At 37.2% G+C, this 72089-nt stretch overlaps 2 protein-coding genes across 3 annotated transcripts in view; both read right to left on the bottom strand.

The window, feature by feature from the left end:
• Nucleotides 1-28682: 28682 nt before the first annotated feature.
• Nucleotides 28683-38882, bottom strand: LOC131027452 (IAA-amino acid hydrolase ILR1-like 1). Of its 2 annotated transcripts, XM_057957529.2 has the most exons (5): nucleotides 37930-38880; nucleotides 34759-34884; nucleotides 33798-34112; nucleotides 29347-29475; nucleotides 28683-29201 (listed from the first exon to the last, which is right to left on the bottom strand). In XM_057957529.2, exons 1-5 carry the CDS (start codon nucleotides 38341-38343, stop codon nucleotides 28806-28808), a joined length of 1380 nt encoding a protein of 459 aa, XP_057813512.2. In that variant the 5' UTR covers nucleotides 38344-38880; the 3' UTR covers nucleotides 28683-28805. The 2 variants fall into 2 exon arrangements, with proteins under 2 accessions (XP_057813512.2, XP_057813513.2); XM_057957530.2 differs by lacking the exon at nucleotides 34759-34884 and having other exon boundaries at nucleotides 37930-38882.
• Nucleotides 38883-68753: 29871 nt separating this feature from the next.
• LOC131027451 (IAA-amino acid hydrolase ILR1-like 1) overlaps nucleotides 68754-72089 on the bottom strand; it is an 8755-nt gene continuing 5419 nt past the window's right edge. Inside the window, exons 4-5 of the mRNA XM_057957528.2 lie at nucleotides 69406-69534; nucleotides 68754-69260 (exon numbers count right to left, since the gene is read on the bottom strand). Of these exons, the coding sequence (XP_057813511.2) occupies nucleotides 68868-69260; nucleotides 69406-69534 (522 nt within the window). The 3' untranslated portion in view covers nucleotides 68754-68867. The remainder of the gene's footprint in view (nucleotides 69261-69405; nucleotides 69535-72089) is intronic.

The raw sequence follows: 72089 nt of genomic DNA on the forward strand, positions 1-72089 counted from the left end.
TTGAGTTTTTCTAGCTCTGGGAGTATGGTGTAGGGAACCCTCTTGGTTCCATTTGTTGTTTGAGTGCTAGATAGGTCTTAGATCCTATGTTGGTGTGTTGGATCAATTTGGATCCTGTTGATGTAATAAGGAACCCATTTGTAAGTCCAATTGGCTCTAAGGTCATTTATAAACCTAGAGATCAAATTAGGCCATGGGGTTCATGAAGTGTAGGAAGCATGTTGATAGGTTGATTTGAGTAGTTTTAGGCCTAGGATAGGTCTACAAAGTCCATTGGGGACTTTGGCACATCAAAAGTGTCAAATATGAAAAGTTGTAAAAAGTTGCTAAGCAATTTTTCAAAGTTGCTAAACAACATTTCCATTGGTTGTGGAAAAGAGGTTCCAATGGAAATAACCATTTGAAAACTATTACAAATATTGGGGGAAGGCCTATTTAGGCCTCTGAGATCATCCACGTTGGTGTTGGATGGTGTGTGTGAAGATTTGGTAGATTGAACAACGATAAAACTTAGATTTTACCCAATTCTCGTTGTTTTTTGTATAGTACAGTATGGAAAAGGAATTGATTGAATGAAACTTTGAAGTGGTTGTATTGTGGTGTGAATATAAGCTCTAATGCAAGTGATTTAACTCCATTTGGTATAGTTTGGAGAGAGTAGTGGTCTATTTGTTGGGAAAAATGGTGTCTCAACCTTGCATTTATGCGAGGTTACTATTTATAGTAAGTTTTCATTTGAGGACGAAATGGTGTGAAACTCTCCCTGAAGCTTCTGGTTGGCTAGATAAGCATTCTGGTAAAGTTGCGTCGCAAGGTCATAGCTAGTTTTGAAGATATTAAAGTTTTCGTTTTGGAGGGGTGCAATAAAATGTTTAAACTTAATTTTGGGGACTTTAGAGGCTCCGAAACGCCCTGAAAAGTGGCCATAACTGGTGAAGCGGGTTATGAGGTGATAGAGCACTTCGCAAGCTTTCCGGTGCTTCAAACGGTTCGTCAATCGGACACCCGGTTCTCAAGTTATGGCCTCCGGAAGTTTGTACTCTTGAAATAGGAAAAATAATTTGTATCGAATACATAAATGAGCTGTAAAAAGGGAGAGACATGTGTTGATGTGTGTTTTAACATGTCATAGGGCATCTAGAAGGAAGATAAGGTCGGCTACACCTTATTGGGTGGTTTTAGCCCATGGTTTTGTAATACCGTTTGACGGTTTCTTGTATTGTATCTCCTATTTATGAGGTGTGTGAGATAGAGGTTGTGTGTAAGAGTCCTATGGCTATTGAGTTGCCTCTGAATCTCTGATTAATGGTACTCCTGCGAAGAGCTTGCTCTGCAAGTATGTTGTAATCTATTTTTGATTGCTGAATAAAATATTGAGCTGCTTTTGGAGGGTGGGGTTTTTCTCCCAAAAGGGTTTTCCCCACGTAAATCATTGTGTTGTGGTATGAATGTTATTATATCTATTTCTATTTTCTATAACTGTTGTAATGATCTGAAAAAGTTTTGCATTACCCTCCTCTCAAGGTTAGTGTAGGAAGTTGTTTCCGCTACTTAACTTCCTTACAAGTGGTATCAGAGCCTGATCACCTTTGGTTTCAATTGTGGGCAGTTGGGTTTTTTGAACTAATCCAGATTTGAGTGGGAGCTTGTGCAGAAGACACTTTTTGATCTTGTTGCAGGAATATTCAGATGGCAAGTTCGTCAGGGAGAATAGAGGTGGAGAAATTTAATGGAAGTAATTTTGAGATGTGGAAGCTGAAGATGGAAGATCTGTTAATAGATCGAGATCTTTGGGATGTTGTTGATGCGAATGTCCAAAGGCCCTCAGATCCTACTGCGGCAGCTCAGTATGATGTTATGGACCGAAAAGCCAAGGGTCTAATCAGACTGTGCGTGGCAGACTCTGTTCTAATCAATGTCCATGAAGAGAACTCTGCAAAGAAGCTATGGACTAAGCTTGGTGAGATGTATCAAGTGAAATCTTTATTAAATCAAATTTTCTTAAGAAAGAAATTGTATTCCTTGAAGATGGAAGAAGGTGGACGAATTGCAGACCACCTGGAAGCATTCAATATGTTGGTAGCTCAATTAGTATCCCTCGGTGTTAAGATGGACGAGGAAGAGAAATGTCAGATCTTGCTTTGTTCTTTGCCTGATTCATAGGATTCTCTTGTTATGGCTATCGGTAGTACTTCTGTTGTTTTGAAATCTGAAGACGTGGTGGGTGCCCTACTCGGTGAAGAGATGCGAAGGAAGGTATCCATCAGTTCAAAGGAAGCCCTAACCGTTCGTGGAAGACCTAAGGAGAAAGGCAAGAAGAATGAGAAGCGCGACAAGTCCAAATCCAAAGGGAGATCGAAATCTCCTGGAAAGTCCAAAGTCATTTGCTGGAATTGCGGTAAACCGGGTCACATCCGTAAGGACTGCAAAGAAGAAAAGAAGAAGAAGAAAAAGAAAAAGTTCGATTCTAATTCTGAGTCCGACAAGGAAGATGGCGATGCATTTATTGCGGCTTTGGCGACTCATGCAGGTAATGATGCTTGGCTAATTGACTCAGGTGCATCTTTTCATATGACTTCCAATAGAGATTGGTTTTTTGAATATGAAGGATTTAATGGAGGTAAAGTGTACTTGGGTGATGATTCACATCTAGACATTGTTGGTCGAGGTAAAGTTAGAATCAGGTTTTCTGATGGTAGAATAAAAAGGATTAATGGTGTGCTGCATATCCCTGGATTAAAATGAAACCTGTTATCTGTGAGCAAACTGATAGATGCAGGTGTGCAGGTAGTCTTTTCTGAAGCAGGATGTAAGATGATTAAGGGTGCTATGGTAGTTGCTAGAGGTGTCAGGTTTGGCACTTTGTATAAGCTTGAAGCATACACTGTTGAATGTAATAGCACTTCTGTAAAAAGCAAATCTGCGGATACTTCACTGGAAGATTTGAAGGTTTCACCTTCAGCAGATGGAAATGGTTTTTGGGTACCTAAGGGTGCTCTTTCCTCTGAAGCAAAGTTACCTGCAGAGAAGACTATGTTATGGCACCAGAGACTTGGCCACATTGGAGAAAAGGGTCTAAGGACCTTGAAAAATAAAAATCTTGTTGAAGGTTTGAATGATTGTAATCTTGACTTTGATTTCTGTGAGCATTGCATTTATGGAAAACAAAACCGCGTTCAATTTTACTCGAGTTCTCATAAAACTTGTGGTGTTTTGGATCTTATCCATTCTGATGTGTTTGGTCCAGTAGATGTCTCTTCGATTGGAAAATCCACATATTATGTTTCATTTATTGATGATTTTAGTAGAAGGACATGGGTTTATTTTCTAAAGAGTAAATCTGAAGTTTTTAGTCGTTTTAAAGAATTTAAAGCAATGGTTGAGTTGCAGACTGGAAAGAAAATAAAATGTTTGAGAACTGATAATGGCGGTGAGTTTTTCTCTAATGATTTTGATAGATTCTGTAAAGACTATGGAATTAACAGGCAGAAGACAACTCCGTATTCTCCACAGCAGAATGGAGTTGCAGAAAGAATGAACAGGACACTGATGGAGAAGGCTAGGAGTATGTTGAGTGGTGCTGGTCTCAAACAAAAGTTTTGGGCTGAAGCTGTTGCCACTGCTTGCTACCTGATTAACAGGTCTCCTACATCAGCTCTTGTTGATAAAACGCCTATGGAAGCATGGTCAGGTCACCAGCCTTCATTGAGACATCTTAGAGTTTTTGGTTGCGAGGCATATGCACATGTGCCAAAGGAGAAGCGAACAAAGTTGGAGAACAAGGCTGTGAAATGTATCTTCATTGGGTATAGTTATGGTGTGAAAGGATACAAGCTTTGGGACCCTGTTGCACAAAAGGTAATTCACAGTAGAAGTGTTATTTTTAGAGAAATTAAGTCTCCTTCTGTTACATTGCAGCCAGAATAGACTAAAAAAGAAGATGTGATTCAACTTCCTTCTACACCTGAAAAAGTTGAATCGAGACCCCTAGATAGGCAAGAATTTGAGGAGAGCTCGTCTAGCTCTGAATCTTAAGAAGAGGAGGAAGAACCTCCAACTCAGCTTGTTCGAAGGTCTACAAGACATAGACAACCACCTGAAAGGTATTCACCTGATGATTGGAGATGTATTTTTGCTCTGAATACTAGTGTGGATGAACCGAAATCTGTAGAAGAGGCATTAGGTATGAATGATGCAGAATCCTAGAAGATTGCTATGGAGGAAGAAATGGCAGCTTTGAAAAAGAATGATACATGGGATCTTGTACCATTGCCTGAAGGACGAAAACCTGTTGGTTGTAAATGGGTGTTCAAGAAAAAGATTGGTTCAGATGGAAGCATTGAGAAGTATAAAGCAAGGTTGGTTGCAAAAGGCTACTCTCAGGTTGAGGGTGTTGATTACGGTGAGATATTTTCTCCTATTGCAAAAATGACGTCCATTAGATTTTTGCTTTCTATTGCTACTGCTTATGATTTAGAGGTTGAGCAAATGGATGTGAAAACCGCTTTCCTTCATGGTGATTTGGAGGAAGATATTTATATGACACAGCCGAAGCACTATGTGGTGAAAGGCAAAAGTAATTTGGTCTGTAAATTGAAGAAATCTTTGTATGGCCTCAAACAAAGTCCTAGGATGTGGTACCAGAAATTTGATACATATGTGTTGAGTTTGGGATTTGAACGTTCTAAATCAGATCACTGTGTTTATTATAAATCTTATGGTGATCATTTCTTATTCATTGCATTGTATGTTGATGATATGTTATTCATTGGCAAAGGGAAAGGTATGATTTCAGAACTGAAGTCTCGGCTCGCTGCTAAATTTGAAATGAAAGATCTTGGTGCAGCAAAGCACATTCTTGGGATGGAAATTAGAAGAGATAGGGTGAACAGAAAGCTATGGCTAGGCCAGAGTAAGTATGTGAATTCAGTGTTACAGAGGTTCAACATGCAGAATTGTAGACCATTGAGTGTTCCTTTTACAGTTGGAATGAAACTATCTATTTCAGATTGTCCTACATCCCCATTGGAGATAGAAGACATGAGCAGAGTGCCTTACCAGAGTGCAGTTGGAAGCTTGATGTATGCTATGGTCTGTACTAGACCAGACATTGCCCAAGCAGTGGGAGTACTTTCTAGATATATGTCCAATCCTGGTAGAGTTCATTGGGATGCAGTCAAAAGAGTCTTCAGATATTTGAAGGGTACTTCAAAGTATTCTTTGTGTTATCATGGTAATTCAGTTGGAGACATGACTTCCCTTGATATCCATGGTTATGTGGATTCAGATTGGGCAGGTGATATTGATAGCAGAAGATCCACCAGTGCTTATGTGTTTACTTTGTTTGGTGGTGCAATTAGTTGGATGAGTAAGCGACAGGCTGTGGTTGCTCTATCCACTACTGAAGCAGAGTATATGGCAGCTACTCATGCTTGTAAAGAGGCCATTTGGCTTAAGAGACTGTGTTCGGATATTGGAATAAAACAAGGTACAGTGATAGTTTACTGTGACAATCAAAGTGCAATTAGCCTAGCTAAGAACCTAACATTTCATGCCCGGACCAAACATATTGATGTTCAGTATCATTTTGTTAGAGATATGGTCGAAGATGGTAGGGTGAAGCTGGTTAAGGTGGAAACTTTGATGAATGTTGCAGATGCTTTAACTAAGGCTGTGAGCACAGAGAAGTTCAGATGGTGTTCAGAGTCTATGGGCCTTATGGCCCCTAGCAATTGATTCATTGTGTTGACATTCCCTTCCGCTCTTGCAAGGTGTTCAACAAGTGGGAGATTTGTTGGGAAAAATGGTGTCTCAACCTTGCATTTATGCGAGGTTACTATTTATAGTAAGTTTTCATTTGAGCACGAAATGGTGCGAAACTCTCCCTGAAGCTTCTGGTTGGCTAGATAAGCATTCCGGTAAAGTTGCGTCGCAAGGTCACAGCTAGTTTTGAAGATATTAAAGTTTTCGTTTTGGAGGGGTGCAATAAAATGTTTAAACTTAATTTTGGGGACTTTAGAGGCTCCGAAACTCCTTGAAAAGTGGCCGTAACCAGCAAAGCGGGTTACGAGGTGATAGAGCACTTCACGAGCTTTCCGGCGCTTCAAACGGTTCGTCAATCGGACACCCGGTTCTCAAGTTATGGCCTCCGGAAGTTTGTACTCTTGAAATAGGAAAAATAATTTGTATCGAATACATAAATGAGCTGTAAAAAGGGAGAGACACATGTTGATGTGTGCTTTAACATGTCATAGGGCATCTAGAAGGAAGATAAGATCGGCTACACCTTATTGGGTGGTTTTAGCCCATGGTTTTGTAATACCGTTTGACGGTTTCTTGTATTGTATCTCCTATTTATGAGGTGTGTGAGATAGAGGTTGTGTGTAAGAGTCCTATGGCTATTGAGTTGCCTCTGAATCTCTGATTAATGGTACTCCTGCGAAGAGCTTGCTCTGCAAGTATGTTGTAATCTGTTTTTGATTGCTGAATAAAATATTGAGCTGCTTTTGGAGGGTGGGGTTTTTCTCCCGAAAGGGTTTTCCCCACGTAAATCATTGTGTTGCGGTATGAATGTTATTATATCTATTTCTATTTTCTATAACTGTTGTAATGATCTGAAAAAGTTTTGCATTACCCTCCTCTCAAGGTTAGTGTAGGAAGTTGTTTCCGCTACTTAACTTCCTTACACTATTTAGTAAAAACTGTCATTCAAAACCCCAGTTCATAGGGTTTCACCCAAGATGTGGCCCTAACTTGCAAATTCCATTGTGGAATTCTATGAACTTTTGGAAAATGCAATTTAGGGGAATGTACATTGAGATTACAAAAGGGTGGAATCAGGGAGTGAGGTTTGGTGTGGTTACCACCAATCCCTAGTTTAAACAAGACAATGTGTTTAGTCTAGACTACAAGGAGGAAAGAGAAAACAGTCACCAAGGGAGTATATGAAGACCGGTTTGATGGTTGATTTGGCCCATTAGAGGACAGGGGAACATGTCCAAGTTATGAGTCTATTTTTGCAAACCCATCCTCAAGTAGTTGCTTTGGAAATCATGCCTAAGTAGGCCTATTAGATCTGTGTCCACAGTAGGTGCTTAGGGGTGTTGGAGAAGAGTCAAACCTCAGTCTCTTGGGGTTGGGTGTAATTCCAAAAAGGGTATCAAATCTGAAAATTCTTCCAAGGGTGTTTTGGAATAATTTTGAACAAAGTTAGAAATACCGGTCTGGCAGGGCTACTAAAACTAGGCCTAAATAGAGGTTTCTTGACCCGGGTGCACAAAGGAAAGTTCTTAACTTGATGGGAAGGTTAGGGTGAGTTTTCCTAGGTGTAAAACACTCCAAACCCTTCCTAGGAAGTGTAATTGGTAACTGGTTGTCATTAGTGTGTGTAGAACCCTAGTTGTGGGGTTGTATTAGGCCTTGGATTAGGCATAAAGGGGTGATTTTGGGTCTTCTAACCTTCTATTTGCCCACTCTGCATCAAGACATCTGTTACTACAACAAAGAACAAAGAGGACAATAGTTTCAAGTTCCACTAGTTTCATAGGAAGATACATTTTAAGAGGTATTGAGAAACAGAGGGAAGGAATTAGATTCTATAGATTCAGTAGATTCAATGGCAAAGAAAACTGCATAACAGAATGAGGCACCTGGCAAAAAGGCTGAGAGGAAATTCAATGCCACATTGGATATGATGTCTCAGTCGCTGGTCAAACTTAACTAGAATGTTGTTGGGACCCCTAATCAACCCAACAATGGACCGGAAGCTATCACTTCTAATGCTCTTGGAGGAAATGGAAATGGGAGTAATAATGGGAGCAATAGTGGAGGTTCAGTTCCAATACCTCTGCAACCCATCTTCCTACCTAAAGAAGCACCACAAGCTGAAATTGAGATACCTACACCTGATGAGATAAGAAACAACTATATGGAGTATGCTTCTCTTCCTACAGAGATCCGAGATATCCTCACCTTGGATCAGTTCATAAATAAGAAAGTGAAGCGAGGAAGGAGGAATGACAATCGGTATTCAGCTCCAAGAGATTATCATCAAGCTCTTGGGAAGGTTACTCTAGCACACTTCGATGGCAATGATAAGAGAATGACTAGAGCCTGGGTGCAGAAGTTGGACAATTACTTGTCCTTGAGACCTATGCTCGAAGAAGAGGCCATCAAGTTTGCCACCTTGCACTTAGATGGAGTTGCTCATGAATGGTGGTACCATGGGTTGGTCACCCTTGGTCATAACTTGATCCATACCTATGCTAAATTCACCAACAAGTTGATAGAAAGATTTGATACCAAGGATCTGGAAGTGAAGTTTAGAGAGCTTGCACAACTCAAACAATAGGGTTCTTTGGACACTTTCATAATTGATGAGTTTCAAAGTCTTTCAGTTATGGTTAATAGTATCTCGGAGAAGAGGTTAGTTAACCTATTTACTGAGGGACTTGAAGAACTATTGAAAGTTTGGGTAAAATCCTTTGACCCACCCACCTTGGTTGATTCAATCAAGAAGGCTAGAAGCATGGAGTTGGCTCCCCCTAAGTCCAAATTTCAATCAAAGCCTTTCTCATTTCATCAAGACAAGAAGAAATTCTCTAATCAGCCTAAGAAGTTCCCTTCTCAGATGGATGATGAGATCCATCAAGAGCTTCGAAGGAATAATTTGTGTTATTCATGCAAATAACCTTGGGTTTTGGGTCATAGATGTCATGGGAAGAGTAATGCTCGGCAAATGGAAGCATATTTAGCTGATGGATCAAATTCTGAAAATTCTGAACAACTTGATTTGGAGGGAAGTGAGTATGAAGAGGCTCCAGAAGGTCCTGAAAGTGATCAAGAAGATAGGGGTATAGTTGCCCAACTCTCTAGCTTCCACAAGAATGAATCATTCAGAGTTCGATGAGAATTGAGAGAGCATCAACTTGTTGCTCTAATTGGTACCAAAGCTACTCACAACTTCATTGATGCTAGGATTTTCACCAAGAGAGGTCTTATCACTGATGATGTTGAAGACTTCAAGGTCATGGTGGCTGATGGATCAACCATTGGTTGTAAATGGATGGTGTCAAATATGTCAATGAAGCTTGGTAAATATGAAGTTAAGGATGATTTCTATGTTGTGAATATTGGAGGGACTGACGATGTGGTCCTTGGCATTTAGTGGATGTGATCTCTTGGTGAGATCACTCTTAACTTGTAAACCATGGAGTTAAAGTTCATGTCTGAAGGAAATTAGGTGGTTTTGTGAGGGATGTCTAATGGAAGCTCGCAAATTGTGTCTCTAAAGAGGATGGAGAGGTTGATCTATCATAACCAAGTGGAGTTGGCATTAGAGTGTGTGACAATGTCATCAAATCCATTAGAAGACAAGGGTAGCTACACTACTGATATTCAAGCTCTAATCACAAACAAGAGAAAATTCCTTGGAAATCCGCCACTAAGAAGACCTCTTGAGTGTATGGTTATGCCATCTAACTCACCTGAAGAAAAGAGAAGCTACCCTAAAGATATTCAAGCTTTGATTTAAAAGAGTAAGGTGTTTGAGAATCCACCTCCTGAAAGAGGTACAAAATCTATCTATGAGCTAGAAGAGGGATCCAAGCCTGTTATGACGAATTCCTATCGGAACCCCAAGAAGCAGAAGGATGAAATAGAAAAATCTATTAAGGATCTTCTTGACATGGGATATATTCGGCCAAGCAAAATCCCTTTTGCTTTGGTTGTGATTTTGGTGAAGAAGGATGGGACTATGTGCATGTGCGTGGACTACCGAGTTTTGAATAAAAAAACCATCAAGAATCGGTACCCAATTCCAAGAATTGATGACCTACATGGAGTCATGTTCTTTTCAAAGATAGATCTCAGATCGAGCTACCACCAAATCAAGATGAGGGCATCATATGTGGAGAAGATTGCTTTCAGATGTCACTTTGGGCATTTTGAGTTCCTAGTCATGCCCTTTGGCTTGACTAATGCCTCGACCACATTCAGTCATGTATGAACAAAATCTTCCAAAAATAGTTGAGGAAGTTTGTGTTCGCCATTTGGTGGGATTTATTATGTGTTGCATTGATGTTTTGTCATTGATGCCAACACTAGTTGTTTGGATGCTTTACCGACACCCTTCTGGTCCCGATAGGTTGAGTGGTTTTTTGGTTGATTTGGATTTGGCATGATTTGGTAGGCTCTGGTATAGTTTCACGATGGAATTGGCTTGTTCATGATACTCATGCTCATATTCAGTCAGTTGGTTTTGGTATGATGATCAGATGCTATCCTATTTGCTTAGAAGCTTGGTTTCTGGTTCCAGCGAGGGTTTCACCGGCAAATATATTGATGAATATCTTTGATAAATTACATAAGTAGTGTTGATGCAACTTCTGGTGGATTTTCAAGATGCTAATGGTGATCATGTTCGAGACTTGGTAGATGGAGATCATTGTTGTGGTGTGTGGACCTACATTGGGTCCTGGTTGGTCTAGGTTATGGATCAATTTAATGAAGCATGTGGATTCGACTTCTTGATACATTTCTAGGATGTCTTATGTGTTGGATATTAGTATTTTAGTCTAAGGCCGACATGGTTTGTAATTATGTAATTGGTTTATTGTCTAGTGGCCGACCTGATTGTTTATGGTCAAGGGTTTGTATATATAGATGTAAGATCTCATTGTAGATTATAATGGTTATGTTAGAGGTCATGGTCAAGGGATGTAATGTGTGAATAATGTAATATCATTTAGGAAGAGGATTTGGTCTATCATTTGAGATCGAATTGGATTTATGTAAGAGGATTTAGTCCTCCGGTATTGATCTTAACCGAAACTGTACTTAGGCATAAGAGATGCTATCTTTTGCATTTCAACACTTCTCTGGATTGTAGTCTGGATCTCTATGTAGTCAATGAGACTCCTTTTGTGATGAGTAGTACGCTCTAAGTTGTTGGCCTTCCTGCAAGTGTAGGCTCGTCAATTGTAATTCACATAGTTACTACAGAAGTATTATCTGACTGTGGATAGGCTTCCCATCATGGTTTTTCCCTTTACCGGGTTTTCCACCTATAAATTTTATCTGAGATGTCTTGGCAAGAAGATTTGGGAGATTACACAGAATGGTGTCACACCTTATAATTTGACATTTGGAAATCCTCCTCCAATGAACCTGGATAAGAAGGTTGAGAATGATTGTAGAGCAAGAGAAGCCCTCTTGTGTGCACTTTCTGAATAGGAAATAATGGGATTAACCGATAAATCATCTGGAAAGGCTACATGGGATAAGTTGGAGACTCTTAATGAATGTGACCCTACAGTGAAGATTGCAAAACTTGATGGTTACCGGGTGAGATATGAAAACCTGAAGATGGAAGAAGATGAAAGGATTATTGCATTCATGGAAAGGGTAAATGAGATTGTTATGGGAATTCAATGTTGTGGTAGAACTCTGAGCGAAGATGAAATTGTTTCTAGAGTTCTAAGAGCCCTACCACTGGCTTATAAATGAAGGCTACTCCTTTTAATGAGTTGAAAAAAATGGCTAAGGCATCTGTGAACAAAGATACCTTGGTTGGAAAACTATCTGTTTTTGAGCTTGAAGATTTTAGACCTTTTGGAGGTATGAAGATTCAACGTTCTTTTCATGCATCTACATCTACAACTGGTAAGAAAGATTTGAAAGCTTTATATGCAAAGGAATTGGAAGATATGAAGAGAGAAGATGATGAATTTGAGCAACTTGAAGCACTATTTGCTAGAAGAGTACCTAAAGGACCGGTAGGAAGTAAGTATGAAGAAAAAGAACCTTTTAAATGTTTTGCATGTAATAAGATTGGTCATTTTGCATCTAGATATCCTGGAAGGAATTCAAGATTTGAAGAAAGAGTTAGAAGATCTTTTAAGCCTAACCCTAGATATCAGAACAAGTATAAGTACAAGAAAAATAGACACAAATCATGCTACATAGCAAATGAGGAAGGCATTACTGACTCTGATGATGAACTGACAGAAGACTCTGCTAGTGGTTCTGGCAATGGGAAGGAAAGGGTGTTCCTGGCTCTCAAGGAAGATGATCCGACACTGGAAGATAATGTATCTGAAGAGAAGGCACTTGCTACTAAAATTGAAGAGAAGGATGAATGGGTAATTGACAACGGTTGTTCACATCATATGACTAGAGATAAGGGGAAGTTTCTATCTTTGCCAGAATTTGGTGGCGGTCTAGTTAGATTTGGAGATAATAAGGCATGTATGATCAAAAGAAAAGGAACTATATCATTGGATGGTAAGAACAATACTAACAATGTTTATTATGTTGAAGGTTTAAGGCATAATCTTTTGAGTGTAGGACAATTGGTGGATAAGGGATTTCAATTACAGTTCAAGGAAGGAAAATGAAAAATCGTTAACAGAACTGGTTTGGAGATTGCAACCGGTACATAGACAAAAGGTAATATATTTCATTTGAATTTCGATGAGAAGACATATTTGATTACATGGATTGATGAGAGTTGGCTATGGCATAAAAGGTTGTGTCATGTGAATTTTGATTGTGTTGTAAAGATTAGTTCAACTAAGGTAGTTAGGGAAATACCTAAGATTATGAAGCCCTATAATCTGGTGTGTAAAGAATGTCAAATGGGGAAACAAGTCAGAACCTCTTTTAGGAGTATACAAGATAAATCTAATGATGTTCTTGATCTTATTCATACTAATTTGTGTGGTCCTGCTAGAGTTAAAAGTCTTGAAGGTTATAGATATTTTGTGCTAATCATTGATGATTATTCTAGAATGATGGTTACTTTTCTAAAAGAAAAATCTGAAACATTTGAAAAATTTATAATCTTTAAGGCTAAAGTAGAAACTGAGACAGGATTGAAGTTTAAAATTTTGAGGTCAGATCATGGTGGAGAATTCACATCTGGTGAGTTTAATAACTTTTGTGAGAAGCATGGTATAAGAAGACAATTTTTTGCTTCCCGGACACCTCAGCAGAATGGAGTTGTGGAAAGGAAGAACAAAACTATCTTGGATACTGCTAGAACAATGATGATGGAAGCTACTCTACCTCATATCTACTAGAGAGAAGCAGTAAGGACAACATTTTTTACATTCAATAGAGTGCATATCAAAGGAGAAACCAGTAAGACACCTTATGAATTATGGTTTGACAATACACCTATAGTTAAGTATTTTAGAATATTTGGTAGTAAATGTTATATCAGGAGAGATGATACTATTGGCAAATTTGATCCTAGATGTGATGAAGGCATATTTCTTGGTTATTATAATGAAAGCAAGGCATATAGATGTTATAACAAGAGATTGCAGAGAATTGTGGAGAGTGCTAATGTCAAAGTAGATAAGTTGAACAAAAGTCAAATCAAAGTTTATGAGAAGGAACCAACAGTGGAAATGATTATATCTGAACTGGTAGCACCTTCACCAGAACAATGTGTTGAACCAGTTACTCTAACAATATCAAAAAATTCTACAGTAACTGAAGATCGGGGAAGAGGAATAGAGAGTCAAAGGACTCCTAGGTGTGTGAGATTGAATCATTCAGAAGATCATATCATTGGGGATAAGAGCAATGGTGTAATGACAAGAAGAAGACTGAAAATTAATGAGGTATGTTTAATTTCACCAGTTGAACCAATATCAGTAATTGAGGCATGTAAAGATGAATATTGGTTGAAAGCCATGGAAGAAGAATTAGATCAGATTGAGAAAAATAACACATGGACTTTGGTTCCCCGGCCTAAAAATAAAAATGTTGTTGGAACTAAATGGGTTTTTAGAAATAAATTGAATGAGGATGGTCAAGTTATAAGAAATAAGGCTAGATTGGTTTGTAAAGGATATTCTCAGAAGGAAGGAATTGATTATGGAGAGACTTTTACACCTGTAGCTAGGATTGAATCTATAAGATTATTTCTTGCCTATGTTGCTTACAAAAACTACAAGGTTTATCAGATGGATGTTAAATGTGCATTTTTGAATGGGGATCTTGATGAGAAAGTTTATATTGAGCAACCTGATGGTTTTTCACTATCAGATGATACAGACATGGTTTGCAGGTTGAGGAAAGATTTATATGGATTGAAACAAGCACCTAGAACTTGGTATGCAAGGTTGGATAAATATCTTTTGAAGCTTGGTTTTAAAAAGGGCAGTGCTGACAGTAACTTATATTATAAAATCACTAATAATGATATACTGATTATTGAAGTATTTTTTGATGACATTATTTTTGGAGGTGAAGATAAGTTGTGCATAGAATTTTCTAAGAATATGGAGAAAGAGTTTGAGATGTCTATGATTGGTGAGATGAAATTTTTCTTAGGTTTGCAGATTACTCAGACTAACAAAGGTATTTTTATCTATCAAACTAAGTATGCTAAGGAATTGTTGACGAAATTCGGTATGGGAGATTCTAAACCAGTAAGTACTCCTATGGTTACAAGTGAGAAATTGACAAGAAAAGATGTTTCTGCATCGGTAAATCCTACAAGATACAAATCTATGATTGGAGGTCTTCTTTATTTGACTTAAACTAGGCCTGACATAATGAATGCTATTTGTATTGTCTCAAGATTTTAGAGTGATCCTAGATAAAATCATGAGAGTGCGGTGAAAAGGATTTTTAGATACTTGCAAGGTACATCAGAATATTGTTTGTGGTACCCTGAGGATGATGACTTTACTTTATGTGCATATACAGATGTTGATTGAGTTGAAGATGTTAATGACTGGAAAAGTACTTCCGGTGGAGCTTTCTTTCTTGGAAAGAAGTTGGTTTCATGGATCAGCAAGAAATAGTCATGTACTTATTTATCTACTGATGAAGCTGAGTATGTTGATGATGCTACTAATTGTACACAGGTTCTATGGATGAAGCAAATGTTGAAGGATATAAAGGTGGATTGTGATGCACCATTAGATATCCATTGTGATAACTTTGTTGCTATTGATATATCAAATAATCCAGTATTTCATTCGAAGACAAAGCACATATCTATCAAGTATAACTTTTTGAAGGAAAAGGTAGAAGAAAATGAAGTTAGACTGGTTTATGTGAACACTAAAGAGCAGACTACATATATTTTCACTAAACCTTTGTCCAAGGAATCATTTGAGTACCTGAGAAACAGATTGGGAGTTTCTGCCCCTCTGGTAGAGACTTGGTTGATGCAGTTTGGCATCACTCCGGTATGCATTATCAGAGATACTATTCATTCTGGTACTGATGTGGGGATGCTACTACTCAGGGGGAGTAGTCAACTTTGTGATTCAAAGGTTTATGTTTTTTCTTTGATATTTTTGTCAGATTTATGGCATTGATGTCAAAGGGGGAGTGATATAGATGTGAAAAAGAAAACTTAAGGAGTTGTATACATTAGGGAGAGATACATGTATAATTCAAAGCTTTACATAGATATCATTCACAGGATGGGTTTGCTACATCTATTTGTGGGAGATTGTTGGTTATCTTCCATTGGGGGAGATTTGTTTGGCATTTCTTGGTACTTAGATGTTTTTCACATCTAGTGTTTCCATCAATACCAAAGGGGGATATTGTTGGCCATTTGGTGGAATTTATTATGTGTTGCATTGATGTTTTATCATTGATGCCAACACTAGTTGTTTGGATGCTTTACTGACACCCTTTTGGTCCCGGTAGGTTGAGTGGTTTTATGGTTGATTTAGATCCGACATGATCTGGTAGGCTCCAGTATAGTTTGGTGATGGAATTGGCTTGTTCATGATACTCATACTCATATTCAGTTAGTTGGTTTTGTTCTGATGATCGGATGCTATCCTATTTGCTTAGAAGCTTGGTTTCTAGTTCCGACGAGGGTTTCACCGGCAGAGCTTTTGATGAAGATCTTTGATGAATTGCATAAATGGTGTTGATGCAGCTTCTGGTGGAGTTTCAGGATGTTGATGGTGATCATGTTCAAGACTTTGCAGATGGAGATAATTGTTGTGGTGTGTGGACCTACACTGGGTCCCAGTTGGTCTAGGTTATGGATCGGTTTAATGAAGCGTGTGGATTGGAATTCTCGATACGTTTCTGGGATGTCTTATGTGTTGGATATTATTTGTTTGGTCTAAGGCTGACATGGTTTGTAATTATGTAATTGGTTTATTGTCTAGTGGCCGACCTGATTGTTTATGGTCAAGGGTTTGTATATATAGATGTAAGATCTCATTGTAGATTATAATGGTTATGTTAGATGTCATAGTCAAGGGATGTAATGTGTGAATACTGTAATATCATTCAGGAAGAGGATTTGTTCAATCATTTGAGATTGAATTGGGTTTATGTAAGAGGATTTAGTCATCCGGTATTGAGCTTAACCGGAATTGTACTCAAGCATAGAGATGTTATCTTTTGCAATTCAACACTTCTCCGGATTGTAGTCTGGATTTCTATGTAGTCAGTGAGACTCCTTTTGTGATGAGTAGTGCGCTCTAGGTTGCTGGACTTCTTGCAAGTGTATACCCCTCAATTGTAATTCACATACTTACTGCAAAAGTATTATCTGACTGTGGGTAGGCTTCCCACCATGGTTTTTCCCTTTACTGGGTTTTCCATGTATAAATTTTGGTGTCATGTGGACGGTATTTATTCTGTGATTATTGTTTATGCTTAATTGGTTTAACTGCTATTCTAGTATTAATATTTTGGGTTCCGGTATTAAAGTTTCAATTGATAATGGTTCCGGTAATCTAAGACAACTGATTCACCCCCCCCCCCCCCCCTCTCAGTTGTCTTCCAGTTATTTGAACTGTCTAATATTTTGTGCTCATATTCTTTGATGATATACTCATATTCAACAAGTCCTAGAAGGAGCATTTACGACACTTAGATGAAGTGTTAAGCATACTGGAATCTGAATCTCTATATGCAGAGGAGTCCAAATGTGAATTTGGAATGGAAGAATTGCTCTACCTTGGTCACATTATCAGTGCAGGGGGTGTGAAGGTAGATCCTAAAAAGATTAGAGCTATCCTTAATTGGCCACCACCTGAGAACATAACTCATTTGAAGGGATTTCTGGGTCTATGCAGTTTTTACAGGAGGTTTGTGAAGGGTTATTCTCAGTTGGATGCCCCCCTCATAGATCTCACTAATAAAGGAGCCTTTGAGTGGTCAAAAAAGGCACAAACAGTGTTTGATCAGTTCAAAGAGATCAAGAGCTCATGCCCTGTTCTAGCCTTAACAGATTTCACCAAGCCTTTTGAACTGCAGTGTGATGCATCAGGGGAAGGTGTTGGTGTAGTTCTTATGCAAGACAAGCATCCAATTGTCTTTGAGAGTGGGAAGTTGAGAGGACTTGAAAGGCTATATTCAATATATGACAAGGAGATGCTTGCCATGATGCATTGCCTTGCGAAGTTCAAACAGTATCTTGTGGAGAGTAAGTTTGTTGTTAAGACTGATCATAACAGTCTTAAGCACTTCATGCACCAAAAAGACTTGAACGAAAGGCAGTAGAAGTGGGTTTGTAAACTTCAGGCATATGACTTTGACATTGAGTATGTCAAAAGGAAGAATAACATAGTGGAAGATGCACTTTCCCGGAGACCCCATTTGATCTCTATGAGTGAGCTTGTTGTTGATTGGAGGGACTTGTTGCTCGCTGATTATGCCAAAAATAATTTTGCAACCAACATTATTGAGGGCACTTTTCATGATGAAAAGTATAGATTGGTTGATGGAATGATTATGTACAAGGGTGCGATCCTTCTTCTGCCTGAATCTAAGTTGAAGGAGAAGGTATTATAGACCTTTCATGACATTCCTCTTGCTAGTCACCAAGGGTTTTTCAAGACTTACAAGAAGATCCGAGAGAGATTCTCTTGGAAAGGGTTGAAGAAATATGTCTTGAGGTACATTAGGGAATGCCATACTTGTCAGAAGAAAAAGGATGAGCACACAACACCTGTTGGTTTATTGCAACCATTGCTAATTCCTAGTAAAAAATGGGAAATTATCTCTATGGATTTCATCACTAGGTTGTCAAAAGCTAGTGGGAAGGATTGCATCTATGTGGTGGTAGATAGATTAACCAAATTTGCTCTTTTTTTTTGCCATCACCAGCTCATTTACAACAACTCGGGTTGTTGATTTGTTCTTCCATGAGGTGTTTAGACTACATGGGCTGCCTAAAAACATTGTGAGTGATAGGGACAAGAAGTTCCTAAGCTTTTTCTGGTAGGAGATTTTTCAGATTGTGTGGTATTGTGCTCACCCCAAGCACGAGTTACCATCCTCATATCGATGGACAAACGAAGATAGTAAATAAGTGGTTGGAAGGCTACTTGAGAAACTATGTCTCAGAATAGTAGAAGGCGTGGGTAAGATGGCTACATCTTGGTGAACACTGCTATAATTCCACTTATCACACGTCCATCCAGATGTCTCCTTTCATGGAACTCTATGGTTATGAGACCCCTAGCTTTGTTGACTTGGTGTTTGGTGATAGCAGAGCACCCCAAGCTAGGGATATGGTTCAACGGTGTCAGGATATTTTGAAGGCATTGAAGGACAACCTCGAGATTGCACAGAATCAACAAAAGTTGCACGTTGATTAGCAACGTATTGAGTGCTCATTTGAGGCTGGTGATATGGTCTACTTGAGACTCCAACCCTTCAGACAGTCTACTCTTAAGAAAAGTGGAGCAAAAAAAATCAAGCCAAATTTTTATGGACCATTCAGGGTCATCAGGAGAGTGGGAGTTGTGGCTTATGAGTTGGAGCTACCAGCGAATAGCTAAGTACATAATGTCTTCCACGTGTCATGCCTGAAAAAGGTGCTTGGGCATAATGTGATAGTCTCTTCTGATTTTCCTCCTTTGGATGAAGAGGGAGAATTGGTGCTAGTTCCTGAGGCCATCTGTGATGTCAGAGAACAATTGTTGAGGAGGAGGACCATCAAAGAGTATTTGGTTAAGTGGAAATACTTACCAATGGAGGATGCTACATGGGAGAGAGGATATTTTACAGCATCCTAACTTGCGATTGCTTGAGGACAAGCAATTTTGGGAAGGGCGGACTCTAATGTCCCCTTCTTTGTGACGATGAACTTAGTGGTCCATTGGCCTATTTCGGAGACCTCTAGGCTATGTGGAAAGGAGAATTAGGGTTTCCATCTTCTGTGGAGTTCTGCTCAAGCTTCTCAGGGTTAGTCAGGAGGGAATTCTTCAGTTCTACTTGTGATTTCCTTCTAGGTTTTCCATGGACTCCAGTGTGGCATAAGATGCAGTTGACTCTTTGGTGAAATGTGAACTTACTATTTTTAGTAAGTTAGGGTTTGGCTGTTGGGATGGTGCAGTCTTATTGAGCTTTCCAATCTCTTTCTCTGGATGCGAAGATCATGATTTTCGGAGCAGTATTTCATGACTTACTATTTTTAGTAAGTGGCAGTTTGGGCATCTCTATTTTTGGCAGTCTTGGATATGGTCCTGATCCAGTGCAGTTTTGTGGTCTTCATTGCTCAGCTTCATTCTGGATTTTGTTGATAATCAGTATTGGAGTTATAAATTATTCAATTAATAATTATTTCCTTCCTAAGGTTTAATATTTAATTATTTTATAACTGATTAATGAAATTGGAAATTGTGCATAATATGATTTTCTTCCTAAGTCTGCCTAGGCGAATTATTTTGTGTTGAAGAGGGGTGCCTAAGTGAATGAGGGGACTTTATTTTATTTGATAAAGTATATTTCCATGTGCAAAAATCGTGGTCTTGTTCCTAGGTGTGTTTTTTACTTGGATGTGGCGCCATTCTTGGGTCCACCATGGGTGAAATGAAATGGAAATTTGAGGGGGAATTTGGAGGAGTTGAATTTGAATTTCAATAGGTGTTTGTCTCCTCATTTGGTTATCCATAGAAAATATAATGTTATGTTGTTGGATTAATTCCAAACTTCTTCGAGGGTGAAAACCTCCTCGACTTTTCAATTGCGGTTTTGAGTGTGAGACATCACTCCTAGATGAGGCTCTTTTGTGTGGATTTAGTGGTGTTTTTGTGGTTTGCGTGTGTGGATTTGAGAGAGTTGGTTTGCTGTTGTATTTTCAGTGTTATTGGTTCCTGTGTGGCTGAAGCAAAGTTTCGATCCTACCTCCCTGCCTATGCAACCCATCGTTCTGGGTATTGGCTCGAACTATTTCTATGCTTTGGGCAATATGTTTTGTAAGTTTGAAGCACTTAATTTGGAGTAGACATGGGTTTTGGGGAGTGCATTGGGAAGCATGCTAGATGTTTGGGGGTGTTTAGAAGTTCATTTTTAGTTTGTTCTCAATCGCTTTGTGCCTAGTGTTAGTTTGGTTGAGTTGTGGGGTGTTTTGAGTGATCTTGGATTGAGTTGGAAGCATTTTACTGTTTTTTGGTGTTGTTGCTTATGCATTTCCAGCCTGCTGTTATTTATATCAGATTTTAGGAAATGGTGTTGAGCTGGTTTGGTGATAATATCTTATGCGATCAGTATTCTTCTTCTATTCTATCTTTCCTATATTGTGTAAGGTTGGATAGTAGTACTACCAACCAATTCTAGACTGTAAGCATACCCACTGAACAAGTGGAAGAGGCATGCTTGCCGCCTATTTTCTGGTATTTGTAACTTAGTCCTCTGACTGAATAAGTGGTCGAGTGATAAGTTTTTATGTATTGTCCTCCCACTGAAATATGTGGTAGAGTGATAGCTTTATGTAATGTCCTACTAAAATACGCAGTAGAGTGATTGAGTTTTAGTTTCTTGTTTAATTTCCCTTGGCTAGTTTACCGCCAAGAAATTTAGTTTCTATCCTGTTGGATAAGCAAAAGGAGTTGGCTTGCTGCCCGTGCATTGTAATTTCAGTTTGGTTTATGGTGCTAACGATCCCCGAAACACTGTATGCTCTCACCCTCCCAGATTGGGCTCATGGTGAACAAAAGGTGGAAGGGTTCCCTTTCAGTTGTTTGGATTATTTCTCTAACCTTAATGGGTTATGGTGTTTGCTTTGTAATTCTTATTGCTAAAAAAACAAAAAAAAAAATAAGGGGAATACAACAGTAACATTAGACTCTAGCCTAAGATGCTAAAACATTTTAGAGATCAATTTTTTCCCTCTAATTACCAACAAAAATTGTTTAAATAATTTCAAATTTTGAAACAAAAAGATCAATCAATATAGGCTTTATTGAACAATTTATGAGGATTTAAATTTGAAAACATATGCAAAGAAAGTGAATAGCATAAAGCCACTAGGAATGTGAATGGAATGCATTATCAACTTCAGGATGAGCTCACATTGTTGAAAGTGTTGGAAAATTGAGCTATGGCGAGTTGTGTTGTCATTGATGTCAACCTAGATCTTGTGTTGTCATTGATATCACTGTGTTGTAGATGGTCTAGGAGTGAGTGTTTTGATGTTGTTATGTGGTCTGGTGGTGATATTGAGTTGTTTACAAAAGACTAGTGTAAATGAATTTTCAATATGTAGGAAACAATATTTAGATGCAAGAAAGAGTAGTTATTGTCCCAGTGGAAGAATGCTTTGCATTCCTCCAGTTTGTGAAGATTATGGATTGCGGTTTCAAATATAATGTTTATGATCTATGTATATTACACTATCAAGTTTTCAGGTCTTTTGTTTCTCAGATGATAGGGTTAGTTGGTTTTGACAATGAGGCATTTGTCAAAATTGGTCTGAAGAATTCTTGGTGGTTATTTAATACGTGGATTCAAGTATTGTAGCTTGGAGGACATGTTCATTTGGTATGTGAAATGTTCCAATTCAGTTTTCTTGTGCTAGTTTGATTGGCGAGTGAAGTTATGTTGTTTTGTGTTTAGTGATGTCAACTGGTTTGGTTTCTCACTAATTGAGGTGGTGTACCTTATTTGGATCATTCTCTTTTGGTTCGGATATGTGTTGAAGGTTGATTTTGGATGTTGTTATAGTTCTTACCATGGTGTGTGTAGATCTGCATTGGGTATTTTTCTTTGGAGAATGTTTTTGGGCCAGTTGGTTAATGTGTTTTATTGTTATCTACATGTTTTGTTTGATGTTGACTTTGGAGGATGTGTTAGCGTGCATGTTCATTGAAATTATTTTAGGAGGATGTGTTGTGATGTGTTTGGCTTCCCTCTATCTCTTGGAGTGGACTGCATTTCATGTTATTGGTTTGGGTGGCCTAAGTTATGTAATATTGTATATTATTTTTGTGGTCGACCTAGTTGAGGTTTTAATGAATGATCTTGTATGCGGTTGTGTGAATTGAGGTATGGAATGTGTGTGAATTGATGTGAAGTGGATATGAATGACAAGCAAGCAAATTTGGTGCAAAAGTCAATTTGTTAAGAGTTGTGATGATGATATCTTCAGTGTGACAATGTTCTGAGACAATGATCGATGTCACTTGATACTGGTCACTTGATGCAATGATTCAAGGACAATTTCATGATTAGGAGATCTTGTTCATTTCAATTCATCTATTCCCTTTAACTACTTGAAGATGTGTTTATTTTGGTAGTTTGTACAATCTTTTGTATATTGCCCTAAAGTTGTGTGTCTTAATCTCGCAAATCTTATCAAGTGTAGTGAGATCCTTAGCCTTTAGCCTAAAACATTGTAATTAGTTATTTATATTGTGAGTATGATTCTTACCATGGTTTTTCCATGTTTAGGATTTTCCACATAAATCTAGTGTTCATGTGTTTATTGTGCTTTGTGCTTTCATGTTTCATAATTGTTGTAATATGTTAATTGTGGTTAGAAGTTTGATAGATCAGAAGTAAAGTATTTTAAGGTTTAGATTGATTCACCCTCCTTCCCCCTCTCCCCTCCCAGTCTTATGAGGTGATCAACAAAAAGTACCTATGATGGATGATGCTTATGAATATGCACTAAGGACATAAGAGAGCTGAATTGGAAGGGAAAATTTGTGAGTAAGAGAGGTGATAAATACCACAATTGAGGGAGAAGGGGTTCATCCAAGCCTACTAAAGAAGAAGACCTAGATAAAATTGTGAGCCCAAATTATTAGGGAAAAGCAAGCTTTAGAGGAAGAGGATGCAGTCAACCACCATTAGGGGAGTAGAAACCCTTTAAGTTTGTTATTTGTGATGAAGCCCACAAGGCTATAGATTGCCTTCAAAATACCTAAAGGGTGGTGGTAGCCCAAGAAGAGATTAAACTTGGGTAGAAGAAGCTGAGACTAAATCAAGAGAGAACCTAATGCTGAGAAGAATCTTGATATCTGGGAACCAGGAAAAACTTGAATTTGATTGGAAGAGGAAAATTGTCTTTTGAACAAAATGCAAATGCAAGGACAAGGTATGTAAGGTGACCGTAAATGGTGGATTTACTGACAATTTGGTGAATATAGAAATGGTTGACAAATTATAAGTTTCTCGTGTTATGAAATCTAACCCCTATAAGATATCTTTATTAAAAGGATCATAATATTTTTGTGGATAAATATTCTTATAGCATTCAAAATTGACCTTTATGATTATGAAGTCCTCTGAAATATAGTGTTGATGGATTCATGTTATCCATTGTTGGGTTGGCCTTGGCAATATGATTGAAATGTGATCGATTTGGGAAGAGATAATACTTAAGAAGTGTAACATAAAGGAAATACAACACTCATAAGAAGTGTAACATAAAGGAAATACAACACTCATAAGAATGTTTTCTATGAGAGAAAGGGATCAACTTGTTATTTGTTATGGCCCAAAAAAAATCAAGAGAGCCTAGTAGGATCCAACCTCCACCAAAGATGTACAAGTTGCTTAAAGAATATTTTGATATAAAGCCAATAGAGTTGCTATCTGGTTAACCTCCTTCGCGAGGTATTACATGCCATATTGACCTAGTGCTAGAGTTCAAGCTCCTTGACCAAGTTGAATATTGATTATCTTCGAAAGAAAATGAAGAAATGAGAAGCAAATTTGTGAATTATTAGAAAACAGGTTTATAAGGGAGATCATGAGCCCTTGTGCAACACCAACATGACTTTCACCCAAAAAGGGAGGCAAATGGAGAATGTGTGTGAACTCTAGAGCTATCAATGAAATCATGGTAAAGTATCAATAGCCCCTTCCTAGAATGGATGACATGTTGGACTATTTAGTAGGGGCTAAGAATTTTTCCAAGATTGATTTGAGAAGTGGTTATCATTAAATTTGAATCTAAGAAGGGGATGAATGGAAGATGGCATTCAAGGTCAAGGGTGGCTTAAATGAATGATTGGCAATGCCTTTTGGAATGTCTAATGTCCTTGCCAATTTCTTGTGCACCATTAACCAAGTATTTAGACACTACATTGAAAAAACTGTCATAATTTATTTTGATGATATTCCAATTTTTAGCAAGAACTTGTATGAACATTTGACACACTTTCAAATTATTTTTGGTACACTTAAGGAAGAGGTTGTTTAAAATCTTGATAAAAGTGAATTTTGTAGAGACAAGTTGGTTTTCCTTGGAAATATGATTTTAGCAAGAGGAGTAAGCATGGATCCTATAATAGGTTAAAACTATACTCGAATGTCCTATCCCTCAATACTACAAAATGAGGGGTTTCATGCATTAGTTAACTTCTATAAGAGGTTTATTAGAAATTTTAGTGGAATATGAGCTCCCTTAACTGATTGTACTAAAGGAAAGTCTTTCTTGAACTCAAGCAACTGAAAGAAGTTTTGAATAGGTTAAAAAGAAGGTGATTGAAGCACTTGTACTTGCTTTACCAAACTTAGAGAATTTTTTTACCATTGAATGTGATGCTCATGCACTAGCCATTGGAGGTGTATTCAATCAAGAGGGCAGGCCTATTGCCTACTTTAGTGAGAACTAAACGATGCCAAAAAGAGATATTGTACTTATGATAAAGAATTGTATGTTGTTGCCCAAACATTGAAATAATGGAGGCACTACTTGTTACATAGAGAAATCATTTTGTTAACATACAATCAAGCGCTAAAATATATCAACTCTCAAGCCAAGTTATCCTATAAACATGCCAAATGGGTCTCCTTTTTGCAAGATTATAATTTTGTTGTGCAACATTAGAGTGGCAAAGCTAATGTTGTGGTTGATGCTTTAAGTGAAATCTACGTCACCTACTCATCTCAATGACCAATGAGATTGTTGAGTTTGGGGAAACGAAAGGAGAATATGCAATCGATTTCAACAAAGTTATTACTACCCTCAATAGTCGTGTTGATGCAAGGACTCAAATTGTTTGAAGACTGCTTATTAGAAAATGGAGATGACTCCAACTTTGTATTCCCTTTGGATCTAAGAGAGAAAAACTAATTCGAGAAATGCATTCAAATAGCCTGGGGAGACACTTCAAAAAGGACAAAACTTACACCTTGGTAAGTGAGAAATTCTTTTGGCCTCACCTAAGGAAGGAAATGGACAAGTTTGTTTCTACATGTAAAGTTTGTCAAGTTTCTAAAGGTGAGAAACAAAACACAAGTTTATACAAATCATTACTTGTTCCTGAGGGATCATGGATTGACATCTCCATGAATTTTGTGTTGGGATTACCTTGTACTCAGTGAGGAAATGATTCCATTTTTTATTTTTATTTTGTTGTGGATTAGTTCTCAAAGATGGCCCACTTCATTCCATGCAAAAAAGACTGGATGCAAGTAAGACTCCTAATTTATTTTTTGGGGAAATTGTTATTTTACATGGATTGCCCAAAACTATTACTAGTGACTGGAATACAAAGTTTTTGAGTCAATTTTGGAATACAAAGCTTTTGAGTCAATTTTGGGACACTGGAAAAAACTTGAGAGAAAACTACAATATAGTTCAGTCTACCACCCTCAAACGAATGGACAAACCTAGGTGGTAAACAGGGGTTTGGATAATTTGCTTTGATGCCTAGTTGGTGAAAATCTAAGGCAATGGGATTTGATTTTAACGCAAGCTGAATTTGCTTTTAACTCTTGCATTAATAAGTCAACTAGAAGTCTCCTTTTCAAGTTGTTCTGGGAAACAATCCTAAGGGGATCGTTGATCTTATCGATTTTCCAAATGAAGATGGAGACAATCCCAAGGGGGTCGTTGATCTTATTGATTTTCCAAATTAAGATGGATTAGTCAAGATGCAGAAGACGTTGCTAGACATATACAGAAAATACAACATCAAGGGAGGCACAAGCTACAACTGACCAATAAGCAAAAGAGATGTTAATTTTCATCGAAAGAAGAAAGTATACGAAGAGGGTGAACAAGTCATAGTGTATTTGCATAGGGAAAGATCTCCTGAAGGCATGCACTTATAACAAAATTGAAACCCAAAAAAGTGAGACCATGCAAAATACTAAATAAAATCAGTGAGAAGGCCTATTTCTTGGATTTGCCTAAAAGTTTGGATATCAATCCAATTTTTAATGCTGTAGATATTTATCTACAGCTAATTTGATCCCAAACCAATTCTTGATGAAAATGTGGTGAAAGACTTGACCAATGCATTGCCACCAAGAAAAAAAAGGGCAAATTGAAAAGATAAATGAATCCTAAGATTGCTGCCACAAGATCCAAGAATTACAAAATGTATTTAGTAAAATGGGTAGGATTACCTCATTCCAGCAACACTTGGATCATCGAAAAAAATCTCATGAAATTTATAAAATTAGACTGTTCTGAACCAGGAGGTTTAGACCTTTTTAAAGGTAGGGAAGATAATGTAACGGCTGACTAGTTTTGGGGCTCCTGCTTTTCTTCTGTTTTTAGAGTTTTCTGTTCTTTTTGGTAGAGAGAAATAGAAAAGAAAAGAAGAGGTTTTTCTTGGCTGGTAGATGCTACAGAAATTAGTGGTTTTAGTATCGAAGAATTTTCTTTCTGTCTTGCTGTTGTTCCAGCATATTATTTCTTATGCATTCAGAAGATAATAACCATGGATTCTGTTTTATATTTTGTTTTGATTAGAATGTTTAGTTGTTTGCTTATTTTTTCAGCATAGTGTTGTTGATTTTGTAACTAGGTTACGAAAATAAATAGGATTCGGATTGCCTTAAGGCATCATCCGAATCCTTATAGGGCAGGCCCCTATCTATTGTATTTATATGTAATGTGTAAAACAAATAGGGATGGGCCCTATTCCAATGTTGTCTGAATCCCAAAAAGGGAAATACGGCTGGGCCCTATCTCTATGTGCACAAACTCGAATAGGGCTGGGCCCTTTATCTCCTACACGCCAAGCAACATGAAAAATGTTCATCATATTATAGGGCCGACCCTATATCACTTCATGTAACGTGTGGTCCTCCCCTTGCAATATAACTTAATCATTATTAAGATGCCAAAATAGGGCAAGACTTAAGGCAACGTGTAAGCCTTATAATTGCAATTAAATCTTGGCACAAAACTTAAGGTAAAGCCGACTTGAATTGGTCTCCATGCCACATACAAATAGAGATTCATTTGTATGTATTCATCATTCATTTTTATCATCATCAATGTGAAGTTAGCTCTACAAGATCTGGAGGTTAGCGAATATTCATTGAAGGCAAGTGAACCACCTCTGAAGATCAGCGAATTACTTCTGCCATCAGCATTTGCCATACATGCGATCTTGGACAGTGAATACATTGAAGAGGATAGCGAGTTCCTCTTGAAGGTCCACAAACATCATTAGGTCTGCAATCTTCAGTGAAGAACTACGAAGAGGTGGAAGTTGTATGCTGATAAGTCTGTTATCTTCTGCTGTTACATTGTGCCCTAGCTGGGTTACGACTGTAACTCTAATTCTGCCCTAGGTTGACAGTTATATCAGATAAGTAATCTGATCTTTATTGCCATTGTATTCTACAATTAATAAAAGGATCTAGATCTGATTTGTTGCTGGGTTTTTCCTCCAAGAGGGAGGTTTTCCCAGGGTAGTCTTGTGTTGTGTGATCCTCTATTTGTATGCTTTACTGTGCAACTTTAGTTTTCTGTTTATTGTGGATAATCTGATCATGAAAACTAACAAGTGTGCTATGGGTTCTTACACAGGAGTTGAGCAGCATTTTGGAGATTTGTTTGCCGAAAATAGAGGTTTAATCTGCATCACAGAAGCTCTTACTATCAGAGGTTTAATCTACATCACAGAAGCTCTTACTATCATTCTTATAAACTGTGAAAATCAGATTTACACTATGACAATATTTGAGGAATTACAGTTAAGAATTCAAATCGTGCACCGTTCTTGACTACAATCCTTAGTCTATGACCACCACAAGATTTCATGAAAGAGGATAATTTATCATTCTTATAAACTGTGAAAATCAGATGTACACTATGACAATATTTGTGGAATTACAGTTAAGAATTTATTGTGCACCGTTCTTGACCACAATGCTTAGTCTATGACCACCATAAGATTTCATGAAAGAGGATAATTCATTGTATTCAATCCAGTATAGTATGGAATCCTTATTTTAAGTATTATGAAATCTTGTCATGACCATTTTCAGTAAATCAAAGATTTAACACTGGTATATTACAAAGTACTATGACTCTTTGTCATCATTATTTGTGCTGCATTTAAAAAATGTGCACAGTAACAAATTTTGGATAAATTTACTTCGTCATGATTTTTACTTTCACCTTTGCATAATGAACATTAACATTTCTTTTATGATTAGTGATGCCTTTTCATGAAGGCAGAGAGGTGAGTGAATCTAGATTTTTAAAAATTAACTAAATTCTTAAAAATTAAAAATTTGGGAAGCATTCATTGGGAAGAAAAAAAAACTTTAATGTCTACGAGACTAAACATTGAAAGCCTATGGAACAGTGAGCCTTGCCATCATTGACTTAAAGAGTGACCAACCTTTGATTTGACGATATCATTGAGATATCTTTGGGCTATAGCAACATGCATTGCAGCACCAAGTGGGAGAACATTTTCATCAATAGTAAAGAGAGGAGAGTGTGCCGCATGAGTAGATCCAGATGTTTCATTTTTCATTCCAAGGAAAAAGAAAGCTCCAGGTATATTCTCTGAATAGAAAGAGAAGTCTTCTGCACCCATGCGAGGGGACATGACTTTCACATTATCTGCACCCACTAAATCAGCTGCAACTTTACGCATATGATCATACATATTTATGTCGTTCACAGTTGGTGGATTAAAGGGATACTCTTTTTCTAAGAAATCCACACTTGAGGTGCACCTGTGGACAAGGGATTGACCTACAATTATCTGTGATAACAAAATATGTCAGGTCACACTTAAACAAAGGGGGAATAGCAGCCTTTAATTTCCATTTGATTATATATTGCAAACAAACATTGATTGACATCTAAAAATTGTTGATTTTTTTAGAGATCTATGCTGTTATACATACTTCATCTATTCTCTGCTTGAGTCTGTAAAAACTCTCATTTGAAAAGGCACGGAATGTGCCTCCAATTGTCACCGAGTCCGGAATTACATTAAAGGCATCACCTCCATTGAATGTAGCAACTGTTACCACCTGTGAAAATGATATACCAAAAATAACAAAAACGAAAACAAATCTCCCAAGACACTTTGAAAAGTACATCAACCTTCGACTTTCGAAAGATGTCAAAGCTTTTTAGTATGAAGATTGTTACACATTCATAATATAAAAATCATATGAAAATACTATCACATAATGATACATGCTGAAACACAGACGCGTTATTTCATGAATATACAAGTTCAAATGTAGAAGAATTATTATAAGCGGTTTTCTTGTATGTGTTTGAAAACTTGAATGCAATGTCCGAATACAACCAACCACAGATTAATATTATACCACCAGCTACTACATCCAATTCCCTTGAAAACTTCGTTTAACTCTTAAGCTTTGATGAGATTGTCTGCACATTCCCATCAGCGTGCGCTTGCTTTATCTCAGGGTATATGTTCCTAGATTTCAGTACAAACCTTGGAGATCTGAGTAATTTCCATAGTTTATAGTGAACTGACATGATAGTAATCTGGAACAAACACCCATGAGCTTGAAATAAAAAACGAAGAATGTGTTTCCATGGAGGGATTATGGACTCTTATTTTACCCTGAGGTCAGTCTCATGTAATCGAAAAAATGCAGCTACAAAATTAAAATGATTCTTTCTCTCTAAAATAGGAGTTCCACGTATGTAGCTATAAGCTTATGAGAAAAAGAAATGAACTAAACATGTTATTTTTCACTCTTGTATTCGTTCACCTGCTAATCTGATTTTCTAAGATAACGACAGTAATAAATTTCAGATTGAACTAGATAAATGAAATGTTTTGATTTTGAACATGAAACTAGAGAAAAAGAGCACAAGGGATATAGAATGTGTGTCGAAAGTGGCTGCAAGGACTGAAGAAGGCTGCAAAGGCTTGAGAATTCATTAGAAGGGGTGCTTGTGCCTTGAGCATGTTTAACAGGTTGCCTCAGTCAAAACCCTATTCTGCATGGAAGTAGGGGTGTTCGTGGATCTGCGCAGTCTAAAAACTGGGAAAAACCTGCAGTTAAATGTCAGTACCCAGTGAAATCTTTGCAAGCGGGTTTGGCCATCATGCCCAGTTCAGTTAAAAAGCATTAAATTCCTGGTCAAATCCAGGTCAAACCTTGAAAAAACGCAATCGAAAAGATTGTGTACCCCCCCACCCCCAACATAAAAAAAAAAACCAAACAAACAAACAAACTGCACTTAAACACGGGTAATTAAAAAACTGGGTTTTTCTCAGGTTTTTCATTTTGGAATGAATTAACAACTGCAGTGTTTTTGTGCGTTTATGAGATTATAAGTGTTTGATGAAATGTTAACCTGTTACTATGTTGTATTTTTCTCATTTTAAACCATTGTAATTGAATTCCATTTATTCATTTAGTATGCCAGGCCATTGCCGTGTAAATACAATGCTAATAGCAGAAGATATGTTAGCTTTTCCAAAATAGTGTGTTAAGGTAAAAAAGATGATGTAGGGAGAAATGGATGGAAAAGATCTCTTTCCAAAAATGAAAAGTTTCCCCAAGTCTAAGGCAATCTGACAGTTGAAAACCCGTTACAATCCCTTGAGTGGGAAAATGGATTTTAAATCGTTGGGACACTAGCATGCTAGTGTCCAAAGTGACACATGGATGTCAAAGGTTGGAAAAAAGTATTAACAGTAGAAGAGGTCTGGTTTTGGTGAAATGTTGTGCTTTAGGGTGTTTCAGGGAGAATGATCAAAATGAGGTCAAATTATGTTTGTTTTTATTGGTGATGAATATTAAAATGGAATTAGAATATTTGACAAGTCTCTTGTTTATAATTAAGGTTCTAGGGTCACGTCATCAAATATGATGCCACATCAGCATGTTTTTTGTCAAGGTGTCTAAAACAGCCCAAAAAAAAAGTTACATGGTGGAGGGTAGAGGCTCTGTGATTTGGCATACTCTGAAAACTAGGGCGCAATTGGTTAAAGAGGTTCTCTTTTGGATATGTAATAAGGGCTTTGAGGCTCTTTTTGGGTTGGATTCCTAAGATGGTAATCCTCCCATTCTTTATGTGTATACTCATTTACAGCCTCTCTATGATAGTTTTGTGGCTGCTGGGTGGACTTTAGTAGGACATTATACAACAATTCAAAACTTTGGGCTTGCTTTTGGTTACAAATGGAAGGGTCCTAGTGAGTGGCCACCAGGGGGTTTTGAGGAATCTCGGCAAGAGCTGGCCCATATTCTTGCTTCTCGGAGCAGTAATTCCTTAGAGGGGCCTGATATTTAAGCTTGGGGTCGTGAGTCATCTGGGAATTATTCAGTTGCTGCTAGCTATATGAAGCTTGTTCATCATATTTATGGGGATGTAGAGGTGTCTTGGTGGAAATATGTATGCAATTGTTTTTCTTGGCCTAAATGTAATTTTTTCCTTTGGCTGGTGGTTCAGAATTGATGTCTTACTTGGGATAACCTATGTAAGAGGGATTTTTGCGGGCCCTCTATGTGTGTTCTTTGTTGTAATAGTGAGGAGTCTATATGTCACCTTTTCTTTCAGTGTTCATTCTCCAGGAGGATTTGGCATTCTTAGTGGGATACTTGGAACTGTACATGTTGGCATGTTTCATCTCTGGTTGAGTTTTGGGACTGTTGGGGTCATGCTCCCGTTGATACTCCCTTTTTTCACATTGCGTAGTCCTAAGGTCCAACTTTTATTATTTGGCACATTTGGTTGGAGAGAAATCGTTGTATTTTCCAAGATGTCCAGCTTGATGTTCAACATGTGTGGTTGAAGATTATGCATTCTGTTCGGAAGATAGTTTCGGCTAAATGTGACCTTGCAAGGGGAGTGGCTCCTAGGGAGATGGACATATGTAACCGCTTTGATTTTTCACTTCCCGATCCAGGTGTGCAGAGGATTCGACAGCTTATGCGAGATAGGTGTCGTCATCCTTTACGAAGGATCTCTTGAGTGGGCCATCGGAGCCCACCTCCTCCTGGTGTTCTGAAAATCAATACTGATGGGTCTTCAAGGGGCAATCCTGGACATGCTGGTATTGGTGGAGTGGGACGTGATAGCTTGGGGCAAGTTCAATTTCTGTTTTCTATCTACAAAGGTTTTCACACGAATAATTATATGGAGGCTTTTGCTATTTTGGTTGCATTGAGGCATTGTTGTACTCTTCATTGGCAACAAATTGTTGTAGAGTCGGACTCCCAGGTTGTGGTGACTCTGTTGAATCAGCAAAAGTGTGATGGTGTCAGTTGGTAGTTACAATTGGTTATTCGTCAAATTCTTTTGCTTTCTAACTCCTTTGAGTCTATTACTTTCATTCATATCCCCAGGGAATGGAATGGTGTGGCTGATTGTCTTGCTAAGTGGGCTTTTGTCTTTATGGAGGGCTGATCTATTGAGGATAGGGGACAACTTTCTCCGAAATTGTCTCATCAATTGGATCAAGTTGTTGATTAGGACAAGTCCTTGTAATCCTCTCTTTGCTGGGCTTTTGCTTTCTGTTGTTGTATTTCTTCTGTTTTGAATAAATTTTTACCCCCCTTTATTGTCAAAGTAAAACTGATACTTGTGCGCTGATGTGACATCACATGATTGATTGCTTTTTAGATCTAAAGGATACATTTCATTCAATTATGGGTAGTTATCATTAGCAATAACAACTTTAAAGTCACAACTATTGGTGCAATGTTGTCAAAAATATTAGACATTAAATCAACAAATGTGGACATTAAATCAACAAATACTATCACAACCACTAAAATGCACTCGACTACCAAGTCCTTTCCTCCACATGTGATTAATTACCCTCGATACAAAATACATTGCCAAATGAATTTCAACGCACATACTTATAGCCCCCTGTGATACTCTCCTTGGATGATAATCTAGGTAGTAGGTGGATTGTCAAGGTTTGGTATGCTTCCCCGTTTAGTCATAAGGTAGAAACTGGGTGGTATATAATTGAACTAGGTGGAAAAGCACCTTTATGATTTACAGAAATAATTGGAAAAGAACAGGATACATCAGACAAACTTGGACAAGGATGCAGAAGATAACAGGATTTCTGATTTTTCTCAACATGCACATCCCATTGAAACTTGAACCTAAATCAGTCTACTCTGAATGCTAAGGGAACATATATTCGGTACCTGACTTAGTAGAGTAAGAGAAAATAGAATAATCTGCTTCATAAGCAGCATGCATTCAATAAGTATATCAACTACTAACTAGCAAGAATGAACAAAAGATATTTGGGTTGGGATTTGTTTCTTTGCAATTAAAGTGTGCTCCCGTCATCTCCATTTGACTAGTGCATATCTTATGTAAAAGGCATGTAAAATACCTGTGAGTCCAAGGGGTTGGCTTCCCGGGAAATAAGTTGCTGAAGGCTAACAATAGAAGCAGAAGCTGCCAGAATAGGATCAATTGCATGTTGAGGAATTCCCGAATGTCCTCCCTTCCCAGTTATGACTGCCTTGAAGAAACCACACCCTGCCAATAAAGGCCCAGCCTTGGAAGCAATAACACCAGTTGGATAATAGCTAGAGACATGAATTCCGAATATAGCTTCTACATTCTCTAAAGCCCCATCTTCTATCATTCTTTTTGCACCACCACCTCTCTCCTCTGCTGGTTGAAAGATTAAGACAACAGTTCCCTGAAACATCCAACAGAATGGTCACGAACAAAGAAGATCAGGAACAATTTTCAACCAGAAATATACTAATTTTCGAGCTGAACCTGTTGGTATTTTCAATTGATTCTCTGATTATTTCTATAAAGTAGCTATCTTTAGTCTTTGAGACTCTTAGATCAGTGGCCAATGAATGGAAGACACAAATTAATTTCCCTCTACACTTTAGGCTCCACTAGACCTAGGAGGTAGCCCTTATAACAATATCTGAAATTGATATTGATCAAAGTAGATTTATTCTCACAAATTTTATTAAAGTCTGAATGATGTTTATCAGATTATCCTTTAATAACTTCTTCATTTCAGCACCTTGAGAACATGGAACAACTGAACTAAGCGTAGGTTTTGATAGGAGGTTTCAAGTACAGTAATGAACTCAACATCAAGAGAGAAGAAGCCTCTCCTGCTTATGTCAATAATAATTGAATCTACAAAATCTGTTTATTTGGTCAAACAATTTAAAATGATCCATTCTAAGAACCAAGTATATTTAAGCTAGAAAGAGGGACAAAGTGAGAATGTCAGAGTAGAAGACTGTACTAGCATGTTCATTCATTTACAGATATAAAGTTATAAACTACTAGGCAGAGGTATAGAGCACTGTAGAAACCTGCAACATCTGCCTTCGCTCCTGTAATATCTTTGCCGCACCCAGAAGCATGGTCACATGGGCATCGTGCCCACAGGCATGCATTTTTCCCGGAATTTTACTTTTGTGCTCCCACTCAACTGCCTCCTGCATGTACCCCAACTAATTATAAACCATATCTTATATGATTATCAAAGAAAGAACAACTTTCAGCAATGGAAAATATGGCGCAATTGTGTTTTGCAAATCCTTGAAGTTGGTTGACTATGAAGAAATGGTGTACAGTGGTTTTTCACTTTTTGGTTTTATTGTTTGTTGCTATCACAGGTGCGAGCTTTCCAGTCTTCAAGGAAAGCATGGTGACCATGCTCCTTCAGTGCATTGGTAAAGGTGACTTTGGGTGTAGGAAGAGATACGAATTTAGCTTCTAGTAATTTACAAATGTTGTGATAGTACTCATAGGACCGTTCAGGACATAAAGTGCTGCATATCCTTATGGTTCAGTGATAACTGCTGAATGTTTTAGTGACAAATGATATGGCAGTACTGCTATTATGGACTAGGATGGGTGGAGGGAATACTTTCAAGCCTGTCTGATTATTTACCAGTACAAAAACTTTGAGTGATGAGAGTTTTAAGGTTTCCATGATTGTTTTGAAAAGGCCTGTGACTGATTTCAAAATCATTGATATTATCCTTATCTCATTAGGTAAATTGAGTAATTTCAAAATCATTGATATTATCCTTATCTCATTAGGTAAATTGAGTAAGTTAAAAATATTCAGTAAGTTAACATAGCCGAGAAATCTTATTAATCTCTCATGACTCATTCTATTACTATATTGTGTCTCAAATTTTACAGGCTAGTATTGCAATGCTTGTTCAGAAATATTTGCTAGTTTAAACTTTCTGATTTTTGAATATGCGGAATAATAATGAATTGGAAAACAAAGTCAACAAAATTTCACCTGGCCCCAATAGCACTAAATGTTAAACAACCATTCATTGATAATAAAAAATACGACAAATAACCGGCCAATATCAGGATCCTCAAATTTTAAGGAATTTGGAAAATCATATGGCAGTCAATGTACCAAGTGGACACCTATGTCCCAATTAAAGTGCGATAATAATGCTCTTGAATGAAGTTTGAAATACAAAATCTAAAACAGTTACAATGGTCTTGAAATAGTTCTCATTTAAGGGAAAGAAGTCAGTAATTGAGCGCGTTTTAATGGCTGTGATAGCATTTGTTAAATTTAATGTTCACACATGTTGTCATGTTGATTTAATATCTAATATTTTTGACAACATTGCACCTAAGTTACCGGGTTTGCCTCTGGGCCCCCCTGGTATGGGTCCGGGTTCGACCGGGTCCATGGTACGGGTCCGGTTCGACCTGGGTTCGACCAGGGTTCGAAAAACCCAGAGTGGGTTCGACCCTGGTCGAACCCGGGGTCGAACCCAGTCGAACCCGAGCAGACCCAGTCGAACCTGGGTGGCTGGGCGGCCTGTAAAGTCAAAAAACAATGCAAATTTAATTTTTTTTTCAATTCCGCCTTGTAAAAAGTGAAAGTTATAACCTTAATAAGCAGAAAATTAGACGTTTTAAAAAAACAGAAAACTGATGCACGCCATGGAGTTCCGTGTGGGTTTGAAGGTTGTGATTTGGTGTTGCCGGCGGGGGCGCTGCCCCTCGACCCCGCCCTGTACCGCGACAGGGAGCGCGCCCTGGGCGCTGCCCCGGGACCCTGCAAGGGGCGCTGCCCCTCGACCCCGCAAGGGGCTCTGCCCCCAGACCCCGCTGGGGGCGCTGCCCCTTGACCCCGTTGGGGGCGCTGCCCCCAGACCCCCGCAAGGGGCGCTGCCCCTTGACCCCGTTGGGGTGTTGCCGGCAAAATCCAGGTCCTCAATTTGAAAAATTAAACTTGGATGTTCTTAGTTTGAATCCATTTAATGATCAAACTTTAAAATGTTGAAAGTTGAAACAATGATACTTGAATATTTCATCATTTTGATATTAGACTTGATGTATATGATGCTCTTATGGTATGATCATGATGCTACGATTACAAGTTTATGTTGGTTTTGTTGTTTATATGATGCTATGTGACATGCTAATCTTAATTCATGCTTATAGGTTGCATATATATATAATTTACATGTTTTTGTACTAACGAACCCAAACGAACCCAAACCCCTTTTCAAAATTTTGCCGTACCGGCATACCGGGTTCTTCGAACCCGAACCGGTACCCGAACCCGAACCAGTAACTTAGCATTGCACCAATAGTTGTGACTTTAAAGTTGTTATTGCTGATAATCACTACCATGATTGAATGAAATGTATCCCTTAGATCTAAAAAGCAACAAATCATGTGATGCCACATCAACGCACAAGTATCGGTCTCACTTTTTTTGGGGCAGTTTTGGACACCTCTGCAAAAACATGCTGATGTGGCATCATATTTGATGATGTTGCCCTGAAAACTTACTTATAAACAGAAGACATGTCAAGTATGCTACTGTAAAAAAATGGTAGTGATTTGAAATTTTCACATATGATTTTGAGAAACGTGAAGTTAGTGTGCTCAACTACTGAATCCTCTCCCCTATATATGTTATAAGAGAATAAAGACTAGACTTACAATTGCCTAAGACTCAAGACTTCAAAGGAGATGGATCAATAAGCCATTTATGTTAAAAACAATCACATCCTAGATCAACAAGGGGTAATAGAGTGAGCCAACATTTTATGATAGGTCTTAAGTTGGGTCCTAGCTAATATGGTATTAGGTTAAGGTTAGGAGTCTGAATCTCCCTAGTTATCATATTAGGGTCAGATTAGGAGTCTGAATCTCCCTAGTTATCATATTAGGGTCAGATTAGGAGTCTGAATCTCAGTCGCATGATAACTGCTCCTAGTATCTTTTAAGTTACAGTCGTCTCCCTAAAATTCTATAGCCGGGGGGGAATCATAATTGCAAAACAAGGGTTTCCGGGTCTGCATGGTAGGAACTTCTAAAATCTATCATTGGCAATCTTAAATTAAAATTCATGTGTTGTATCACACACAACAGTTGAATAAACACAACCTAAAAAGATAATGCAAACAACTACTCGCAAAAACAACCTTTAAAAAGAGGAAATCTGAAATCAGCACAATTTTTTAATAGCACTGCAAATTGGGCACCTGAATGGGGAGAGCATCCATATCAGCTCTGATACCCACAAAAGGGCGACCTCCAGAGCCTATGGAGGCCACCACACCTGTCTCTGCAAGAGGCCACCTATACTTTATGCCCAATTGATCCAGCTCACTTCTTATGAGTGCACTGGTTTCGAACTCTTGATATGCAAGTTCAGGATTCTCGTGTATCCTTCTGCGTATGCCTGTAAGCCAATTGAAGACCTCTAGTCTTTTTGCAGCTCTCAAAATTTCTTGCATACTCCCTTCATCATCTTCTTGATATGAGATGCCAAAGCCATTTGTGGCTGAGGGATATGCATCGTCTGAATTTTCACAATCAAGAAGATCCAAGTTCAAACCCCACGCAACACTACCCACCCAAATAAAAGCAATGGCAATCCACCAACAGGCAGCCATGTGTTTGATCACTTGAATTGAGCAGTTTATGAAATCAAAGAAAAGGTCAGGTCTTTTTCAGGTTCAACATGCCTGGTGCACTAAGCAGTTTATGAAAGCAAAAGAAAGATCAGATTTTTTGTCAGTTTCACCATGCCTGGTTCACTGAGCTGTTGATGAAAGCAAAGGAGAGATCAGGCCTTTTTCAGGTTCACCATACCTGGTGCACTGTTCACCTTAATGTGCTTTTAAGCCAGGCAGAATTTCAGATATAGAATCTGTCTCAAATTTAGCTCAGTCGCTTTGATTCTTAGTTATGCTCCTTAAAAGGTTAGAATCCTGCGATTCCAATAGTCAATCCAGGAATCTTTCCTGGTATAGGGATTCTAGGTCATTTTACTTGCCCAAGTTGTTGACTACAGCGACAGAACACAATTTGACGCTAAGATAGACAAAATATATTGTACCAGGTACGAGGCAAATCTATTGATTTCTTCTATTGTTTGTTCCATGTGTCTATGGTTTTGAGACAATCCTGTTCCATCTTTCAATATCTTTGTTCATTCAAATATCAAATTATTAGTCCCTGTCTTAAGTGGGGAATTAATGTTTTCACATGTTTTGGTAACTGTGCAAATTGAAAAATTTATATCAAAGTTTTATTTTTGTTCTTATTAAACTATTTTAAAAATTATTAATTTTTTGATCAATCATTAGTTGTTTCATTTTTTGCTGAGGTTTATTTATTTTATTTTTGAAAATATTTGCTATTATTATACAAGGTATATTGCAACCCAGCTGTCAAGCCTTCATTCGCTGCAAAGTACGGCTTAAATTGATTTCAAATCATATATTTAATTACTATGACATTATAACGACAGCATATTAAATGTAAACTACAGATTTTTCACACAGTTTTTCTACTGCATTTTCCTTTTACCAATAATTTTTAAAAAACAATATTAAATCGCTTGCTATTAATAAAGGGTTTTAAAAAATATTCCTTAAACCATCTACGGTAAACGGGAGTATTTAATTAATTTAATTTTACTTTTTATTTACTATTGAATAGTTGCTGAAGAAAACTTAGGAACTAGACTCATATTATAATTAAGGTTTAATTTTTACATTTTTATTTTATTTTTTATTTTTTATATAATTAAAATTAATTAATTAATTATTAATAAAAAATAAAATGAAATAAATTAGAATAACATATTGTTAATTATTATGTTTTAAAAAATTCTTATAAAATATTAATTTAAAATTAATTTATAAAATAAAATAATATGATATAAATATGTTATTTTTTTTATAAAAACTTCATATAATAATATTATATAGTTAAATGTTATATATTTAATTTTTATATAAAATTATTATTCAATTATATTTGTTTATTTTTTAAATATATAACATAATTTATACTTATTATTATATCAAATATTTTAAGATATTATATTAAATACCATTTCTTATATATTATCTCTCCCCCTTCTATTTCCTCTCTCCCTATCACAAACATAACATGTGCATATTGGCAATGAATCCTTATTACTCTCTACACTCTATATTGTCATATATATCTATCTTTCCTTCTCTCTCTTCCTCTACATTTTTCTATCGCTTATGCTTTATATCCCTCTCTCTATCTTCCTACCTCTCTCTATCTTTATCTCTCCCTCTACCTCTCTCTATATCTATATCTATTTGTCTCCCTCTATCTTCTTTCATCCCCCTCTATCTCTAGACATGTGTCCCTGCATTCATTTATGTCTCTCCCTCTCTATCCCTCTCACTATTTTTAGGCCTCTATATAGGTATCTCAATGTCTATTTATCTCTATCTCTCCATACTTCTTCTCTAAAATTCCCCTTTATCTCAATCTTGTTATCTCGTCCTCTCTCTTCACCCCTACATCTCTCCCTCACTCTATTTCTATCTATATATCACTTCCTATCTCTATATTTATCTCTTTCATCTCTATCTATCCCCATCTCATCTCTTTATCTCCCTCTCCTTCTCTCCTTCTCTCCATATCCCTTTCCTCCATCTCTGTCTTTATCTATACCCTTTTTATCTCTATCTCCTTATCCCCCCTCTCTCTCACTCTTCCCCACTCTATCTCTCCGTCTCTCCCTATTATGAACATAACATGAGCCTAAATATCTTCTCAATTCATAGGTTTTATTTTACTCCTAATTGGATCTGCGTAAGTGGATGTATAATTGATTTCAAGATATCATCTCTTCACTAAGACCTTTGTTGCAGAAACAACATCACTTGCTAAATGGCCTAGCAATTGACCTTATTTAATACACAAGAGTATGCAACTAATAGACAAAAAAATTCCCTAATTGACCTTCCACACCTCTTTGGCATATCTATTGCACACCAAGGAGCAATTGCTAGTTTGAGGCTAATGTTAGATTGCTCCATCAATTGTCTTCTTTCACTTTCACTACCCAAATATTGGTATGTTTGTTTCAACGTCAAAACAAAAATGGCAGCAAACATAAAGATAGTTGTCCTAAGGTACTAGACAAGCCAAAAACCACATAATATCAATCACTAAACTCCTTGTGAAATCTAAACAACAAACAATCCTTTTAATATTATAACAACAAACAATAACTTATCAATTTTTAGCAAATAGGCAAGGACTCTAGCAGTATCACAGCTCTTGTTAATTTTAAAAAACAAAAAAAATATAATTATAAGTTCATTATTAAATTTCATCAATAAGGTTGATTTTACTATCACTAGGTAGTTAGAATTTTTTTATTTAATTAGAAGAGTTGTGCAACTTTATTGATATCCATAATGTGTGTCGTTACTACCAAGAACAATAGCTATAAACAATTAAGTTGCATATAGAGAACCAAAAGGGGTGCATAAGGATCCCACAATGTGTGTCATTACTACTAAGAACAATAGCTATAAACAATTAAGTTGCATATAGAGAACCAAAAGAATCCTCGTAAGTTACCTTTTCCCTATTCCCCTATATTGCTATTAAAAATATTCATCTCTTATGAAAAACTTATGAAATTATTTTTGTAATTAGTATTTATTGTATTAATAATATTGAATATAATATTAATAAATTATGATGTGAAAGCATTTGGTAGGGTTGTCAAACACTTAGAATGTGAAACTTAAAGTTTTGGTGTTTAAATCCCTTTGTCTTACTCCTTTGCTATAAAACTTGAATTTTTACGATCAAAAAATAATTAATAAAATATGTATCTTTTAAATCTTGGTTTACAAATATATTTAGAGTCTTATAGGCCATCATAGAATAATAATAAATGTGCACTATTTGACCCACCATTCAATAATATCTTTAATGTTATTACAAGTAATTGAAATATATAATTTTCATTCTTTTAAAAAAAATTAAGAAATGCAAAAAAAATACATAAGATTGACAGTGTAAGAAGGATCAAAGAGAACCATGACATGATTATACAACCAACAAAAGACAACAAGGACCAGCTAAGTAGCACATAACAACAACAAAGAGAACATAATAGTGTTACATGAATGTAAATCATGGAAATACAACTGAATAAGAGAACAACCATAACACAATTGGGAGAAAAGCAACCAACTGATATGCTAATTCAAAAGGAAAAGCCTGAGACCTTGAGCAATGTAGAGCTTCCTATTTCTAAGCAGCTAAGCAACTTGGCGTTTGATGCTACGAATTTCAAATTCCAACTTAAAATTCTTCCCAGCGTCCTCCTAAAGATGAGAGAAAAGAGATTTAAGACAATAAAAAATGTCAGAGTAAAACTTAAAAACTGCAAATTCATGATGATCATGATGATTATTAAATACTATTTTGCATCTAATTCAATAACATTATTATGAAGCCCAACCCCAAGCAAGGGCTCTTTCCAACTAAGATTATGTTAAAAAATGGCTGACAAATCTTGAAAAAACATAATTTCAAAGTTTCTTAACAAATTGGCAACCCCAGAAAATGTACTTTATATCTTCATGTTCATGGCAAAAGGGATAATTAAAGGGTTGGACCATAATACACCTCAACCTTCCCCCAATGGGTAGTTTGCAATGTAGTATCTTCCAAGCCATTAGTTGGGCCTCAACATTGATTTTTTATTTCAATATTTGAGCAAGAAGTTTTGCCCAAAATCTTTCACTAAACTTGCAATTCCAATTAATGTTTAGGTGATATTTCATAGGCGAATAAGGAAGTAACTGTAAGTATATCTTTTTTAAGGGAAAAAAATAGGAAAGGATAAGTTGATAACCATAGTTAGTCTTTGAAAAAATTGCGTTAAATGGGAGTACATAGCCTTATAAATAGCTCAAGTGACACCAAGGATTGAACAAAAATCACAAATGGTCTGAATTTGAGACTCAATTGAGATTTAACAATATGCCATGGTAACCAATTCAAGGTAGTAAAATTCCAAAGGTCCCCAACTATATTGATCCCTTTCTTATGCAAGGAATAAGACTTTTCAAAAAACCTAAAGACAATGGTTTCCCATGGTACAAGATGTGTTTGTTCCACCAAATAGATGAAGTGGAGAAATTGAAGCCATGTTGAAGTGAGGCATTTTTCCACCTTAGGAGTTGACAAGAAGATTAACAAGCCTTCCAAATTGATTGAAAAGAAGGAGAAGCTTTAATGGAAAATTATATATTTTTCTCAAGGAATTTGTTTAGCAAAATATATAATTTTCTTACTGGGTTAGAAGATTCTTCACCTAAGAGATCTTAATATAATAGCATGGCTCTTAAAAAAAAATTGTTTTATCATGTACCATTCAAAAAATCAATTAGGAGATATTTTTCGGATCAACATTTGTGTGATTTTTTTTTAATTTAAGTGATTTGTAAAATATGATCTTCTAATTATCAAATTTTAGAAATAAATTTTAAAAGAGAAAAAAATAATAATAGAACTAAATAATCATGTGGCTACTAGTTCCATAGATTGTTGCTAAAAAAATTGAATTGCTAACCAAAATAAGCTAAGGTTGGGGTGCCATGAAGGGGGGCTTCCTTAAAATAGAGCTGGAGTTGCTAAGATTTTTTAGGCTGGAGTTTAAAAGTTGTTGGTCCCATGAATTTTGTAGAGGAGTTCAATGGGATTTTGAAATGTGCGTTAATTATCCAAAATAGAAAAAAATAATATGAAATGACATCATCTGTAGTCGCTCATATTTAAAAAGAGGAAAAGATTTAAAAAGCTTTCTTATTGAAGTTAAATTAAATTGGATAATTTGGATTGCAAAAAATTCTTTTTCAATGTATTATTTTGAACTTTGGTTGTTTTATGTATTTGTCCCCACCCAATTGGTACCTGATCCTTTGCATTTTCTAATGTTTTGAGCACCCCATTTTTCAATATAGAAACTTCATTGTAAGAGTATTAGTTAATTATAATTATTAATTATTAAAACATATATGGTTAATTGTAATTAAATTTTAATAATTTATGAGTGTAAATCTAAACATTTCTAAATCTAAAACATAGTCTTAATAGAATAGTTGCCATTATTGAATTTTATCTCTTATCATAATCTTAAATTAATCTAAACCTAAATAAACCATAACTAATAGAGTTCTAAATATTTTTAATGCCTAGGAGGATAACACTCTGAAACTTTCTCGCTCCACTTCTAATTTAAATTTTGAATTGCTTCTACACATGGTGTTTGTGGAGGGTGGGGACCAGACCCCCCCCCGCTTGTTGATCCTCCTCCAAACTCTGCTACAGTGACAACTTTTGTGGCAAATAACGCCAATCCTTCAAGGGTTGACTCTATGCTTGGTGATAAGGTGGCCTCCCAATCTTAGGTGCCCCCCACGGTCGTCCTACCTTTAGAGGAAACCGTTGCCAACGCTATTGGCAATGTGGCCGCGTCGAGAGCTAAGGTGGGCTCTCAGTATGGGGATTCTACAGGTCCCATCCTAGAAAACAATGAGATTGTTTCCAAGACCAAGGAGATAGAGGATGTGTTGCCAAAGGAAAGCACACATACCAATGGCTGGAAGAGTGTGCTTGTAGGTAACACACAAGGGAACCCGAACTCCAACATTATTTTGGAATGTTTGCAAATTGAGGAAGGCACGAGTATTGTTCTACCGAACTCGGTGGTGGATCACATTGTTCTTACGATGAACAATACTTTGGTGGGAAAATTCTTTTTCTTCAAGCCAACCATTAAGATGGTAGGGAAATGGGTTTCTACCAAATGGAAACTAAAGGGGAGTGTTTCCATAAGTGTTATGCTTGGGGCTCTTTTTTTCTTCAAATCCACTATGGAGGAAGATATGGTACGGATCCTCTCTTAGACCTCTGAGCTTATGGTAAACATCACCTCTCTCTCCGTAGATGGAAGCCTAGTTTCAACCCGACCGCTAATTTGAACAAGACTACCCCTATTTGTGTTCATTTACCTGGTCTTTCAATGGATTGGAAACACATTCGAACATTTTGTAGCGATGGATGAGGTGACCAAGGTGAAATCCAAGTTATGAGAATGCCACGATCTTTTGCCAAAAGTGTTCCAAACTAAGCCATTTTATATCTAAATGCAAGGCCTTGGAACCAAAACTCGTTAAATAGAAGGAAGCCATGACCACTAAGGTGGCTACAGAACCGGGTGAGACTAGGTCAGTGGCTAATAGTGTAGACTACCCCTTTAGAGAGGGGCTCATCAAGCTAATGGAAACCCTTGATAAATCATCTTAGAAGGTTAAGGAGGTCATTGCCCCTACACATACGAACCTTAGAGTCGAGGAAAAACATCCACAAGATGCACATTCCCCTCTTGTCAATATTGTAGGAGTGACCAATGGCACTTCCAACCTATTGAAGTGTTGCACCCTAGGAAAGTGGGACCTTTGGAATATGGGGAAATACCTCCCCACCCAACAACACTGACCAACAAAATCAAGGAAGTCCCTATCCCTAACACCCATGTTAGTGGAAAAATGACTAGACAGACGAACATGGAAGCTTCTGCTAATGTTTATGTACCACCAAATAATTTATCCTCACCTGGGGCCTCCTTAAGTAGTTGTTTCTTATTTCGGGATGAGGTTTGGATATCACAAAGAAGAAAAACTAGAAATATGAAGATTGGCATGGGTCCAGAACTGAAGATTGGACGCCAATTGCAAAGGTTCACTAGGCATAAGAAAGTGGTAAGGAAAATCACCAATGGGAGGCAAAGGACCACAAATTCTTCAACTAAATTTTAAAAATGAACCTGGTTCCTCTCATGGAATATGAGGGGTCTAAATAGCTCCCAGAAGTAATACACCCTCAAGATCTGCATTCTAAAAAAATGATTGACATTCTCTTGCTTCAAGAAGTAAAGATGATGAATAATTTCTTTAATACTATTGCTGGAAAAATTTGGCTAGGCTTTGATTCCTTAATAGAAACACCAATGGGGCCTCTAGAGAGGTGGTTACCATGTGGGATCCTTCAAGATCAACTGACTCCTTTGTCTCCTCAATTAGCTGCATAATTATCAAATTGACTTCTCATACTGACACTTGGTGTATTTTGAATGTCTATGCCCCCAACACTAGGGTGGCCACTTGACCCTTTGGAATGATCTATCAATTTTGATTTAGAATGATCTAGACTCTTATTGGATGGTTGTGGGAGATTTCAATTCCCCTCTTTTTCCCTTGAAAAATTTGGTGGGCTTATGAATTACTCTGACAGTATGAAAGCCTTGGCTGATTTCATCAATAGGAATGGATTATTGGATGTGGATTTGATGGGACAAAATTTTACATGGTCCAACCATAGGAAAGGGGAACATCTTATTTAGGTTAGATTGGACATATTTATGATTTTAGTCAAATGGGACCTTGGTTTCAATGCCACTCTTAAAGCCTAGGATTGTGTCTAACCACAATCCCATTTTCCTGGAGTGTTCTGATAGACATACAAGGGGAAGATATCCCTTCCACTATGAAATTATGTGGGCCACTCACTCGAAATTTAGAGATTGCATTAATAATTAGTGTAACACCCCAACTAGGGGAACACCTATGTACAGGGTGGCTAAGAAATTGGATTTAATTTGGAGGAATGTGAAAGGTTGGAAAAAGTCACATTTGGAAACATCTTTGTTAAGAAAAATGAGCTTAACAATAAATTGACAGTGATTCAGGAGTTGCTGGCACAGGGGGATTCCTTGGAAGCTACTCATAGGGACGAGGAATTGCTTAGAAGGAAATAGAAGGAGAATTTAACACAAGAAGAAATGTATTGGAAACCAAAATCAAGAGTGCATTGGTTAAAGGGGATACAAACGAATTTTTTCCACAGATTGGCCAGTAGACATAGAAGAAGAAATTTGATCGCTTGCTTAAGGGATGATTAGAACCAATAAATTAAAGATGATAATTAATTGGGAGCAATTGCCTTGAGCTACTTTCATAGCTTGTTTGATGAGGATATAAGAGTCAAGAATACTCTCATTGAAGATTGCATACCCCAATGCCTTCATGCTTCTCTAGATGATGTTGATAATGTTTTCGTTATGGCCTCAGTTATGGATGTGAAGGTTAGGGATGCAGTTTTCTCTATAGGTGCCTACAAAGCCCCAAGATTGGATGGCTTTCTCTAAGATTTCTTCCAAGAGTTTTGGGATATTGTTGGCTATGATGTTACCATGGTTGCTAAGGACTTCTTTAGAATGATAAAATTGCTTAAAAAATTGAACAACGCTTACATTATCTTAATCCCTAAAGTCCAAGAGCCAATGCACCTCACATATTTCAAACCCATCAACCTTTGTAACACTATCTATAATTTTTTTCTTAGGTTTTGGTAAACAAGATTAAGCCTTTCCTTGATGGTCTCATCAACCATAGCCAAAAAGGATTTGTCTCAAGCAGACAAATTTTGGATGTTGTTATTACCACACATGAGCTCCTTCATTCCATGGATAAATGTCACCAACCAAGAATGGTCTTAAAGCTTGATATATCCAAGGCTTATGATAGGATGAATTGGGAATTTTTGCTTAAAGTCCTAAGGAAGTTTGGGTTTTGTGACAAATTGCTCAACCTAATTAAGGAATGCATCTCTACTATCAATTACTCTATCCTGGTCAATGTTGTCCCCAAGGAAGCCTTTGGTGCAACTAAGGGAGTGCGAAAAGGTGATCCCCTGAACCCCTACCTCTTCATTATTTTGGCTGAAGTTCTTGGAATAAATTTCATCACCCTTGTTAATAATGGGACATTGTAAGGGGTAAAACCTACCCCCTATGTTCCACCTATTGTTCTACATAAACTATGAAAAGAGAAGTATTTTTTTTTTAATATTACTGAGAAACTACAAGGAAAAATCAAAGATATTCTACGATGCCAAACTGTTTCCCTCATGAGTACTTAACTTGGATTACCCCTCATGATTAAGGACGCTTCTAATACCTTTTGGAACTCTATTCTTGAAAGAATGCAAAAGAAACTTGCAAGCTGGAAGGGCGGACTCCTCAGTAGTGCTGGCAAGCTTCAACTCTTGGCTTCCTCTCTACAAGGGATTCCTATCTACTTCCTTTCCTTATTCAAGATCTCGGTATGTCCATGGCTAAAAAGATTTAGAGGATCCAAAGGACTTTCCTCTAGACTGACACGGAAGAGAAGATTAGGCTGGCCTTGGATGGGACAAAGTTTACTGTCCAACAGATAAGGGAGGATTGGGAATTAGGAAAATCTCATAGTTTAATGAATCTCTCATGGCTAAAACTAGATGGAAACTGGCTCTCCATAAAGCTAACCGGTGCCAGATTATGAGTGCTAAATCTTCATCAAGAAAAGTTCTACATAATACTAAATTTTGAGTGGTTCCCCAATGGTTCTAAGATCTAGAATAATATTCTCAAGAGAAGGAGCATTATCTCTTTGGGTCTTAAATGTCTTGTTGGTAATGGAGGTAGCATCCTTTTTTGGGAGGATAATTGGATTGGGGACAAACCATTAACTTCCTTCCCCTTCCTCATGAGACTACAGGGTTGTGCTAAAGCCTTTTTTGGGCAATGGGTTGGAGATTACCTTGCCCCTAATAATTATCGGAAGGATATCGCCCTCTATTGCCATAGCCAAACCCACCTGTTGCGTGAAGCTATGGAGGTGCAATACATCCTTAAACAAATCAGATTGCCCTTCTTTCCTCGTGAGGACAAATTCATATGGCGACTGAACCCTAGGGAGGATTTCATGTTTAAATGTGCTTATCACTACCTTCTTAAAGATAAGAGCTCTCTAGATTGGTGGAGGAAGGTTTGGTCCCATCATCTCATTCCCAAAAATAATTTCTTCTAGTGGACAACACTTCATAACAAACTCCTTACCCAAGATAATATCATCAAGAGGGGATTTCAACTCTAATAGATGCATGTGCAAAATGGAGGAAGAGAGCACCTCTCATTTGCTTCTCCATTTCAATTTTGCTAGAATCCTTTGGGGGATGGTGTTCCAAAGATTAAATCTCTATTGTACTATGAATGAGGTTTTGGTACACTTGATCACAAAGTGGAAGGGGTCTACATTTAACCCTCTTATCAATCAACCGTGGAGACAAATTCCACCACATCTGGGATGGAATATTTGGAAATAAAGGAACAATAGGATCTTCTATGGTAAGGAGAACCCTATTGATGTGGTTTTAAGGTCCTTCCTAAAGCTCTTGTTGGAGAATCTCTTAGTCACACACATCAAGCCCCCACTTAATCCCCCTTCCCATTTGGATGTTGAAGTGTCCTTGCATTGGGGCCTTCCCCACTCCTATGCAACCTTTGATAATACCAAGAAAATAATGAGGATGAACACCAAATGGTAGCCACTTAGACAAGGCTGGTACAAATTGAACTTTGATGGTGCTACTAGATAGTCCTAGGGTATGGCTACTAATGGGGGAGTCCTAAGATCACATCTTGGTAGCTTCCTACACAGGCAATCTGTATGGCTGCACCAACACTCAAGTTGAGGGTATGATCTTAGCTTGGGGTCTCAGGATAGCCCTATCTATTGGAGTGAGAGCCATCACCATTGAAGGTGATTCCAAACTCATGATTGATAATAACAAAGGGTTAAAAAAATCAATTGAGTTATTAATGGCACAATCAGAGACATCCACATGTTAACTCTAGGTTTTGACTCCTTGGAGATTCGTCATGTTTACAGGGAAGGAAACAAGGTGTTAGATGCTTTGGCAGTGCTTGGTCTTCAAATTGATGACTTGAGATGTTGGAGGAGGATTGAATCCCTCCCAAATAATGTCCAACTACTCCTAGATATAGAGTGTCTTAATAGGAGTTCCCATGGGTAATATTCTTCATACCAGAGTTTGCCTTATTTAGCTCGATCATTTTGGTTGGAGAAGACGGGAGCTTTTGAATTTGAATTGACCCAACTCAATGTTGATAGGGACTGATAGGAATATCACATGTGTTACCAGGTGGATTGATGACTTTGGTGGCCAATTCATCACTGTGATGTGGCAATGCTTCTTCTTGCTTGCTCTTGCTAACGAGACACTTTGGTTGTATTGGGGATCACATGAATTTCTCAGAAAGTCGTGCTATGATGAATTGGACTGGGCATTACTGGACATGTGGGTAAATAGGCAATGATAATATTTTAATCCTTAAAAAAGGAAAGATGACGAATTTAAATTTAGATGTCTTATCTCAAGGTAAGAATTATCTTTTACATGCACCATACAACACGAAGATAAGGAGAAGTAATTGCACCTTTGTTGTTTCGCACGGTTTTGGGACAGAGCAATAGGGTAAGTGCACAAAGATGGTGGTCAAAAAGGGGGGTATAAGTGGACACTTTTTTTTTCTAAAATTAGGTGAACCTGAACTTGGAGGCAAAATTTGAAAGTCATCCACTTTAGATATAAAGATAATCAAAGAACAAATATTTTAGTACTCTAAATCTAGTTTCCAAACTACTAAATTTTTTCAAAATTGGATAAGATTAAGGGGGTCAAATCCTTTGTGCATGAAAAATAGACCTTGATTTTTTTCTGAAAAACATAACATAGTGTTTGACATGCGCATCAAAAAAGTCATAGTTAGATTTAGTATTTTGACAAATCCTTCCGTGGAAAGATAGTTAAGAGTGAGCACTAGAAGATGTGTATTTTTTGTAATTTTTTGTTGAATATTTTTTTTTTATGATTTTTCTAATCGAGCACATCCTGAAAATTAGGTACATGTTTGTGCGCGAAGCATAATTTGCACTAAACAAATCGAAAATACATTTTTTTTTTCAAATTGTAAAGAATCAAGTGCACTACAATAATATATAAAGTTTTTAAAATTTGGATAAGTATATCAAAAGTTATTAAAAAAATGGTACACCTATGTCTGTGAGAACTATGGAGACATTGGTAAAAGAAATTCAATAATAATGTTATTATTGTTCAAATTTTTTAAAAAATTATATGGTTATAAAGCTCAGAAGATGGGTGAAAATATGGTGGCAATTTTAAAAATTCCCACTTGATGAAGTGTAAACCTGATGATGACAAAGTCGAGAAACCAAGTTGATAAAATAAAACATGTCAAAAAGGAGGGAAATGGAGGGAAATCAAACTTCCAAACCGTAGCTTTGTCATCCAAGCCTATTTCCAAGCCTAAACAGTCAAAAGCGTGTATGGAGTACTTATGGTATAAAAAGCGCGTATGGGGTACATATGGTGTAAGAAGCGTGTATGCTCTATCTTAACTATAAACAACGTGTACGTGCTATGTTTACTATAAACAATGCATACACGCTACATTTGTTTAAATTTTGGGTGTGTGTATAATATGATATTGTATATATAATATGTGTATATACATATAATATATAATTTTAATATATAATATATAATATTTATATATATATATATATAATAATATATTAAGTATATATACACACATATAAGTGTATTGTCTCCCCCTCTCAAGCGTGTACAAGGTGCCTCTCTTTCTCTCCCTCTCAGTCTCTTTCTCTCTCTCTCTATCCCTCCCTCTCCCTCTCTCCCCCTCTCTCTCCCTCTCCCTCTCCCTCTCCGTCTCTCTCTCCCTCTCTCCCCTTCTCCCTTCCTCCATACCCCATCCCTCTCTCTCTTCTTCTCTCCCTCTCTCCCTCCATACCCCACTACAACTATGTCTGCACTTCTATAGAAGTAAGTGAATTTATTTCTTGTCTGCAACTTCCTCTTTGATTTTTATCATGTATGATCTACTAAGAAAATTGACTAATGGATTTGTGTGTGTATATTGAATAGGAGGAAGAAGGGTCTGAAATTGAACCACGGGTGCATTACCGTGACAAACAAGGAAACCTACAGCAATATTCTTCTTCAAGGTGTTTTTAATGAGCAGAGCAGATGTGGAAAATAGTGTCAACAAAGAAAAATGATGAGTCAGACTAACTACAATATGTTTTTCAGAAGGAAACAACCAGTAGGAAGAGAAGAGGGAGAGTAACACATATGATGTCACAGAGAATAATAATGGTGGGTATGTGAGAGTTCCCATGCTGTTACACAATGCCTATCAGCTAAAGAAATTAAAGTTTGTTGTAAGCATGGAAGTGGTAGTATATGATGATCATCACTTGTCAAAAGGCCTAGAAGGGTACATACCCATGAAAGAAATCAAGTGTGTAATTCCTATAGTCACAATCGAGATCAGTCCTCTAACCTTACAAATTTAATAGCATCATATGTTTTAGAAAGGTAGTACTCTTAGGGGTAGGTCAAGCTCTTACACTTGATTTTTAATGAAGCCTCGTTGTTTGCTCGCTTGGAGTCTCTCTTATGTTGACAATGGTCTAACTTAGCTATATCAAAACTAAACTACCGATGTTCTATTGTATGATGTTTTATTCATAACTTTAAATAATATATCATTTTATTAGCCCACCATATGACCCCTTAGGTGTCATTAGAGGTCATATTGTTTCTTAAGAGGTCATATGGTGTCCTATGACCCCTTAGGACACCATATGACCCCTTAAGACACTATACGACCCATAACGACACCATATGGTGTCATAAGGGGTCATAGGATGCCATATGACCCCTCAGAATACCATACAACCCATAATAACACCATATGGTGTCCTAAAGGTTCATATGGTGTTCTATGACCCCTTAGGACACTATTTGGTGTCATTATAGGTCCTATGGTGTGCTAAGGGATCATATAGTGTCATATGACCCCTTAGGACACCCTATGACCCCTTAGATGTTGTTAGGGGTCATATTGTGTTGTAAGGGTCATATGCTATCCTATGACCCCTTACGACACCATATGGTGTCGTTATGTGTCTTATGGTGTCATATGATCCCTAGGACACCTTATGACCCCTTAGGACACCATATGGTGTTGTTAGGGGTCATATGGTGTCCTAAGGGGTCATATGGTCTCCAACGACCCCTTAGGATACCATTTGACCCCTTAGGACTCCATATGGTGTCGTTATGGGTCGTATGTTGTCCTAAAAGGTCATATAGTGTTCTATGACCCCTTAGGACATCATTTAGTGTCATTATGGGTCGTATGGTGTGCTAAGGGGTCATATGGTGTCCTATGACCCCTTAAGACACATGCATAGATCCCTAGGATACCATATGACCCCTAAGAGTACCATATGAACCTAGAGAGGGAGAGAGGGGGAGGAGAGGGATGGAATGGGAGAGAGATACACCTAAGAGAGGAGGAGAGTGAGATAGATAGATAGATAGAGACTGAGAGGGAGAGACAAGAGATAAATGAGAGAAAGAGAGATGGAGAGAGAGAGGGGGGGAGATAGAGATAGAGAAAGGGAAAGGGAAGGGGAGAGAGAGATGGAGAGAGAGAGAGGAAAATAGAGGGAGAGATAGAGATAGAGAGCGACACAGAGAAGGGGACTCACAGAGAGAGAGAGAGAGAGAGAGAGAGAGAGAGAGAGAGAGAGAGAGAGAGAGAGAGAGAGAGAGAGTGGGGGAGATATAGAGAGATCTAAGAGGTGGATAGAAGGATTGGGAGAGAAAGAGACCTAAGAGGTGGAGGGAGGGAAGGAGAGAGAGGGTGAGAGATAGAGAGAGTCTGAGTGAGAGGTAGGAAGGGATGGAATGAGAGTACAAGAGACTAGAGAGAGAGAGGTGTGAAGAGAGGGAGAGAGGGAGGGGGAGGAGAGGGAGAGAATGAGAGAGAGATACACCTAAGAGAAGGGGAGAGTGAGATAGAGAGATAGAGGATGAGAAGAAGAGACTTCAGTGATAAAGAGATAGAGGATGATAGGAAGAGACTTCAAAGATAAAGAATGAGAGAGAGAGAGAGACTTAAGTGAAAAATAGAGACTTGATTCTCTCCCCTTCTCTCTTCCTCCATTCCCCTTCTTCTCTCTCTCCTTCCCTACCTCCCCCTACTCTCCCCCCTCTCCCTCTCTCTCTCTCTCCCTTTCTCTCCCTTCCCCTACTCTCTCCCTCTCTCTCTCCCTCCCCCTACTCTCCCCCCTCTCTCTCTCCCCTTCTCCCTTCCTCCATGCCCCTTCTTCTCTCCCTCTCTCCCTCCCTCCCCTCCTCTCTCCCTCCCCCCCCGCTCTCTCTCTCTCTCTCTCTCTCTCTCTCTCTCTCTCTCTCTCTCTCTCTCTCTCTCTCTCCCTCCCTTTTCCTTCACATTTTCTCTACTACAAATAGTGCGTACGGGGTACTGAACCTATTAGTTCACTGCCCTGCCATAACATTTTTAAGGCGTAGGAGCATGTATGCAATACTTATTACTTGTAAGCCTATACGGGGTACTGAACCTATTGTTTCGTTGCCCTGCCATAACATTTTTAAGGCATAGGAGTGTGTACGCGCTACTTATTAATAGAGAGTGGAAAACAAAATACTGTTGGGCTTGCCAACATTTTATGGACTAACAGTGCACATGCGGTTATTAATATAGCATGTACGAGTTACTTAGAGATAGTTTTATTTGCCCAAGAGCCTCAACAACCTCAAAAGAAGTTTTTGAGGTTGTTGAAGGCCCCATTGCAATTGTGTCTACACTTCTATCACTGTTTTATACATAGAAGTAAGTGAATTTTTTGTTTTTGCATGGTTTCAAATGAATGAATTGTTGTTTTTATTAGTTTTGTCAATATTATTGTGATTGTTTAATAGTTTTGATTCAAAAAAATAATGATAAGATGCATATTTATGGTTATTTGTTTGTTTATGAACTTTTATTTATATATATGTAATATGATTCTATTTAGGACAACCAATATCAACCATGGGAAAGAACAAGCGAGGAATGATGGAACAACGAGAGGCTGAAAAGGAAAGATAAAGGCAACGTATGAAGAAATTACGTGACATAAGAACAATGGGAGAAGATGGTATGTCATCCTCAACATCTGAATTCGATTTACCAAACGAACATAATGCACCTAATGCAATTGAAGAAGATACCACATTGAATAATCAATCAAATGATGAACGTACACCTTCTCTATTTGATGAATTGAATGTATATAATGCACCAATGTTAACACCTCCTAGAATCATTCGTAGGAAACCAAAGTATCTAATTGGCATTGATGAGAATATATTGAAGCCAACGCCCGATAAAATGAATGAACGAACTTGTAAAAGAATGGTTAAAAGAATATGGAAAAACTATTTTGAAAACTTAAATCAAACCTCAAGATGCCAATTAATTTTTCAAATGATTAAAAAATTGAATTTTAGAGAGAATGAAAATTATAGGCCTAAGATCATCTGAAAGTAACAGTGAAAGAACTATTGTGAGAAATCTATTTGATGTATATCAAGCTATTGGTTCAAAATCACGCACTAAAGATTCTAATGCTACTTGACATGTCATTACATCAACCATAATGAGCAAGAAAATAAAAAAAGATCATTTGATAAGCAAAACAAGTAAGTCATTAAACATTAGTAGAACAACATTAAGTAAAGCATTAAAGAGGCTAGAAAAAATAGAGGAACCTAACGATAATTCTCTTTGGGAATTCTCGGGTATACTACCACGCAAAGACAAGGTTGTTGTTGATGCACTAAGAACATTAATTGAAATTTTTTGGCATGACAACACAAGAGTTTTGCCCAACCAAAGAGATGTTGTTAGAAGGCGAATTGGGTCTACAAATCGTGAGCCACATGCCAAACACTATTTGGAGATGACTCAAACTAAATTTTATGAAAGATTCCTTCAAAAGTTTCCTCAAATAAGAATTTCTCAAAGATTTTTTGAAATGGAAAAACCTTTTTATATTAAGATTAATCATGTACGTACCACGTGTTGTTGTAGGATGCATATTGAATTTTCCATGCACTATGATATTTTTTGTCATATTTGTTCTACTTTGCACACTAACGATGTTTTGCAGGAATGCAATATACAAGCACCTCCAAAGTCGGTAAGATAATTTATTTCAAGTGTGCTATGTAATAGACATGATGGTTGCATTTATTATAAGATGCCTTGTTTGGAAGGTTTTTGTGGTATATGTGGTGGTTTGCAACATTTACCAAGATACGCACATTTGGAGAGCAAACATGAAATTGGTAGGGAACTATTTTCTTTTGGAAAATACAAGACAATCACATATGGAGTTAAAGATGGAAAAGATTTGAAGAGATGTGAGCTAGTGAAAAATGATATATGTGTAGCTGAATTTATGAAAATGTTTCAAGAGAAACTAGTTTATGATTACATAATGCATACACATAGAGCTTGATGGTTAGATGAGAAATTCAAGTTATGTAAGGACACATTTCCTGTTGGCACCATTGTCTCCATTGTTGATTTTGCTGAAAATTATACCCTACAACCTCAAAATGAAGTGCAATCTATGTATTATCATTCTACACAAGTTTCTACTTTTGTACACATAGCATTCATGCATGCAGATGATAGCACAAAGGAGGATAGAAAGGTTGTAAGAGAGTATCACTTCTACGTAAGTGATGATCGTACTCATTCATCGGAGTTTGTACAAGGATGCTTTAAAGTTTTCTATGATAGTTTAAGGGAAAGGAACATACGATACAACTCTTAATATGGTCAGATAATTGCACCGCACAATTCAAGAATGCAAGGATGTTTTATTGGTTGACAAGGATGCATATGACAAGTGGTGTACAATATTTTTTGAATTTCACTAAGGCTGGGCATGGTAAGGGAGAGCACGATGGTGTAAGAGCATGTGTAAAAAGAGCCCTAGCTAGAGAAGAATTAAAGTACGAAGGTGGTGCTGAGTTGATAGATTTAGAAACAATTGTGCAATGGTGTAAGTCTATGATGGGTCCAGGTAATCCAAGTACGTCAATGGCTCATAGATATTTTTGGTTGATCACTGAATCTAACATTGAAAACTATCTAGATTATTGTATAATTATAAGATCGGGTGACATGCACTCATTTATGAGTTCAAATTCAAGTTCACTAGTAATTTATATGAGACAGATGGTAGGTTTTTTCTCTTCATGCATGTATTGTTTGTGGGAAGAATGTGAATCACAAGAGTGGGTTGACAAATGGTCTTGTAGATTGTTGGTTTCCATTGATACATATCAAATTCCCAAAGCACTACAATTGAGCCAGATGGAGACATCAATGGATTTTGACTATGTATCTGACCTAGTGGATTCAGGTGATTTTTTGAGTTATTCTTTTTGCAAGTATTCTTTTTGGTTCATTTTATTGTACATCATACTTTATTTTTGGTATTAATTAACACTTTATAAAATGCAAGTCATGTGTATGCAGTTGTTGTAGAAGAGAACAATAAAGAAGGAACATATTACTATTTATGTTGTTGTGTTGAGCCAAAAAGAAAATTGACAACCACAATCATTGACGGAGATGGTATTGAGTACCCAATAGGGTCTTTTGTCATGATAGGAACATGGCTTAGAAGATACCCTATCAAGAATTCTGATGTTTGGTTGTTTGAGGAATTTGAAACACACAGACATATTCTTCATTTCTCTAACCTTGTTGTTGCAACAAATATTCATTTGATGAAGTATTGTGGTAGACCTCATAACAAGATTTTATGGAAAGTTTGTGAATCTAACCACAAGGCAATACTTGATACAATACCTGTTAGAGTCGATCTTGAAGGCTCACTTGATTGATTCTACGGTTCAGAGTAGAATGATTTTGAGAATTTTGTATATATCATCGACGAATTGTTCTATATTCTTTTTTTGTATATATAAATGCCCATGACCTGATTTTTACATGTTTAGGGGCATAATTTTATATATTTAAATGGCAATGAGCTGATTTGTACATATGTAGATGCCAAATTTTGTATATTAAAATGGAGATGAGTTGAATCGCACATATTGTAATGCCAAATTTTGTATAAAATCCCATGAGATTATTTGTAAGACATTTTTTTGTATATTCAAATAGCCAAGAGGTGATTTGACCATATTTAGAGGCAAATTTTTGAATAATATGTGACAATGTTTTGTGACTATTTTTTGTGACTATGTTTTGAGTTTATGTGATGTGATAAGGTCAATCATGAGCATTCTTGATTCTTGTATAATCATGGAGCATTATTTGAGTCATTATCAGGTCATAGGGGTCATAGATTGAGTCTAGATACAATTTGAGCAAAAAATGTCATTATTGTCAAAAACGTTGTCAAGCAACTTGTACATTGCGTTGGTAGGGTATGACTCTTGACGGTTTTGACGCTTTAGGGTGCATGACAGGGGTATGCCTAGCATAAACCTGCCCACTCGGACGCGTTCGTGATGTCAGTTTGTGCACACGATGAACCAAATCAATTCTAGCCAATCCTGCAACTTTGCAATGCATGCAACTGATAGTTTTTGCAGTAGGCGAAAAAATGCTACCAATTGAAAATAGCTCTGAGTCGTCAAAAATTGAGATAGGCCATTATAGAGGATCCTCATGTGACCCCACAGGTTCAAACAAAACGGATCAATCATATGTGTCCTGGATTGGAAGAAACAACCCGTCAAGTTTGATAATTTTTTGGACTCGGGGCACTTGAGAGATCATGTCGGTAGGGTATGACTCTCAACGTTCTGACACTTTGGGATGCATGAGAGGAGAATCCCTACCATAAACCTTCCCACCTGGACATGCTCATGATGTCATTTTGTGAACACGACAAACCGAATCAATTCTAGTCAATCCTGCAATTGACAGTTTTTGCAGCAGGCAAAAAAATGCTACCAATTGAAAATGGCTCCAAGTCATCAAAAAATGAGATAGTCCATTGTAGAGGAGCCTCATGTGACCCCACAGGTTCAAAAAAACCGGTCATATGTGTCTTGGATTGTAAGAAATAGTCCGTCAAATTTTGACAATTTTTTGGACTCAAGGCACTTAAGAGATTGCGTCGGTAGGGTATGACTCTCAACGTTCTAGTGCTTTGGGATGCATGAGAGGAGCATGCCTAGTGTAAACCTACCCACCCAAATGTGCTCGTGACATCGATTTGTGCACACGATGAACTAAATGAATTCTAGCCAATCTTGCAACTTTGCATTGCATGCAATTGACAGTTTTTGCAGCAGATGGAAAAATGCTACCAATTGAAAATGGCTCCGAGTCATCAAAAATGGAGATAGGCCATTGTAGAGGAGCCTCATGCGACCCCACAAGTTCAAACGGATCAATCATATGTGTCATGGATTGGAAGAAACAGTCCATCAAAGTTTGACAATTTTTTGGAGTCAAGGCACTTGAGAGATCACGCCAGTAGGGTATGACTCTCGATGTTTCGACACTTTGGGATGCATGAGAGGAGCATGCGTAGTGTAAACCTTCCCACTCAAATGCGCTCGTAATGTCGGTTTGTACATAAGACAAACAAAATTTGACCATTGCAAGCGTGAGGGTGCTCTCGCACCAAACACATATTGTTGTTTATATTCATATTGTTTTTTATTACGGTAAAAGTAGGTTTTGAAGGGATCCTGAAACCCTTTACAAAATATCCTTAATATATAAAAGCATTAAGAAACATGAAGAGACAAACAACTAAAAAACCAACATAGAAATGGGCAATATCCAACAAAAAAGCCCAATAGAACCAACAACGTCCAACCAAAATAGACAAAGGACAGAACACAAATTACTTAATGTTTTTTAGGGCATTAGCCAAATTTTCGCTAATCCCTTGCAAATCTTTAATATTATCCTTAAGCTTAGGGATTTCCTTGGAAGATGCCACAATAACTTTTTTCATGCTCACCCTTGTTCTTTTTGCCGCACCACCAGGAGCACTTTCCACAGTCCCTGTCTCAATAGCATCCTCATCAATATCAAGGTCCACGATAGGTTTGGAGGTGCTGGAGCCATCAAGGACCTTAGAAATATCCTCTAAATTCTTAGTAGCAGAAGTAAGGATATCCAGAATCATTACCAAAAAAAATTTCATAGCAGTTTTTCCTTCCTCCAGATTATCAATCTAAGCTTCCACCTTCTTTTCTTTTTCCTCCATATCCTTATTCCACTGCTCCTGGTTCCTATCAGCTTCCTTCCCTTTCTCTGCCTGCTGCTTCACAGTTTTTTCCAGATTCTTGATTCCTTCATAAACCCACCTGTCAAAACCCATTCTAGCCTCAGACAGATTTTTGAGTTTATCCAAAATTAACCCCTCTCCAGCTTTACCCTTATCCCTGCTCAAATTATCCTTGTCCATCTCCTGCTCAATTTCCTTGTTCTTCTCCTGCTCCTCCATTGGCTGGCTGTTGACATTACCTATACTCACACTATGGGTAGGACTATTCTGATCAGAAACATCCTCAGCTCCTCCTTCCTCTTCCCCCACTTCCTCTTCTTTCCAGCTCTCCTCTCCTTCAAACTCATCAGTTTCCATCTCGCTTCCATCTTTTCCAGTGCCCTCTTAATCAATCTTCATCTCCTTTTGATTACCCTTGTTCTCTTGAATTTTCACCCCAGTAGCTTTTTTGCCCTTTTTGCTTTGTGTTGACTCTTCCTTGCTAGGCCCGCCTTCCTCCATCTTCCTCTTACCTTTCCCCGGGGACATAGACAATCTCTTATTTTCCTGGATAGCTAGAATCTTGCAATACTCATAAATGAGCAAAATAAGGCCGCAATGAAGCACATGAGTCGAAGGGTTCTTGCTATGCTTATTCAGAGACCGCGATAGAGACCTAAAGAGGTAATAGGGCAGAGAAATCCTCTTCTCATGTTTGAAATGATTTAAAAGAACAAAATGGTATGTGTGGACCTTGAAAAATGACCCTCCATAGTAATATATTCCATAATAGCATTCAACACACAACCCCAAATTTTCTTAATGTTGGAAGCATCATAATACCCCCTCGTAGTTTTTCCAATTTTTGCCCTCTCCTTCTCTTTACGTGGAAAAATATTAACCGCATTATTAGAAACTTTCAAGTCTCTAAAGAAATTAAGACCAAAGTGGGGCATACCTGTAACCGTCACAATGAGGTCTGCATCCAACTTAAATCTAACACCATGAATTTTGAAGGAGCCGTTTATCCATTTTTCAGTAACTTTGGTTATTGCTAGGTTAACTCTGCCATTATCATAGTTGACCAGCTTCTCCATGAAATTCGTCATGAATCCTTTCTCCAGCTTAGTCCAAACCTTTGGCATTTCCTTCCATCTGGAAGTATTATCTGGTTCCTCTCTCCTTAGATGCCCCCTATTTTCAAATTCGTTTTACAATATCTCTTCTTCTGCAACTTCAGAGATTCCTTCCAAATGACACTCAAATTTTTGAAAATGCTTACCCACAAAGTGTGCGGAAGATTAATAACTTTGATTAGGACTCTGCCATTCTAACGTGTCATCATTACCTTTCTAAAAATGTGAAGATTACTCATTAAAACTTTCATGATTAATCGTGCAATCCATCTTTCCCCATAAATCTGTCCTTTCTGATAAGTTCTTTAATATTAAAATCAATATTAACTTCCCCATACCATATACTTTGAGCTTCAAAAATTACGCCAAGGTTTGCTAGACTATCCGCAACCACATTTTTTTTTTCTAAAGGCATGTTCAATAATAATAGATTTAAAGCTAGATATAATTTCTCTAGCTTTAAAAATAATATTTTCTATAGTCCATGAAGGTTCAATTTCTCCCTTAAGGCACTTAATAATGTTAAGTGAGTCTCCCTCCAACCATAGGTTATCAAGATTTATATTTTTAGCAATAATCAAAGTATTCAAAGCCGCAGAGGCTTCAGCATAATGACTAGTATGTTTACCCAGAGGGCCAACAATTGCCACAACGCAACTTCCAACAAAATTCCTGACAATGCCCCCATAACCAGCTTTACCTGGGTTCCCCTTAGACGCCCCATCAAAGTTGGCCTTAATCCATCCTTGAGAAGGAAAGCACCAAACAAGACCATCCCTACCCTTATCCATACTAGATCTATTATTAGAGAGGTTCCATCTTTCATTAAAGTCCTCTTTAGTAGCTAAACCATGATCAGTTCCATTTAAACATTCAAAAATCCCTCTATAGATTTTATCCTCCACCACTTCGGGGTTAGCACTTTTATCCCTAAAAATCCTATTGTTGTGCTCCTTCCAGATATTCCATATGACATTAGGGAGAGTAAGTTTCCAAAGCTCAACATTCTTAGAATTGGAACTAGGACAATACCATTGCTACCAAAACTCCTCCAGAGAGTTTGGGAAAACCCAGCTCAGCTTCCATCTACTAAAAATAATATTCCAGATTTCCTGACTAAAAGTGCACTGGTAGAGGATATGACATGCAAGCTCCTCTTCCCTGCAACAAAGAGAACACCTATTAAGGAAAACAAATCCATGCTTTTGGAGGTTATCAAGAGTCAGCACCTTTTTTTGGATAAAAATCCCAAAGAAGATATTAATTTTGGGCATCAACTTCTTTATCCACACTTTAGCCCACAAAGGGATCTCTTCCAGAACTTTGTTGTGAATAGACACCGCTGAAGACACAGAGTATTTCCCATTCGAAGTCTCCCTCCAAATCAAACAGTCCTCCTCATTGTCCCTAAAAATTTTAGAAGAAAGCAAAATCTCAAGAAAGTTTAATCCCGAACATTGCTGGTTGAACTCAATCCACCTCCCATTTCTCGAGTAGTCTCTAACAAAACCACCATACCTATTTTTAAACCAATCTTTCCATTCCTTAAGGATAGGAATATCCTCTAGTGGTTTATCCATGAGCCATCTGTCTTCCCAAAATCTATTTATCTATTTATATTCATATTGTTGATTACACAGGCAAATATTCATTTAAATTTATAAAAGGGCAGCCACCAAATACAACGAATACACAATAATGAACCCAATACAAGGAGGAGTTTTGAAGGGTTAATTCAACATTTTAGAAATTTTATCAAATCATATTCCATGATTTCAATGTTTTAAATCATATATTTTTATTGTTTATATTTTTATTGTTGATTACATAGGCAAATGATCAATTAAATTTATAAAAGGACAACCACGAAATACAACAAATACAAAATAATGAACTCAATACACATTTATTGGATCGAATATCAACATTTATATATATCAAAAAAAGACATGTCTGCCAAGTCAATACAAGTATTACAAAAATGTGGCATATGCCATGTCCAAATCGATATACAATAAAAATGTAGAATATATATACATGTATTGGTCATTCCATGACCAAAACTAACATTATATGATCCTAAACTTGTGGCAGATCATCAAAATCAAGCCTCTTCGATGCAGTACATGGCTGTATAGATGGCTGCAAAACCACAATTCAAAAGACAAGTTAGAATTCTTTTGTAGAAAATAGTTCACAATTAACAACATAACTATGAATTTAACTATAATTCATTTGCAATTGAAATGTAGATTACCTCATCGGCTGATCTAGGAGCTAATGCCTTCGTTCTCATCTCCTTGTCACTCTTAGGAGTTTTCTTGAAGACATACTTAAAAGGATCCACGTTATGGTCGTACCGCAAAGGGGTCTCTTGTAGATTAAATGTACAATTAATACAATGTACTAACATAAATATATCAAAAATACTTAAAAACTATAATATAGAGAACAATGACGTACCTGTGCCTGAGATGCTTCTCCAATGGATTGAGGATGACTCACTAACGATGGAGAAACTGTCGCTATTACCTATACAAAAAATGATCAAAGATTAAATATAATTAATATAATGATAAGTATTGTAGGTTAAAAACAATTAATGTAATATATCAAACAAAAGTGTACTGGATCCTGAGATGCTTCTCTAGTGCACGAAGGAGGGCTGGCCATTGATGAAACAACTATGGATATTTCCTGTATGAAAAAATTATAATATTATAATATATCACAAGTTCACATGTACGCATGCATATAATCATGAAATCAAGAAAATAAATTAGAGATGCATACCTCCGTCCTCTCTTGATCCACGGGCGAATCAGGTGCATTCAGCAAATCCACATAGCTCAACGACCATTGTACATGTAAAATAGACAAAAAATACTTATCAATCTACAAAACCTAACTAATACTTGATTTCAACATTTTAAGATAATTGTACAACTAAAAATATGTTCAATTACCTTCTTCCCACGTTTTGGCGTCTTTGAGGAATTCTTTTTCTTAGGACGAGGCCTAGACGCAGAGGGGGTACCCTAAAAAAACAAAATTAACATGAGATATTAGTACATATAATATATTAAACATAATTTAATAAATCTAAAATGAAATGACTTGCATATTCCATCAAAACAATACATAAAAAGGGTTGTACAAAATATGATACCATATAGCCTTGTAGGCCAAAATCGATCGCTGAGAGCATGATGTCATCAATCTAGGATATTTGGTCCCTTGTCAACACCTACAAACCAAAAATTGGACCAAGCATTAAAGATAGCATATCTTGTAATATTTTTGAATTCAAAGTGTACTATTCTATTTTAACATGTTACAAAATTTATACCTCAGGCATCGAAGTTGCAGCTGTAGTAATTGGGGGAGGAGTATGGGATACCATTGCTGCATCCTGAAATGCATATTATTTCTCTCAATTTAAATCAATGTATGAATGAAAATTCATTTATGTAATTACAAATTTAAAGTGACTAATAAATAAAATGATATGAATTCAAATCAACACACCTGTGTCTGTCATTGATGGGAAAACACCATGTCCATCAACTCATTTGTCAGCACAAAATCCTCAGTCATGCAAGCATGACATCTACTCCCGCAAATCATGCATAGATGAGATGTGGATCCATCTGCACCGGCCGCATCATCTATCCTCGAGCATATCCCTGAGCAACTGACACACATATGCTGAATGGGTTCTTTGTTGCCACCTGGAGCAACTAATGGCTCATCATCCAGTACAATAGGGTGTGCTAATGACGTCCCATGCTGGATGATGGCACCAGTCAATGTTGTGGCCGCCTGAAGAGTCTGTAGCTCCATCGACTCTTTCAACTCTACTGGGACAACCTGATGCACCTTGGGTTTGGTTGCTAGGGGGCGATGACTCTTCGAGGCTAATCGCATATGGGCTCTAGGTCTATCTTGGCAGAGCCGCCACCTCTACCATGGAACTCTCTCATGTCAAAATAGTTTGGCCGCACATTGAGCACAAACTCACAATATACTTTTCTCAAAAAATACAATGGCACCTCATAATTATTACAAGGTGGATCATCAAAGACCATCCACCACCTCTGCCAAAAAATATTCTTCATCTGCACATTGGTACACTAATGTATGGGAAACCTCTTTGCATTAAGAGGTAACGACTGACCAGTTTTAGGATCAACAAAAAGGGCACATATTTGTTGTTTACTAATGTTTTTGTTTTTCACTCCCTTGTATGATAACCCATCAGCATAGTATTGGCGACACCTATCCCTAAAGTTTTTCCATTTTGTAATTTGTGTGGAAACACCTATGGCACCACTAGCTAATGTTTCTAGGTTAGTGGCGAGGGATTTATGATGATCAAGTTTGGATGTTTTCAATTTATCAATCAGTTTATTGATTTTAGATGTATTTTGCCCTAACTAATTAATTAATTGTTCCTGTGTTTTAGTGTGCAGTCAAAAGGAAGAATTGGGGGTGTATCTTGTGGGTTTTCAGGAGGTGCATTTTGTTGTTCTTGTTGTGGATTATCAAAATTTGGTTTTTGAAACAAAAAATGAAAAAACCTAATCAAAATTAATGAAATTAAATTCAAAATGTAAAACAAATTGAACAAACAGGAAAGAAAGACAAAAATTAACAAAAACTAACCTTGATCCATAGTGTTTGGAGGAGAAATGAGGCACCTCGTTCATAGTTTGGAGGAGAAATGAGGCACCTCGTTCGTGGTTTGGCAGAGAAAATGGGGAAAAAACGTGGCTATCATGGGAAAATAAGACCCAGTTTTTTTAAAAAAACTTTTTTTGACAGGGACTATGTATGCAATCCTTTAGGGCTTATTAGCGCGTATGCGCTCATTTTCCTAAAAGTAACATGTACATGCTCATTTTCCTAAAGGTAGTGCATACGCGCTCACTTTCCTAAAAGCAGCATGTATGCGCTACCTTTTCTAGGATTGGGAACAACGGACCTAAACGCATACGCGATGATTTCAAATTTTATAACCGCGTATGCGCTGCTTGTTTTTTCCATGTTTTTTAAGGTGGTGTCCACTTTTCTGACCACCATCTTTGTGCACATACCCAATAATGAAAATATAACACCCATTTTGGAAAGTTGATGTTCTTTTTTGGCTATCTTTGTTGAAGAAAGGTTCATTTCTCTGATTTTCTGTGTTGACCACATTAATACTATATGTGAGTCCATTATGGGTGATGATAGAGTATAGTTTGAGCTACGCAAGCCAAATGAATTAAAAAATGACCCCCTTGTCTACCATTACTGTATGGAGAGAGGAGTGGCTAATTATTTGGAGAACATGAAAGGGCTTGATGAGAAACTTTTAGTCCAATTTTCCACCTCTTGGACCAACAAAAGGGTTGTTATAAGGGGGATTTTGTTTGAAGTCTCAGGAGGTTATTGCCCAAGCTATGGGCCTTTCCTTGGATGATAGAAGATGGAAAAGGACTAGTCATGTTTCTAATAGCGATAGCCTCAATAAATTATTTAAGGGGAAGGAAACTCATGTTAAGCTGCAGGGCAGCTTTGCCAAGGAAGAATCACCACACCAGCAGAACTAGGTATGCCTCATGGTTATGAAATATTTTACCCTTGAAGGTCACCACAAGGTTTTTTATTTCTATCACATGCCTTTGCTAAATCATTTTAGGAACAATGACAACATTTTTTTTCTCTTCTATCTTCTCCACTCTCTTAAGAACTCCATCAAGGAAGCTTTGGACCCAAAAAGTAATGACAAAAGGCCTATTCCTCTCCACCAAGGTTTGATTTACAAACTCTACTCCTTCGTTCGGCCTTTACCCCCCAAGAAATAATATGATGTTTGAAACCCCACTTCATTCTTCCCACCCTTTGGCTACCTATGCAAGTGGCCTTGCTTCCCCCAAAATCTTTCATCTCTCATGAGAAGCCTCCTTTCCACCCATTACTTCCTCTTTTGTGACCATCACTGAACTTGACCCTCCCACAATTTCCTCACCTGTTGCTACCACTCTCAAAGAGCGAAAATCCACATGCTCTAAGGGCAAGAACAAAATTTCTAGTTAAAGGAAGCAAAATTTCATTGACAATTCGAGCTCTAAAGAGAATGAGAAAGAGGACCCCAATGTTAGGATTGCCTCTTGAGATGCGGGTGCCAAGAAAGGAGATAAATGAACTAATAATGAGTCTAAAGACGACATTGAGGAGGGCGATGGTGGGAATAAGAATTTTGAGAAGATTGATAAGGTGGCCATGACGACTGGGGCTGGTGGGGTTGTTGATGACATGGGGGCTAGCACTAGCCCTCCTTTGGATTCTCGAGAAATGAAAGTGGAAATGGTGGACACTATAGAAGAGCTAGAGAAGGTGGACCCTATAGAAGAGTCAGGATTGAACATTGTGGATGAGGAGGACAATGAGAGGGAAGGGAATAGATTGGTTAGCACTATGAAGGGAGAAGACATGGGGAAGAAAGGGATTGGCAAGAAGAAAGGGACGAGGAAAGAGGAGAAGAGGAGCTGCCAAACTATTGAGGATGTGCAACAAACCCTAAAGGTGGACGAAAATGCCAAGATGAGTGCCCAGATGGTGTATGGTGAGCTATGAGCCTAGAAAGTGAAAGTAAACGAGTTGAGAAACAAGCTGGAGAGCCAAGGGTGAATGTAGAGTTGCAAGTCCTAAAGATGGAGATGTGGGCAATGAAGAACAAATGGGATATTTATGACAAGCAACTAACAAGCATAAACAAGTTTTGTATGTGGGTTATGCGTAGCTCGGTAACCACCCTTTGTCTATTGGAGGATAGGGCTCTGGGAAAGGAGGATGAAGACAAGGAATCATGTAGGGAGCTCTTCAAGTTTCTCACTAATGATTGGGACAATGTCCTTAAACATGTTGGTATTCAAAAGTTTGGTCCCTAGGTCTAGGTCTTTTATTGCAATGTGGTTATTTTGGACTTATGGGGTTTTATCCCCTATTGATACTTATTTCGTTGTTGTTACTTTGTTTAGACTCTCTATTTGTGTTTTTTGGTTGACAATTTTGTTGTGAATGTGCTATTAATTCTAAACACCTTTGGGCTGTGTTTTTAAGAGACATTGCCCTTGTTTTCGTTGCTTTTTAATATAAAAAACTAATAGAGTTATATTATTAACCCTAAAAATATAATCTAAATTGACCTCTAATTGGAGATGGGATTCAAAAAGGGCTTAAAATTAGGATCATGGTGATTATGATTCATTTAGGATTTAGAAATAACATTAAATAATGGGTTGAGCATATCACTTTTAAATAAATAATATTTTTGATTAATTATTAAGTTTATATCATTTTTAAGATATATTTAAATTAAATTATTTTATATAAATAAAATACTATAATTCTAATTAATTAAATAATAAATTAATAATTATATTTATTAATTTTTTAATTAGATTTTATATTATATGACAAAATCATCGATATATTTATTAATTATAGAAATGTTTACATAAGAGTCAACCCATATAAAGCAAAAATAAAAAATAAAAAATACATAATGTAGACCAACTCTCAATTACATTTGTCAAAATAATGAACATCCATTATGGATCAAAAACCACAGATCTTCACAACACATCATTATTTGTGCTGCATTTAAAAAATTTTGCAAAATTTTGGATAACTTTACTTGGTCATGATTTTTTACTTTTGAATAATGAACATTAATTAACATTGCCTTTATGATTAGTGATGCCTTTTCATGAAGACAGAAAGGTGAGTGAATCTAAATTCTTAAAAATTTGGAAGCATTTTATCTCAAATTTCATTGGAAGGAAGAAGAAGAACTCATAACGTTCACAGGCTAAACATTGAAAGCTTATGGGACAGTCAGCCTTGCCATCATTAATTTAAAGGGTGAGCAACCTTCAATTTGAAGACATCATTGAGATATCCTTGCACTATAGCAACATGCATTGCAGCACCAAGTGGGAGAACATTTTCATCAATAGTAAAGAAAGGAGAGTGTGCTGCATGAGTAGATCCAGATGTTTCATTTTTCATTCCAAGGAAAAAGAAAGCTCCAGGTATAGTCTCTGAATAGAAAGAGAAGTCTTCTGCACCCATGAGAGGGGACATGACTTTCACATTATCTGCACCCACTAAATCAGCTGCAACTTTATGCATATGATCATACATATTAATGTCATTCACAGTTGGTGGATAAAATGGATGCTCTTTTTCTAAGTAATCCACACTTGAGGTGCACCTGTGGACAAGGGATTGACCTACAATTATCTGTCATAACAAAATATGTCAGCTCACACTTAGACAATGGGGGAATAGCAGCCTTTCATTTCCATTTGATTATATATAGCAAGCAAACATTGATTGACATCTAAAAATTGTTGATTTTTTTAGAGATCTATGCTGTTATACATACTTCATCTATTCTCTGCTTGAGTCTGTATAAACTCTCATTTGAAAAGGCACGGAATGTGCCACCAATGGTAACCGAGTCCGGAATTACATTAAAGGCATCACCTCCATTGAATGTAGCTACTGTTACCACCTGTAAAAATGAAATACCAAAAATAACAAAAACGAAAACAAATCTCCCAAAACACTTTGGAAAGTACATCCACTTCGACTTTCCAAAGATGTCAAAGCTTTTTAGTATGAAGATTGTTACACATTCATAATATAAAAGACATATGAAAACATTGCATTGCACTATCACATAATGTTACATGTTGAAACACAGATGCACTATTTCATGAATATACAAGTTCAAATGTAGAAAAAATATTATAAGTGGTTTTCTTGGATGTGTTGAAAACTTGAATGCAATGTCCCAATACAACCAACCACAGATTAATATTATACAACCAACTACCACATCCAATTCCCTTGAAAACTTCTTTAACTCTTAAGCTTTGATGAGATTGTGTGCACATTCCCATCAGCGTGCACTTGCTTTATCTTAGGGTATATGTTCCTAGCTTTCAGTACAGAGCTTGGAGATCTGAGTAATTTCCATATTTTATAGTGAACTTACATTATAGTAATCTGGCCAAACTCCCATAAGCTTGAAATAAAAATTAAGAATGTGTTCCCATGAAGGGTTTTTGGACTCTTATTTTACCCTGAGAACAGACTCATGGAATCGAAAAAATGCAGCTACAAAATTAGAATTATTCTCTCTCTAAAAATAAGAACTCCACGAAAGTAGCTATGAGCTTATGACAAAAAGAAATGAACAACTAAACATAATATTTTTCACTCTAGTATTCGTTCACCTGCTAATCTGATTTTCTGAAATAATTTTCAGAATGAACTAGATAAATGAAATGTTTTGATTTTGAACATGAAACTCTCAAAGAAGAGCACAAGGGATATAGAATGTGTGTCGAAAGGGGCTGCAAGGACTGGAGAAGGCTACAAAGGCTTGAGAATTCATTGGAAGAGGTACTTGTGGCTAGAGCATGTTTAAGAGGTTGCCACAGTCAAAACCCTATTCTGCATGGAAGTAGGGGGGTTTTTGGAGGCTGGGTTATTCTGGTTTCAACAAGTCCTCGACTACATTGTTGGACAATGAGAATACCCTTCTTGTTATACATATGATGAAGCGGCTGCAGCGCTTCTGTCGAGCCCCATGACCATCTATGATTTTCCTATGCGCATAACACAAATATGTGGTTTTGAAACCAATTTAGCTGTATCCGTTTTTCGATCTGCACAGTCCAAAAACTGGGAAAAACCTGCAGTTAAATGCCAGTACCCGGTGCAGTCTTTCCAGGCACCATCTACCCAGCCCTTAAGATGCACTGGCATCTTATGCATATATTACATGTTATACATACATTAAATGTTATACATACATATAACTATATGGCAACGTCTACCACATCCTATGCATACAATACATGTTAACTATACATTACATGTTACATATATATCTAACTGCATGCCTGCATGCTGGTACATCCTAGAGGCTGGATAGATGTTGCCGTCTTTCCAAGCGGGTCTGGCCATCATGCCCAGTTCATTTAAAAAGCATTAAATCCCTGGTCAAAACCAGGTCAAACCTTGAAAAATACACACAATCGAAAAGACTGTGTACAGCCAAAAAACTGCCCTTAAACACGGGTAATTGAAAAAACTGGTTTTTTTACCAGGTTTTTTCACCGATTGGCAATCTACAATGAAATCTATGTTGTCCGTAAACAAAAACTCTTTTTAAAATAAATTTGACAGTTTCTGCCTGTAAATGCAATTTAACGGACTATCAAAAATACCCAATGCATGTGTAGGTTTTAAAAACTTTTTGTAACCGACGTGAATGAATTCTCTAATACATTTTAAATCTACATGATTCGCTGAAGGAGATTGAGGGCAATAAAAAGTTTCCATTTTTTTTTGTTCTTTCCGGCAGTTTCTATTCAACTATTTTCTCAATCTGGCCATTCGGAGTAGCTATGCATCAGAGTTTTCTTTGTTGGAGGTTCCAGATTGAAGAATATCACAGAAGCTCAAACACCATTTTGGTGCATATTGCTTTCATTTTCTGTATAATATGGCACAAAAGCATCTATTTTGATGAGATCCAAGTGAGTCTGTTAGCTTTCTGTGCACTAAATGGGAACCGAGTATAGTTTGATAGAGCAAATATGTAGATTAAGATATTTATAGAAGACTATCCCTGCAAAAATTTTTGTTAGTGATATTTTCAATAGATTCTTGCCATCATTTCCTTTCCTTTCTGTGCAATCTGATGGGCTGCAAAAATTTAATGTATGATTGGATTGATGTGCAGGTAAAAGAAAAATGAAAAGGGAGGAGGAGCCTGCAAAACAGGCACGAGCAGCTCTAAGGAAAGCTGCGAGCTTTTAATGATTTTAGCTTTGTCTTTCTACGAATCTCAAATGTCCTTTGATTTCTACACCATTTCTTTTATTTACTGTAAATCCACTTTTTACTTTTTACTGTCATTTTATTATGTTGCTTCTCATTTCAATTTGATGAGGTTTCATTCCTTATTCATTGGAGAATGCTCTAATTTTTTCTAGTTTTCAAGTAGCAAGTATAAGATTCATAGTGGCACCCATGATCCATATGAGATTGTGT

This window comes from Cryptomeria japonica, chromosome 4, assembly GCF_030272615.1.
Source record: "Cryptomeria japonica chromosome 4, Sugi_1.0, whole genome shotgun sequence".
NCBI lineage: Eukaryota > Viridiplantae > Streptophyta > Pinopsida > Cupressales > Cupressaceae > Cryptomeria > Cryptomeria japonica.

Coding starts and splice junctions, on each gene's coding strand:
- LOC131027452 (XM_057957529.2), bottom strand. CDS start 38,343: ATGGCTGCCTGTTGGTGGATTGCCATTGCTTTTATTTGGGTGGGTAGT. Junction 34,885..37,929: donor TGGATGCTCTCCCCATTCAG/GTGCCCAATTTG, acceptor GGGTACATGCAG/GAGGCAGTTGAGTGGGAGCA. Junction 29,476..33,797: donor CCAACCCCTTGGACTCACAG/GTATTTTACATG, acceptor TCATTTTCACAG/GTGGTAACAGTTGCTACATT.